The sequence below is a fragment of the Triticum urartu genome, chromosome 3A (assembly GCF_056163025.1).
Source record: "Triticum urartu cultivar PI428250 chromosome 3A, HENAU_Tu73, whole genome shotgun sequence".
In the NCBI taxonomy this organism is placed as follows: domain Eukaryota; kingdom Viridiplantae; phylum Streptophyta; class Magnoliopsida; order Poales; family Poaceae; genus Triticum; species Triticum urartu.
This window is the reverse complement of record NC_141875.1, coordinates 308,177,971-308,250,059: the sequence shown is the minus strand read 5'-3', so window position 1 is coordinate 308,250,059 and position 72,089 is coordinate 308,177,971. Positions and strand designations below refer to the sequence as shown.

The 72,089-nt window shown below is 44.7% G+C and overlaps 3 pseudogenes; all 3 read right to left on the bottom strand.

The window, feature by feature from the left end:
- Positions 1 to 9,404: 9,404 nt before the first annotated feature.
- Positions 9,405 to 11,178, bottom strand: LOC147979539 (uncharacterized; annotated as a pseudogene).
- A 4,576-nt stretch (positions 11,179 to 15,754) lies between these two features.
- LOC147979537 (replication protein A 70 kDa DNA-binding subunit B-like) lies at positions 15,755 to 40,860 on the bottom strand (annotated as a pseudogene).
- On the bottom strand, positions 38,918 to 40,093 carry LOC147979538 (uncharacterized; annotated as a pseudogene).
- Positions 40,861 to 72,089: the final 31,229 nt, after the last annotated feature.

Genomic DNA, 72,089 nt, shown 5'->3' with positions numbered 1-72,089 from the left:
ATTTTGCATTCCAGGTGCCGGATGTCCGGCCGGGGACCCGGATGTCCGGCCCGATGGCCCGGATGTCCGGCCTTTGGCCCGGATGTCCGGCCCGACGATTCCAGATCTTGTTTGGGGCGGAAATTTTCGAATTGGGGGCGGAAATTGATGATTTCAACGGCAAAATTTGATGGATTTCGTGGATGGAAAGTGGTGAAACTTGGGGGAAAGATAGATCTACTCAAGGCACAACGAATCCATGGATCAAAATCAACAAAATATCATCACACCAACAAATCACAAAAACATTTGGGGCTATTTTTGTGGGGAATTTTCGAAATTGGGGAAGAACACAACAAAATTAGGCTAGAAAACACAACGGGGAGGCTCCGAAATCGTGATCAACGTGGCTCATGATACCAAGATGATGTAGGGTAGAACCCAAGTGGCCCGATCTTTCATGAAAGGAGCGGATCCCGTGAAGAACGCGAAGAACACGAGGAGGGAAACGAGGGGAAAATCACGAGGGGGACACAAGAGAACACTCAAACCAACAAGTATGATCACACATGTGCTAGATCCATGAACACAAAGGGAGATACAAGATCCAAAGTCAACAACAGACGATACAAGAGGTAACCGGTTCTTCTCCATGAGGAGGTCTTGAATCCACAAGGGGATCTTCCTGTGAGGGGTCTTGAATCCAAGGTGGATCTTCTCCGTAGAGGGGCCGCGATCTCTCTCGTGGAGTAGATCCGATATGGATGAGTGAAGCTCTATCTCTCAAATGAGCTATCACAACGCTAACCCTAAAACGCAGGTGGAGGGGGAGTATATATAGTCTAAGGGGCGAAGGGGTACATGGGCCTCGGCCCAGATGCACTGCACGCAGGCAGGGAAGGCCGGATGTCCGGGCGACGGGCCGGATGTCCGGGCGTTCGCGGAGGGCCGGATGTCCGGGCTGGAGGGGCCGGATGTCCGGGCTGGCGGGGTTGGTCTTGTTGCTCTCGGGTTCGGCGGTGTCCGGATTTCCGGGACCTGGACCGGATGTCCGGCGGCTCGTGAAGGGCCGGATGTCCGGGCCATGGCCGGATGTCCGGCTGCTGTAGTAGCAGACTCTTCTTCCTTCTCCTTCCTTCGCTCCCGCGCACACTTGGCCTTGGTCCTTGGGCTCTCCTTGGACTCCTCGGGTGTACCTGAGTATGCACAAGGTCCGCGCTTGAAGTAGCATCATGTCTTACATGCGGAAAGGGAAGATTCGGAAAGGAGCGAGCTCACCTTAGGTCCAAAGGCGTATGCTTGAGTGTACATGGGGATGATCGTAGGATGCTTCGCATCAAGGGCCACCCTGAGCCTCTCCACGCGCGCCCGCGCCCATCGTTTTGCTCCTGCAGGCGCGCAACCGCCCCGTGGCCCCTGCGTTTCTCACCCCACCGCCATCCCAGTCCCGTTCTAGCCGGTCCCCGCCGAGGCCTCCTCGCCGGATCTCCTACCGCGTCGCGCCAAGTCCCTCGACGGCCTTCCCTGGAGCCCGCTGCCGCTCGAGACCGCCGCGCCTCTGCTTCCTCTTCATCGCCCCTGCCTTCTGCCTCATCCTCCTCCGAGCTGAGAACGAGCGCATGATGTCGCGCCCGCGTTGACTTCTCATCGCATGGATCCAGCCGGCCTCGTTCCGATCTCCAAGCCCAGCGCCTCCCCAGCCCACTTGCGCAGCCGGCCCAGCTCTGCCTCAGCCTCCTACACTGAACCGGGCCTCAGCCCATGGTGAGCGCCCCAGCAGCCTGCAGATTCGGCCCGTTATGTTTTTTTCAGTTCAGGAGGTTTTCCCTAATTATTTAGAGAGTGTAGTTTTGTAGAGAACCCCCTAGACTTCATGCATTTAATAACTCACAATCTATGCATCATATGTAAAAACCTTATATATGAAAAATGCTTAGATTTTCATCTAGATTTATAATATCCAACTTTCATCCATGTTTGAAATGTTTAAATTGTTGTTTGCTTTAATTTGCCCCTATGCCATGTTAAAATGATTTAACTCATAACTAAATAACCGTAGCTCCAAACCTAACAAACTTTATATGTAAATGGGGTAGAAAAATGCCTAGATTAACATGGTGTACTTGCTTTGCATGTTTAACAACTCTAAAATTGTGTTTAGGGCAGAACAGTACCAAATCTAATATATGCTCATGAGGTTTTTCCGGACTTGTTGTTTGTTGTTCCGGCCTCATTTAAATTTGCCTAGATAGGTAGTTTTCATATGCTTCACCCCTTGCCATGATAACCAACATTTAATTTTGTTCAGTACTTAAACGGGATTGAACTGAATAGTTGTTGTGGTGTTTCATCAATATGCAACTCGTTGCATATTGAGCTCCACTTAATTTGTAGTATCGTTTGTGCATATTGCCATGCCATGCTTCATTAAACCGGACATGCATCATACTTGGTTGTGCATCATGCCATGTTTATGTGATGGTTGTTTCACTATATTGTTTGCTTCTTTCCGGTGTTGCTTCTTCGGGTTAGTTCTGATAACGTCGCGTTTGTGAGGATCCGTTCGACTACGTCTGTTTGTCTTCTCCATGGACTCGTTCTTCTTCCTTGCGGGATTTCAGGAAAGATGACCATACCCTCGAAATCACTTCTATCTTTGCTTGCTAGTTGCTCACTCTATTGCTATGCTGCGATACCTACCACTTGCTATATCATGCCTCCCATGTTGCCATGTCAAGCCTCTAACCCACCTTTTCCTAGCAAATCGTTGTTTGGCTATGTTACCGCTTTGCTCAGCCCCTCTTATAGCATTGCTAGTTGTAGATAAAGTTGAAGTTTGTTCCATGTTGGAACATGGATATGTTGGGATATCACAATATATTTTATTTACTTTAATGCATCTATATACTTGGTAAAGGGTGGAAGGCTCGGCCTTATGCCTGATGTTTTGTTCCACTCTTGCCGCCCTAGTTTCCGTCATACATGTGTTATGTTCCTTGATATTGCGTTCCTTACGCGGTTGGGTGTTATGGGAACCCCTTGACAGTTCGCTTTGAATAAAACTCCTCTAGCAAGGCCCAACCTTGGTTTTACATTTGCCTCAGCTAGCCTTTTTCCCTTAGGTTTATGGAGCCCGAGGGTCATCTTTATTTTAACCCCCCCCCCCCCGCCCCCCGGGCCAGTGCTACTCTGAGTGTTGGTCCAACCTGTCAGCAGCCGGTGGCCACCAGGGACAACTCTGGGTTGGCCTACCGGAAGTTTGGACAATCTGGTGTGCCCTGAGAACAAGATATGTGCAGCTCCTGTCGGGATTTGTTGGCACATTCGGGCGGCTTTGCTGGTCTTGTTTTACCATTGTCGAAATGTCTTGTAACCGGGATTCCGAGTCTGGTCAGGTCTTCCTGGGAGAAGGAATATCCTTTGTTGACCGTGAGAGCTTGTGATGGGCTAAGTTGGGACACCCCTGAAGGGTTTTGAACTTTCGAAAGCCGTGCCCGCGGTTATGGGCAGATGGGAATTTGTTAATATCCGGTTGTAGAGAACTTGACAGTTAACTTAATTAAATGCATCAACCGCGTGTGTAGCCGTGATGGTCTCTTTTCGGCGGAGTCCGGGAAGAGAACACGGTCTCGTGTTATGCTTGAACGTAAGTAGATTCAGGATCACTTCTTGATCACTTCTAGTTCACGACCGTTGTTTTGCTTCTCTTCTCGCTCTTATTTGCGTAAGTTAGCCACCATATACACTAATGCTTGTTGTAGCTCCACCTCACTACCTTTCCCTACCCATAAGCTTAAATAGTCTTGATCTCGCAGGTGTGAGATTGTTGAGTCCCCATGACTCGCAGTTACTTCCAAAACAGTTGCAGGTGCCGATGATGCCAGTGCAGGTGACGCAACCCAGCTCAGATGGGAGCTCGATGAAGATCTTGTTCGTTGTGTCGTTTCGTTCCCAGTTGATCAGTAGTGGAGCCCAGTCGGGGCGATCGGGGATCTAGCAATAGGGGTGGTCTTTCTTTATTTTGGTTCCGTAGTCGGACCTTGATCGTATTCTAGATGATGTAATGCTATATTGATGTATTGTGTGAAGTGGCGATTGTAAGCCAACTCCTTATCCCTTTCTTATTCAGTACATGGGATGTGTAAAGATTACCCCTCTTGCGACATGCCTACAATGCGGTTATGCCTCTAAGTCGTGCCCCGACACGTGGGAGATATAGACGCATCGTGGGTGTTACAGATCCCTACCATTATCAATACTTCATATATATTCGCAATATTCAGATTGCTTTATCATATTCTTGCTCGTTCTTCGATTGCTTGCAGGAATAGACCTTCATGGTCAGGCTGACCGTGCTTCCGGCATCGTCAATAACCTCAGGAGATTGGTTTAGCGATTGCTAACGCGCAACGACGTGCACATTTGTAGTCAGATTGTCAAAGTCGACTCCACCAAATCGATAGTTATCATCTCACCAAAAGATCGGGACACCCTCGCCTCTATCAAATATTGGAGAAGAGTACCCCGTTATGCAATGGTAAAGGAAGTAATGCAGATAAGGTTCAAGATAGTGAGACATCCCTATTGGTCTCCAAGAAAGCTGATAAAAACTATATTAAAGACACTGAGACAACCCCGAAGTCATGTCTTGATCTAGTGTTGGAGTTACTAGCCACTACTACTGGCACCAGCTCTTCGAACTCGCTACTTGAATCAGTTCGGCTTCTTGAGTCTCAACTTCAAGTTGAAAGACATTGATCAGATGTTCTACGACAGGAAGCCAAAGGACTGAGGAAGTCCCTGCAGAATTCAGATAGATAATCTCTGGTGCAACAGTAAGTGCTAGAGGATTTAAGCGTCAAACAAGAAAAAGTTAATAAGCTTGCTAAGCATCTTACCAGCATTATGGGTACCCACGATATTGTTTCTTGAGCTCTTCCAAAGTGGTTTCAGTTCTGGACTTGTTTTGTTGCGGCGTTTATTTGCACTGGCCTCCAACTTTGACAACCAGTGTATGTGATATGCTGCTTTGTTCCCTATACTAGTTGACCCGTTGCGCCAAATGGCGCAGGGACCCGCTGAAGACATGTTGTCGATGAAAATAGTTTCATGCTGCAAGAACCTTGAACTAAACCATAGTCTGGGAAAAGGGAAATTTTGCATAATATGAATATGTTCAATCTGAAAAAATGGCCACTATAATGAGGTAGTAAAGTTGGCATGGCTGTATTTTTTAGCAAGTTTGAAATGATGGTTATCATGATGAAAAATTTGTGCCTGCATATATTTCTTGGGATGATGAGAGAGTAAAGCTGGCTTGGCTGTATTTTTTAGCAAGTTTGAAAACATGCAGTATGATGAGAAAGCAAAGTTGGCTTGGTTGTAATTTTTTTAGCAAGTTTGAAAACACGGTTATCATGATGAAAAACTTGGGCATGCATATATTTCTTGGAAAAAAGAGGGGAAAAGATAAGAAACCTAAGGAAAAAAGATATAATATAGCCGGTTTATCTTAAAGTAGTTGATTTATTTTAATAGCATAGAGTGAAAGCCGAAACAAAAAAAATATTCGTTGGTATGAAAAATGAAGATAGAAGTGTTTTGAAATGTTGTCTCTCTCGATAAAAATTGGGTGTACCAATTACTGAGGCATATATGAATATAGTTGGTTTATTTTAATATACTTGGTTTACTTTAATAGCATAGAGTCAAAGTTGAAACAAAAAAACAGCCGTTGTTATGAAAAATTAAAATAGAAGTGTATTGAAAAGGTTGTGTCTCTCAATAAAAAACGGTTGTACCAATTACTGAGGCATATGCATGTATTATGTGGACTGAAAGTTATGTGCCTGTTTCGCCTCAAAAAATAGGTGTGTGTCTGTTTTCTTTTAGAAGCATGTCTAATATTGTTTACAGAGGATTTAAGGTTTACTGGGCTGGCCTGCTTGTTGTTTAGCCCACGGGCAATTTTTCTGTCTGGCCCGCTCGCTGTAGAATATCAAGCGGCAGGCATCGGTCCCCTGCTATTCCTCTTCCTCAGCATCTCTGTCCGGTGGTCGAACCCTTTGTTGAGAGACGAACCCTAGCGTTTGCGTGCTGGTGAGATTTCTTTCCCTTTCTGACTGGCTGGGGCTTATTTGAAACATGGATATGGTCTGCATTCATTTGGATTTGGCAACTCCTTTCGTTTCCAGCCGACTCCTGCTCCATTGTTATCTTTTTTCGGCACGATGTTTTATGCCTGTTTCCACATAGTTTGTGCCGATTGAAAATCTTTGTTGTTTAAGGTTTGAAGGCATGAGGGGAGATCGCATCAACGATCCTGTGAACATTAGCTCTGATGAGAGCGCGGACAGCAGCTCTGATGAAGCTCTGGGCACGAGCTCTGATGAACCCGCGTACACCACCTCTGATGAAGTTGTGGACACGAGCTCTGATGAACGGGGTGCATCAGCTCTGATGATGGCGTGGACACAAGCTCTGATGAAGGTATTTTTAGTAATGGTAAACATCAGACATTTGACCTAATAAAATGTGGCCATGATCTGTATTTTAATCATTTGCGCTTATGGGACATTTGTTTGTTGAATTATTGAGGCATGTGCTACCGTATGAAGAAAAAGAAGCTTCAAAAGACATGCAAGGATGTGTGTGACTGCCCTAGGAAGTATTCAGTTGGTAAGGATTAATGCTAGATAATCTAGAGTGTTTCTTTCTATAGATAGGAAATTAATTATTTTACTTTTGTTGTTAGGATATGATCCTAATTCTGAAGCCGACTAGATGTATTCAAAGAAATTTATGATGTCAAAGTGTGCTCGAAAGCGTCTTAGTTGCTATGTCCGTTCTGTTAAGCCTGCTATTAGGCACTATGTGTGTGAGATAAACAAGACTTTTACCAAAGCTGGGCAGAGAATGGTGAGAAGCGAATTTATTTGCCTATATGTGTATTTTTCCTACTCTATCCATCATAGTGTATAACTATAAGTCTGTTGAATGCTTGTAGTACTTCTCTACTTTGTTCACTGAGAAGCACCTGATGAAGTTTCTCTCCAGTCTGGTTGATCGAATGCGGATTAAGCTTTCATCTGGGCGTTGTTTAACCTATGTTCGACTGATGAAAGGGGTTGACAAGAGGGCTGCTATAACACATAACAGGAGCCGCTTTGTGGAAAGAGCGAAGCTGAAAGAAGGGGAAATCTGTGTCTTTTCTCTCCGACATTGCAAGGGGGTGCCAGTGCTCACTGTGCACAAAATCTGAAGAGGTTGGTGTATGAAACAGAATTTTATTTCTGAAATAAATATTTAGTTTATTTCCTGGTCTAAGTAAGTATGGGTTTCTGTAGGTTTCTGTGATGCTGTTTGGAAGGAGGAAGATGGGAAGGTGTTCTGCAAGGACATGTAGATATGTTCTCTAGTATGATGGTATGCCTATGTTTAGTAATGTTCAGTCATTTCATAGACTGCGATCGGGTTTGTTGGGTCAAGGGAACCAGGATGCTTTTCTTTTGGAACTAATGTATCCTCTATGCTATCTATGTAATGCAATGATGATGAAGACTCTAAACTATTAGTGAGCTATATGCTTTTGCCTAACATTGTAATTCTGTCTGTCTAAAGTAATTAAGCATACACACATAGATATAGCATAGTCAGTACATGGGATTTCATAAGATAGGATTAAAGTTTTGGCTGCATGAAAATACTCCGCATGAAGGATAATAAGTTTTGGTAATGCCTTTGAGCTAGCTTTCAAAAGTATCATGGTCGACGCTGTTGCTTGGTTTTACAGCTCATTGCCATGGTCGAACAATGCTCTTTTTGCACTTCTTTTTCCAGACACCCTGCATACAGTGCTTTGTTGATCGGTCAAAGAGGAAGATAGTTGATTTAGTAGGTTTTTCCAGTGAGTGTTTTACCTAGTAGTTCCGTTGCCTGCGATTTCTGGGTCCAGCTTGCTGGCAGCAGGAAAGAGGTTAGAGATCACTTCAGCTGGCGGTGTGTTCATTGCGCTGCCATTAACTGTGGTTCTGCTTCAGGTGTTGGAACCAATTCATCATCGGGTTCCTAAAACTTGTTATGAGATATACATGGTCTATTTTTTGTATGTGTAAAACTGGTACACAAACTAAGACAAAAGTATGTCTAATATACCTCAAGAAGTGGTGTATTTGGACTGTCGTCATCGGATGAAAGCAGCAATGTTAATGGTTGCACCCTATCTTTTTCCATGGCTTCGACTTGTTTTTTAAGCTGCATAGTAGATTGCTCAAAACCCCATGACCAGGATGTTGCTTGTAGAAGTTCTCTTCTACATTTCTTTAGGGGTTGTAGGTTTGCATCATCAAATACTACTATGTTGTTTTCTTGTAGATAGCTTATTGCAGCTACATTAGCTGATTCAGCAGCTTCGAGGGATGTACTTTTGAAATCCCCATAAAAAAAATTGAGTTATGTGGCTGCCCAGCCTCTATGAGGTGGTAAATTTATTGAAAGAGAGGCAATTAGGCCATGCTCTCCCATGTCAAGTATGTCATGGTCAGTGATTTGCAGCTTAAGAGTGTTCGCGGCTTGCTGAAGAATGTAACGTTTGCTTATGTTGACATGGGTTGGCGACATCTGCAAGTTGTAAATCAGGCATGCATCACGCAAATGGACAAAGATGTCGTTGCATATATGCTTTAATCGACTATATAAACAAGAAGTAAATTACCCAATTGTCTTGAGGCACGTACCTGTGGAAGGCCTCTGACCATGAGTTCTTCGTCCAATGGAGAATTCGGATCCTCGCCCGCCATATCCTTGCACTGGATGCGTGGTTTACGGAGTTGGAAGATAGAGGCGGCTCGGGTGGTGGTAGATCAAACTGGAAATGGATGTGGCTGATAGAAACCCTAGAATCTGTGAGTTGGAGTCAGTGTGCTTGCTGTATATGGGCTGATGTGGGCTTGGCAAGGGTTTTCAGTGCGGCCTGATATGGACACCAGGCCCAAGGCTTTATTCATTTTTTTAGCGCGTGTATTTTAGAATATGAGCCCACTCTCACATCCGTGCGATCGCATTTTCACAGGCAGATAGAAACGAGTTATTTTGCACTGCATTAGCGAATTTAGCTTTGCTGTCTACAGAAACAGGAATTGTATACGCAATAGGAATCCTGAAGTATATTGATGGTCTTGGCTATGCCAGTTATAGAGACATAAACGGCACTAAAAATTAAATAAAAAGTCACACAGATATAAACGGTACAAGCAACAGAGTCTTGACAGGGCCATCATTAGTTCTTACACAGTCTTGGCAAGTCTTACACAGATAGAGAAATATAATTATACATTACGGTTAATCTACGCGGTTAAACAAAAGGATCGAAACAGACTAAAATTCTAAAAGGTCTGGTTTAGGATCCATTCTTGTAGAACAGAACTCTAGAAACCTCTCCTGATGCTTTTTAGTTGCTTTTCTGATTTGAGCACCTTGCGCTTGAGCCTTTCTTCTATCTTCTCAATGTTGTTAAGAGGTTCGTTCATAAGCTAATCCATGGGTCCTTTCCCAGATGATCTGTTGAGCGCTGTCACATTGCATATATGATTAGATAATACATGCATGTATCTTGTAAGAACGAACCAGCCCATAGCATTTTTCTTGTTCTTATACCTAGCCATCATTAATTTGTTCTTGATGGTTCTGGTCTTCGCCTTTGTTTTCTGCTTGTTATACTTCGCCACTGCTAGCTCATGCTTTAGAGACTGATTTTCCTCATCCAGTTTCTTCATGTTGCTCTAATTGTAGTCTCTTAGTTCAGTCTTAACCATGCATTTTATGTATCCAATTGCTTCCATGGGGGTTGTGTCCTCTGACATTGCATGATCGATACACTGTACCCCGGGAATAGCCATACGACTGCCATGATCTTCAACATATGATGTGGGCGTATGGAAAAAAACAGTGACACATACTCTACCGCCATCACATGCTTTGCTTCGATATTCAGCTGCTGGAAGTTCTAAAGTCTGTAAAAGAACATCTAGCATCATCATGTAAGGGATTTTGATTATCGGTGGTATGGCCTGTGATTTTAAACGGATGTCATTAGGCGCGAGGGCATGAATCATATGTCGGCAGATAAAAGCTTTTAGAAGGGAAAGTGTACTTTGAATAACCCAAGCAGAACTAACACCATATTAGTTTTTGCTATGGTAACAGCTGGAATGAAGATAACTAATTTATTCTGGACAACTTTATGCACAAGATGTGATGAAGGTAAGTTTGTATATGATCACTTGTATAAGCATAAGCTATGCATCGAGGTTCTAATAATCACAAGTATGAACTAATGACTATCACAAGTGTGAATTGAATCCTGAATGCAATGTATAAATAGGAGTATTGCGCCTGTATGAAACAAAAAGACACACATCCAACACTGAAACAATGCAGGAAGCTCTCTAGTACTATGCCTATATGAAACAAAAATACCTTGGTGTGTGCTTGTATGGAAGTATTTGGTGTATTCTTTTCAGATGACCACGCCAGCATTGGTTTTCGTGGTTCAAAATTTGCCTTGCTGAGTGGTGTCAGTACAGGCATATCTTTTTGCCTGCTTAAAACTTCATGACATTAAGAAATAGTTTTCATAATAAGCCCACGAAGCTTAAACTATGAATCTTGCTGAGAGGAAATAGGAATAGAAAAAGTATCCACAACAGATAACTAAAGTATCAGTTGTTTTCTACTATATAACCACCAACCTCACAGCAGGGCTGCGAATTCTCATACTGAGTGTAGGCCTCTTCCATGCCTGGCATATCCTCCTACATCAAAAATTGGAACAGCTTCAGTGCATACCAAGGAAAATCATTCTGGTCAAAGGAATGCTTTTTATTTTTCTGAAAGAAAGCCACCTCAAGCAGCTGGCCTTCAGATTGGTTATTGTTGGAGTATTCTTCATCCGGAGAAAACCTGGCATGTATCTCCTCTGCATCCAGTGGCATCTCCTGTGAAATCAGGTAGATAGATTAAGCGCCAACCACAGCTGCAAGCTTAATCAGAAAGAGGGCACATAGATCTGCGGCTACATCACTGAATCGTAAGGGTAGTTACCTGTGGTCCTGCTGAGGAGTTCTCCGGGCATCCAGACGCTGAAACACATGGACAAACAGCAGTTAGCAATATTGACTGTGATCGCGCCGGTGTGGTCATTGTTTGGGAGCGAGGCACTGAACGTGCGGGAGAGAACACTCTGCCGATCTAGGGTTTCATCTGACTGCCTTCTTAGCAATATATGATATGTCTATGGGCCTTTTGGCTGGGCTATTGTCTCTGGGCCCATACACCACAACTTTCAAGGGCCTCCATAGTAGTAGTTGGAAAGGAAAAATGCGAATAGAAAGGTACACAGAGGGCCACTGTAATTGTTGATCGCAGGTAATAGAAAAGAGAAGCAGGTAATATAGGTCTTAAACTGGCGTTACAGTTTGAAAATAAAAATACACTGGTGGCATAGTAAGGTTGCTTGCTAATAAGACATTTGTAATAGGTAGTTGAAGTTTTCGATCTTCTCCCCTATTTGATGTATAGCAGCTTGCTCAGAGAGCAGAATACATCAACTTTTGTAGGCTTCATCATAGCAATATTCCTGTGGGAAATGAAGAAATAAGTTAATTGTTATATCATAGGACCTTGTCAGTATGTGTACATAAGTTGACCCACACATATAGTATACCTTAGTTTTCCAGCATTGTTGGAGATCGAACCGTTATCTTTGCCTGTCGCGTGTACAGCGGCATGTAATGATGTCTTGTATGCATATAGTCTGATTCGCATCCACGTGGTGTTATGTAGATGGTAATATAATCTGGGATATCAATCACACTGTCAACCCAGCCGAAACAGTCATATCTATGTGTATTTATGAAGCCCTGTCCAGGCAAACCATTTTCTTCAACCAAGAAAAACGGGCTCAACATCTGACTTGCTATTTCGTGTCGGAGGATTCCAGCTGGAAGTTCACTTATACTCACAAGAATAAATCGGGTAAGTGAAATTTGTTGGCCACCATAAGAAGAACACCAAGGAATAGCCTTGAAGATGTGGCCGCCTAGCTCAATGTGTCCCCTTGCCAGAACAGTTGATCTGAATGCTGCAAATGTAGCATACTAAGCATCCTCTTGATAGTATACAAGGAAAGCATCAAAGCTAATTGGCTTCACCATGACGTATCTTCACGTTGGTACATACTGAATGATCACAGAAAATATTTCATTTGTGTCTATGGGTTCAACACCATCTTCTCGTTTGAGGATTATAGAATGTGATAGCTCCTGGAATCTATCGGGGTCGACCTCGGTGTCTTGAAGAAAACAATGTGGGGCAGCAGCATCGACGGTGATGTCCGAAACATTTGGCACAGGTGGTAATGGCTCAATGGGCCTCATTATCTTGCTGAAAGGGTTTTTAAGCACACTAATAAGCACAGTGAAGTCCAGGTGGATCCCTATTGTTGTGTTTGCTGGATCCCTAAGTCTGATCTTGATATTCATCCGCAATGGCACATTTTCGGGCACGTCTGTCCAACAGATGCACCGGAATGCGAGAAGATCATTGTAGGTGATTGTGTCAGGGTAAAGCTCAGAGACGACACAATATGGATGCAGCATAAAATCCACTGTCTTGAATGTCCAAAGATGCAGTGGGAGGTTTGTTATTTCAACTAAAACCTGGGATCCAGCATGGTTATCATTGAAATCATAGCCTGGTGTGCCACAAAATGCTGAGTTTTCATCTGCACAGAGGGTGGTAAAGTATATATTACCCAGGTTAAGCCTCTGTTCGGACTGAAGGCACTCGACTGATTGTCTGTTCTGCTGCTTGTTTGGGATGCTAATTAAGAACTCCTGGTCAGGAGTATCAATGGTAACAATTTCATCGCATTCAAGCTGAAAAGCTTTAGCCAATGCATTATCAAAGTGCCTTCGTGCAGTTCTACTATCAGGAGAGAAAATGATTTGGAAATGGTAGTGTGTCCGAATCTCTGGGCATTTTGTTTCACCATAAGAAAGAAAAGCTCTTGTAATATTTCTTCTGGAATAGACAGACGAGGACGAAATACCTAGCAAGATTATAAAATAGTTTAGGCTATCCGCCAGCTTAGGCGCTGAGAAAGGACGACTGGATCTAAGAATACAGGGGCAGTGGCTCAGCTTAGAGGAACAGGGAAAGAATGGAATCTACCTTGAACTGAAACGGCAGTATAGGATGCAGCTTCATCGGTTGAAGAAGACGCCATAAGCCCAGGGCACCAAGATGTAGCGAGGGAAGAAACCCTAGAAATGGATGCGCGGAGAGTGTGACGGCAGGATTGGTGGGGTGGAGTAAGAGAGCGTGCAGGTTATGGGGGACAACACATAGGCCAGTCCTCAGCCACACAACCTGTCTGGATATGAGGCACGGCCAAGAACGGGCCTACTGGGCCGAAGTAAAAACAGGAATGGGCCAGAGCCTTAAAGGCTATGAAAAAAGGAGGAGATGACCAGAGTCTAAAACACAGGGGAGACAAAATCATTTATGAAAAGAAGAAATCATCTGCAGTCTATGGGGCAGCATATCATGCATAAAAAGGCAAATGATAATCGAACAGCACACACATAACAGGCTAGAGTTCACTTGATTATATAGAGGAGTTTTTTGTTTTGCCATGCTTTGACACTACTACTTGAGCAGCCAAAGACTTTTTAGCACACAAACATATAAATAGAGGAGTTTTAAACATGCTTCGTAAGAAGCATACAACCACACCAAGGTCTATGCAAGAAGCATACACGGCAACGGAATCTGCTTGTAGCTGGTCAAAGAACATTGTGATGGAGCATTGTCGAGAGCGAAGCTAGATGCATAAACCACCATCTTTCTCCTTCGATCTTGCTGAGGAGAAGCTAATGTACATAGGATAGATAACCTACAGTATAACGCAAAGTTTTAGAAACCATTTCCAAGTATGAGAATGGCAAAACAAGTCCAAGAATAGTAGTATATAGGGAAATTGTGGTGTACCTATAGATATTTTAAGGTTGCATAGGCAGGGCAAAGGAATCACTGCTGCTTTATTTTCTTCCCTCCTCCAGCTCCTTTTCCAGCAACGGGGTTCCTTTATTTCAAGGTGTGTTAGTCAAAAATAAATAAGCGGAATGCTATACACAGGTTTGGAAACCAGCTATATTAGTGGAATGTAAGAAGCAGTGCTTACTTCTTGTTTTTCTGAAGTGGACTCTTATCATCTTTTGCATTAGCAGCACCAGAAGGATCTTCAGCCTTTTCATCATCGTTCTCCTGGAGCACCCAACATATACATAAGCTTGATAATAGAGAGACATAGCATATTGATATTGGATGGTTATTAGGCTATACAATAGTAAGATTTTGCCTTGACACCTGTGTATCAGCGCGTGACCATGCTGCTCATTTACTAAACGTATATGCGTGCATTTATATATTATGCGTTAGTTAGCACATGTGTGTTAACAGGTATCTCAGGCGGAGCAAAGAAATATTTACCGTGGCTATTTCATCACACTTCTTTGGAGGATCCTCTGCCAGAGGGAGCTTCTTGTCATTGCCGATAAATAAAGCACGTCTGGTCCTACTGGGTGGGCATGGTGATTCGCTAGAAAAGAAAATACGATCATAAGAGCAAGCAAGTATTAGAAAATACTGCAGTAGTCCTTTCTGAAGAGGCATACCCTGGAGATGCAGATGAAAGGAGACCAACACTGAGCTTTGAAGTTTGTGTTTGCGTCTGAGTGTAAAAAAAGAAATGAGAAGAACTGAATTAGTTTTCGGGCATCTTGATTGAATAAATCGACCGAGAGATGGTAGACTAAGAAAACAACACACCGCACCTGTAGGTGATGGAAAAGTTATAGCAGGGCTCCCTGAGGAGCTGCCAGGCTGGGCTTGCTTGATGCTTGGGGTACTGGGTGTAAACATCTTAGATGGTACTAGACCGTCAGTGAGGGAAGCAGAGGATGATGCTCCAGATGATCCAGGGACACAGTCAAAGGCAGATGAGCTTAACTCAGGCTTGTAGGTTTCCATAATTTTCACAACTTGAAATGATAACTGTGTGCTTGTGGTTGCAAAGCTTCTCTTTGCAATGGACATAAGAATTTTATACTTCTGCCCAATAGTCTGGGTAACCTCTGGTGGAGCAATCCTATCAACCATCAGTACACGAGCTATCTCTTGTATGGTTGGAAGTCCTGGGTTTCTAAACTTCAGTAAATTGAGGAGTGGTTTTCCAATAGCTGCTTTTCCAACTTTATCAAACATGGTGAACTCAGCCTCACCCACGTCATCACTCGCAAATACCGAAATACAGTACCTGCACATGGCACTAATAGAATGAGGATTGTAGTAAAGGACTAATAAAACATAGAAGAGGCATGTCTAAATAAATCAGCCAGGAAGCCTGAGGAAACAAACAACACGAAACAAAAGAAATAGGAGACAAAGGTCTAGGAAGGCACATACGTTTCCTGGGCTGCTATGGATGAGCAGTTAGGATTGGCGCATCGGTAGTTCGATGCGACTATTGTAGAGGTCTTGTTGTAGGAGGAGCAAGAGAAGAACCACCAGCGCTGATCAGGATTGAGCCTCTGGACAGTAACGGTACATATGAACCGTTTTTCTTGTCGAAGTAACATAACTTGCAGTTGAGCACATGACCAGGAAAAGTGGGAACAACATATAGAGGAAAAGACAGCGAGGATACCTCGTTTTCCTAAGGGTTCAGGCGGAGGAGCTCTGACACGGTCTTTTCAACAGGATCGGCGTACATACGGGTAGTAAATGCACCCTCGGTCAAAGCAGCATCATTATCAATGGGTTTGAAATTAGTCCCCAACCTATTTTAATACGCAACAGGGGAGATAGTTAGCAGCGTGACAAAGAAAACAACACTGTCTTCATATTCATGGTTAAAGCAAGAGAAGCCAATTAGAAGGCATATAGAAATCACCGATTGCGGAAGTCATTTATCACTGGGAGATCCTCGTCAATGTACCAACGGCAAGCAGAACTACCACTAAGTCCTTGAATGCATGCATAGTTATTGAACAATATAGAGGGGTAAGAGGCTGCATTGAACATAGGATGAAAAGGATGTACAATACAGAATGCATAAATGTATAAGATGCAATAGGTTGAACACCTTGATTTATTTTAGGTAGTGTTCCTACGAAAATTGCAATCACAGCTTCCTTTTCGTCTCTTGCCCACACTGCTTCTTCTTCAAATTCAATCGCTCGATCACCCCAGAGGACCAGCCTTAGCTCCTTGCCCCTATAGGTTTCATATGATGAACAAATTAGTAAACAAACGAACGAGCAGGTGGCCTAGAATGGTGCATGCATAATAATAAGCAAATGACACTTACTGTAAGTCAGTTAGGATTATTGTCCTTGTGTTTGATGGCTCTGGCTGATGCATTGATTGGATAGTGACCACATCAGAAACATCAGTTATTATTCCAATGACATATTCAAAACCATAGAATTTGCAAGAGCATCAGACTCCAGATATTTGACAAGTGGTTTTTAATGTACTTAGGCATGCAGTGACACAACTTACCAAGGAAACGAGGCGGTGGCCCACATGGCCTGGGGATGTCCTGAAATGGGATCAAATTGTAGGTGCAGAACGGGTAATCTGCTTCCAAGCCCGAGCGTAAAACAGCATTGCTAAACCTGGTGAACTGAATCATGAAGCGACTCTCAACAGGTCTATAAGTTGTCTTTGCTTCAACGCAGTTGAAGCTGCTCATCATGTAGAGCTTTCCTTCCTGCAGCTCATTCTTCAGTTCTTCTGCTCGCTGAGGAGGTATTTGCACATACATATGGTTGCCCTACCAACAAAAACAGCAATCAGAAAGGTATCCTAGGCCAAATATGGACAGTTGGCGTTGAGCTAGCTATGTAAAGACAAACCTGGCTATCAAGAACAACTAAGTCCATGTGCTAGATAGGCCCATTGTTAGTCCCCCCATGATAAAACCACAGGCGCGAGACAAGGACAGAGACAACCCACTTCCTGTTGTGCTTGTGTATCTCAGAGAGCATCTGATGCACCATCTGGAAACATAAAGACACTTATGCTTAGGAAGGTAAAAATACACAAAGAAGCAACATATTAGGTTTTGCAATATGATAGCATACCTAATCGAAGTCAAGTGAACAGACATACTACCAAAATACCTTTAACACGTACATAGATGCACAGAAAAGAACAGTATTTGCTATCTTAGGTAATGAGCAGCAACAGATAAAACAACATTTGCAGCCTCAAATCTTATTGAAAAGGGAGCAGACAATCGAAATATTTCACCAAATTAGGAAGCATACAATAATAGAGACTAAGAGGCAGCAAGTAGTAGTGAGACCAAAAGCAGCTCGCAAAATAAAGCACGACGTAGGTACTATTCCAAAGACTCAAAGATCTCAGAGAAAACTATGTTTCTAGCCTGAGATCCAAGTGTGCCATCTTTTTCAAGTTTTTCTTGGAAGTCACATGTGAAACCGCCACGTAAAGCTGGCCATGAGTGAAAACAGGGCTTTTCAGGTATAATCCAACAACTGAGAGAGTCTGTCCCTGGCTCTTATTGATAGTCATGGCATAACAAACCCTGACTGGAAACTGGCGACGATGTAAAGTAAATGGCCATTTAGGATCCTTGGCAGTGAGGCAAATCCTTGGAATGTACACAATATCCCCAATATTAGAACCAGTCATGATAATAGCCTCAATGACTTTCTCACCAAGTTTAGAGACAACAAGACGAGTACCATTACAAAGACCAGTTGCCTGACTCAAATTTCGAAGGAACATAATCGACATGCCTTTTTTCAATAGCAACTTGTGCTATGGGAAGTTGTTAATTTTAATTGTATTGAGGTACTCGATGGGATAAAACACATCCATATTACGCACTGAGTCAGCAGCATTTCCTATAGAATCATAGCTTAAGTACTCTCTCTTAGCAGAAGGCATTAAGGCTAGCACATGGTCATTAACTTCTTGAGGTAGATCATTTGTTGTTGTTAAGATAGATGATGTGGTGCATCCCACGATCATCCCCATGTACACTTCGACAACTCCCCAAGCCCCAATAGGACATACGATAAGACCTCGACCATATGCCATGGGACACAAGGTGAACTCACTCCTCTTCGAACCGTATCTTCCCACATACGAGACATGGTTACTACCTCATGCATGGACCTTGTGTATACTCAGGCTCATACGGGATGACCATGGAGATTCAAAGGATCAAGGCCAAGCATGGAAGAGAAGACAGAAGAAACGAGAAGAAGATGGAGCAGCTGCTGGCGTCAGCCCGGACGTCCGGACCTCCCACCGGATCATCCGGACTCAGCCGGATCATCCGGATGCCCTCCTGGATCATCCGGGTAATCCCGCAGCCACAACACCCGAAGCTTGCAGAATCCTCCCAGCGAAGCCGGATCATACGGACCCCCATCCGGATCATCCGGCCTTTGCCTGCGCGCATGACTTGGGCCGAGGCCCGTGTACCCCTTCGCCCCTCACTTACCCCTTCGTGGCTTAGCACTATATATAGACCCCCCTCCTCCTCCATTTGAGGGTTAGCATTGGTTTAGCTCATTTGAGAGATAGAGCTACGCTCATCCATATCGGATCTCCTCCGTGCGAGAGACTGCGGCCTCTTCGGAGAAGATCCCTTTGGATTCAAGCCCCCTTTTCTAAGGGAAGATCCCCCGTGGATTCAAGACCTCCTCACGGAAAAGACCAGCTACCCTTGTATCGTCCTTAGTTGTCCGTGGATCGTGTATCTTCTCATATGTATTCGAAGATCTAGCACATGTGTGACTTATTCTTATTGGTTGAGTGATTCTCTCGTGTTTCCTCTTGTGTTTTCCCTCGTGTTCTTCGCGTTCTTGGACGGGATCCGCTCCTTTCGTGAAAGATCGGGCCGTTAGGGTTCTACCCTACATCATATTGGTATCATGAGCCTCGTTGATCATGATTTCGGAGCCTCCCCCACCGTTTTCTAGCCTTCTTTTGCTTGATTTCGTCCTAAATTCGAAAATCCCCACCAAAAATAGCCTCAATTTTTTGTGTGATTTGTTGGTTTGATGATGTTTTGTTGATTTTAATCCATGGATTTGCTTGGTTTCGAGTGGATCTAGCATCTCCCCAAGTATCCCCACCTTCCATCCACGAAATCTCCTCAATTTTCCCCCGAAAATCCCCCATTTCCGCCCAAAAATTCGTCCCCGAGAGAAAATCCCGAGCAGTTTGACCTGCCCGGATCATCCGGAAGTGCTCCCGGATCATCCGGATCCACCCGGATCAGCTGGACCATCTCCCGGATGTCCGGACGCCCCACACGGCAGAAATCCGGTTGACGAACCCGGATCATCCGGACCTACTCCCGGATGTCCGGCTAACCCTGACACTGACTCGGCTGAAATTTTGTTTCGGCCATAACTTTCACATCCGGAGTCCGATTTTCGCGTTCTTTAGCTCGATTTTAAGCTCTTGACATCCCCCTTCCCACAAAAATACCACCAACATAATTTGACTCCATCAAATTTTCTTAAATTTGGCAAGTTTGCCTAGGCCCTCCACCATATCATCCGCATTACCACCACCAACTTCCGCAACCTAACACATTTTGATCCCCATTGTATATGTGGTTGTTTGAATTGTGACTTGAGTCTCCTAAGGTGTTTCGGCTACTTAGGGACGGTTGCTTCTTCATCGACCACCACCACCACTTCTGCATAACCTTTCCCACCATACACTTCCGCCACCTCAACTTAACCCAATTTTGTTTGTGTTGTAAGTTGTGTCTCCTAAGGTGTTTCGGCTACTTAGGGACTGTGCTTTCAACTCCGACACCGTGTATAGTCCACCACCATAACCTCCGCTTCCGCATTACCTAGTGCAACACCACCGCTTTCCGCTACCACCATTTGACTTTTGTCCTTGAGATTTTGAGTTGTGGTTTTTCCGTTTCCTAAGGTGTTTCGGCTAATTAGGAACGGGTCAACATCGACATCACCACCACTCATCATCACCGCGGACGGTAACCTCCATATCATCTTGGTATCGTGGTACCCCTCCATTGTATATTCCCTTGCCATTGCATTGATAACCCCTAGCCCATTTTGCATTACTTGCCTGTCGAGACTAGCCATTTGAGTATTGCCAGCAACGTTACTTGTGCACATTTGTGATCTACACCATACATTGCATACATACCATATCATATTGGTATCATATCACCTCGTGTGCCTCAAGTTTGTTCCCGCATATACATAATTACTATCTTGGTTTGTGCATTTCGCAAAGTGGACATACAAAAAAAGAATAAGCTTTTAAGCAAAAGAGAAAGAGCAAATAACTTGTAAGCAATAGCCATAGCATCATACCACATTGCATATAAGATCATCTTGGATCACCTTGTGAGAAACACCGGGAACCATACATACATAGCATACTTGGGATAGAAAGTTATCCATTTTGCATCTTATAGGTTGTGCACAAGTGTCGTATCCGCCTATAGAGCAATCATGCTAGCGTCTCTCTTGAGTTGTGCAACACGTAGCGTCTCTCTTGGTACCAATTGTGCTATTTCCTTGTCCAAATTGGAGTGATCATTGATCCACTTTCAACTTCGGTCAAGGTACATTTGGTATTCGTTCTTCTCTTTCTACCACTCACATTTTTCTCTTGGAGTGATGGATAGGCAAGGCATTTCATCTCTGGTCTTCCACAACAATGACAGCGTGAACAACTACATCACCAAAGCGTCAATCTTCGATCTTCAACGACAAACGCAAGGCGCACAATCAAGATTGCGAGAGCGCATCGAGAACCTCTCCATCGACATTCGTCTCTCCAAAGCAAGGAAAAGGGACTACATCGACAACAAGCTTTCCGCACAAAAGGAGGGGCAAGATGCAAGGATGGAGGAGATTCGGGCCTTGATCAAGTCTACTTCCCCTTCGTCATCTTCAAGGCGGTGGCAAGCACATTGATCCTCTTCGGAGCGCCCAAGCGACACAAGCCCAAGTCGTCCACGTCCACATCTCCATGGTGACCACCATCACGTTCGTGATCCATCTTGTCATGAAGGGCAAGTCACCTCCAAGCAACATGTGCATGATGACGACGAACGACATCTACAATGAGCTCAAGTGCGACAACGCCAACATCATCATGACGATGCTCACCAAGCGCAAATGCACAAGTCCCAACAAGCCCTACTTCACGCCAAGTCCAAACTTCATGAGCACAAGAGAAGACCACGAGACGAGCACCACCAAGATGGAGCTACGGCTACACCAACCACTTCGGCATCTTCGCCAAGTGCTATCAAGGCATCTTCGCCTTTGGACATACGGCATCTTCGCCTACTTCCCATGAGTTCGCCTACACCGACATCTTCAACAGCAAGGCAACCAGCTACGAGCGAGCGAGACACTTCCATCTTCGGAAGCCCCTCAAGGAAGATGGCCGAGCATGGGAATTTCCCTTCGGTCATGGAGACGAGCTACGAGGTGCCACATCATTTAGGCCTCCAACAACAAGACGGCGACAAGAAGGTCGAGCAAGGGCCATCCCCTTCGACCACGACTGTAGCGACTAGACCTCAAATAGTCTGATCTCTGTGCTCCGGTGTCATCCCTGGATCAGTAATGCTGACACCACACAGTACTTCGAATGATTTATAACAGAGTGGCAATCACACACTTATTACAACTATGCCTCAAAGAGAACTTATTACAATAAATATGGCTTAAGGCCATCTAATGTCGATAACAGCGGAAGACTTGGAAGGTAAATGGGTCCATCAACTCCAATGGCATCACTGAGTATAGAACCATGACCTAAAAGCACCTTACTCGTCGTCTGAAAAGTCTGCAACATGAAAGTTGCAGCCCGAAAACGGGTCAGCACATGGAATATGCTGGCAAAGTAACACATAGAGAGTAATGGAATGAAACAGCTATACTATATGCATATATGGCTGGTGGAAAGCTCTATGGTTACAGTTTTGCGTAAAGCCAATTTTTCCCTACTGCAAAGGAATAATTTTATTTAACTATCATGGTAGTTGTTAAACATCGAGAATGGTTGACAGCATTCCGATCCCAATTAAGTGAACAATTAAAACCCAACAATATTAATTAGGGTAGCATGATGAGATTCACATGATATTCAAGTACTAGATACTCAAGATGTCCATAACCGGGGACACGGCTAATCATGATTAGTTTGTTACACTCTGCAGAGGTTTGCGCACTTTTCCCCACAAGACTCGATCGCCTCCGTTTGGTTTCTCGCACTACATGGTGTTTGAGAAGACGGATGACCGAGACACAGTCTTTCAGAAGCGCTAGCACCTTACGTCCGGGTAGACCGGTACACCTACTTTCCCCTACATCTGCTAGTCTACCACTGTAAGAGTTCGCACGACTTAGTCAACTATGCCAGAGCCCATAATGGCTTGTGGCTGCACACGGAAGTTACTAGCATGAATGATCTTATGATCCCTTTGAGCCTGGGTGGCGGTCCAAAATAAAACAGGCAAGTCCTGATAGACATCAGGTGCCTCAATCCACCCAGATGTGTGTTTAAGTTGCCACCTTAGATAAACCATTAAATTATCAATCTCACATCTGTCATGGATATCACTCACCCAATCCACGTCTACTAGCATAGCATGGCATATTAAGCAAACGTAGAAGTAACTCCCAAAGGTTTCATAATAACAGGTAATAGGTACTACCTCATCTACTTCCCAACCCACAATTTAATTAGATCCTAATCATGCAATGTGTGAGGATTGATCTAATGCAACAAAACATGGGTTGTAGAAAAGGTATGATCAAAGTGTTACTTGCCTTGCTGATGATCTGCGAGTCCTAGGGTTTCGAAGAAACAGGCGGCGCAATCCGGGTAATCTATCGCAAACAAACAACAAGCACACAATAAGTACTCAACTAATGCACAGGTAAAACTCGAACGAGAGAACAAACCAGAAAGTTCAACTTAAGAACTCCGGTTGTAAAGAAAGAACGAACCGAACAGAGCGACGAAAAACTAACGGCGGAAGAAAACAACTCGGTTCTAGCAAGTTAAAACTAGGTCAAATTTTACTGTAGCAAAAACTTGTTCAAGTTGATTAGACGGAACGGCGGTTTCGAGACGAAACTCCAGGCGCTTGAATCACCTGATTCCGATAAACGAGCGAGAAGATAAACTAGAACGAAGATCGGATCTGAGATCGCGATCGCGGAATAAATCCGATGAGAAAGAAAACGAAGAACGGTTAAACGAACGGACGTCGTTAACCTAGAAGGATCCGGTGATCACGTTCGTTAGGGCGAACGGTCCGGCGAACGGTCTCTAGGCAACTAAACCGGAAAAAGAAAACGAAACCGATCTAGGGTTTCGGAAAAAGAGATCGAAACGAAAAACCGATCTAGAAAACCGGAACGGTTTAGCGAAGAACCGGAAAGAAAACGAATCGGTAGAGAAGAAAAGAATCGGAACGGTTTATAAGAAAAACCGAACCGAGGGGAGAAAAAGAGACGCGGGGCAACCTCGGCGAGGTTCCGGCGAACGGCAGCGATGGGCGGCGGCGTTGGGCGGCGGCGGTGTAGGGCGGCGGCGGCGTGGGTGAGGGGCGCGGGGTGGGGCGCGGCTTGGGGCTTGGGGTTTGATTTGATGTTTAGAGGGGGGGTGTTGGTATTTATATTGGTGAGGGGAGGGGGTTTCTTGGGGGAGGGAACAAGAAATAGAGTAGGAATAGGAATAACGAAACAAGGAAAGGGGCCGGCCTAGAGTCCAACTAGGACTCGGCCTAGAGGCGAGGCGGCGGCCTGGCGCCTGGCGCGCAGGGGCGCAGGGGCGCAGCGGCGGCCGGCTGGCTGGGCCTTTGGCCCGGCTGGGCCTTGCTCTAGTTTTTTTTAAAATCGGTTTTCGCGCGCAGAAAACAAAAAGAAAAACTAACTAAACGGGCTCCAAAATTTCTAAAGTAAATTTTCCCCGACTCCTAAAAATGAGTCGAACAAAATGAACTTTACTCCGGACCTAAAATGCAATTTTTGAAAACGCGCATTTTTCCCTATCCACACAAAACTGCAAATAAACTCCGGAAAACAAAATTTGATCTATTTATTAAATCTTCAGTTTTCCTAAATTTTGGGAAAGTCATATTATTCCCTCTCATAATTTGATATCAGAAAAATAATTGAAGATAAAATAAATAAACCAAATGATCCTCTTTTCAAAATTTGAGAAAACTCAAATATGAAAAAGACGAAATCTCCAACTCTCTCCGAGGGTCCTTGAGTTGCGTGAAATTTCTAGGATCAACCAAAATGCAAGAAAATATGCTATGCATGATGATCTATGTATAACATTCCAAATTGAAAATTTGGGATGTTACAAACCTACCCCCCTTAAGATGAATCTCGCCCTCGAGATTCGGGTTGGCTAGAAAATAGGTGAGGGTGGTCCTTGAGCAAATCTTCTTCTCTCTCCCAGGTGGCTTCATCCTCTGAGTGGTGGTTCCACTGAACTTTGCAAAACTTGATAACCTTGCTGCGAGTGACTCTGCTGGCATAATCGAGAATCTTGACTGGTTTCTCCTCATACGTTAAGTCATCCTTCAACTGAATCGCTTCAAGCGGTACTGTATCTCTTAGCGGTATCTCCGCCATCTCGGCGTGACATTTCTTCAGCTGAGAAACATGGAATACGTCATGAACTCCTGACAGTCCCTTTGGTAATTCCAACTTATAAGCGACTTCTCCCATACGTTGCAAGATCTTATATGGTCCAACGAAACGCGGTGCTAATTTTCCCTTAACTCCAAAGCGCTTAACTCCTCGAAGTGGGGATACTCGAAGATACACTCTGTCTCCAGTTTCATAAACTGTCTCCTTGTGTTTAGAATCTGCGTAGCTCTTCTGCCTGGACTGGGCTACCTTGAGTCTATCGCGAATCAACTTAACTTTCCGTTCAGATTCCTTAATCAAATCTGGTCCAAAGAACTGACGGTCTCCAACCTCGTCCCATGACAACGGTGTCCTGCACCTCCTTCCGTATAAAGCTTCGAAAGGTGCCATCTTCAAACTGGTTTGGTAACTGTTGTTATAAGAAAACTCCGCATATGGCAAATTATCGTCCCAACTAGATCCATAATCTAGCGCACAAGCTCTCAGCATATCTTCCAAAATCTGATTGACTCTCTCGGTCTGTCCATCTGTCTGCGGATGAAAAGCTGTGCTGAACTCTAGTCTGGTTCCCAAAGTTTCATGCAACTGGTTCCAAAACTTTGAGGCAAATTGAGTTCCTCTATCTGATACAATACTCCTCGGAACTCCGTGCAAACAAATGATCCTAGTCATGTATATGTTTGCCAACTTAGCACTGGTGTAAGTGGTCTTAACTGGAATGAAATGTGCTACCTTCGTCAAACAATCAACTACTACCCATATCGAGTCATAACCGGCCTTTGTCCTGGGTAGTCCTGTGATAAAATCCATGCCTATCTTATCCCACTTCCATTCGGGTATCGGCAATGGTTGCAACAATCCTGCTGGCTTCTGATGTTCTGCCTTTACTCTTTGACATACGTCACAAACTGCTACATATGCTGCAATGTCCTTCTTCATTCCGGTCCACCAGAATGTTTCCTTCAAATCCAAATACATCTTGGTATTTCCTGGGTGAATCGAATACGGTGAATCATGTGCTTCTTGCAGAATCAACTTTCTGATCTCTGGGTCATTGGGCACATAAACGCGGTCCTCAAACCATAGGGTATCGTGCTCATCCTCACGAAATCCTTTAGCTTTTCCTTTGCTCAGTTTCTCCTTTATAGAAGCAATCTCCTTGTCTGATTTCTGAGCCTCTCTGATTTTATCCATCAATGTTGACTGAATCTCCAATGCTGCCACATAGCCTCTCGGAACTATTTCCAAACATAGCTCACGAAGGTTTTCTGCTAACTCCTTTGGTACTTCTCCCGTCATTAGAGTATTGACATGGCTCTTACGGCTCAATGCGTCAGCTACTACATTAGCTTTTCCGGGATGGTAATGCAATCTCATATCATAATCCTTGATGGGCTCCAACCATCTCCTTTGTCTGAGATTCAACTCCTTTTGCGTGAAAATGTACTTCAGACTCTTATGATCCGTGTACACCTCACAATGATTTCCAATGAGAAAATGTCTCCATGTCTTCAATGCATGCACTATGGCTGCTAACTCCAAATCATGCGTGGCATAATTCAACTCATGAAGCTTCAGTTGTCGTGAAGCATACGAAACAACTCTTCCTTCCTGCATAAGCACTGCTCCAAGTCCTCGACGTGAAGCATCGCAATACACCTCATAATCCTTGGTTTGATCTGGCAATATCAATACCGGTGAGGTAACCAAACGTTTCTTCAACTCCTGGAAACTAGCCTCGCACTCCTCAGTCCATTTGAACTTAGTATCCTTCTTCAACAATTCAGTCATAGGCTTCGCAATCTTGGAAAAGTTCTCAATAAATCTCCGGTAGTATCCTGCGAGTCCAAGAAAACTCCGGATCTCTCCAACTGTCGTTGGTGCTTCCCATTCGGTTACGGTCTCAACCTTTGTGGGGTCAACTGCTATCCCTTCTCCGGATATAACATGTCCAAGAAATCCAACTTCCTTTAACCAAAACTCACATTTGCTGAATTTGGCATATAACTGATGTTGCCTTAGTTTCTCCAAAACCAAACGCAAATGTTCCTTATGCTCCTCTTCATTCTTTGAATAAACCAGAATGTCATCAATGAACACTACGACGAACTTATCCAAAAACTCCATAAATACCTTGTTCATCAGGTTCATAAAATAGGCAGGTGCGTTAGTCAATCCAAATGACATAACGGTATACTCATACAATCCGTATCTCGTGGTGAAAGCTGTCTTGGGTATGTCCTGCTCTCGAATCTTCAACTGATGATACCCTGATCGCAAATCGATCTTGGAAAACACTTTAGCTCCTTGCAATCGATCAAACAGATCGTTGATCATTGGTAGTGGGTACTTGTTCTTGATGGTTACTTCATTTAATCCACGGTAATCAACAACCATCCTTAATGATCCATCCTTCTTCTCCACTAGAAGTACGGGTGATCCCCAAGGTGAAGAACTTGGGCGAGTGTAACCTTTATCCAATAACTCCTTAATCTGATTCTTAATTTCCACCAAATCCTTTGCTGGCATACGGTACGGTCGCTTCGATATTGGGCCTGTACCTGGCAATAACTCAATCAAAAACTCAATGTCTCTATCCAGTGGCATTCCTGGCAACTCTTCCGGAAATACATCAGGAAAATCTTTTACCACTGGTACTTCCTCCTGCACAACTCCTGATAAGGAATTTACTTGTGTCCTATTTGGCACATGCCGGGATACATACTTGATCCTTCTTCCTTCGGGTGTGGTAAGCAAAATTGTCTTACTGGCGCAATCGATGTTTCCTCCATACATCGACAGCCAATCCATACCGAGAATTACATCCAGACCTTGGGATTCCAGAATAATCAAATCCGTTGGGAAAACATGCCTTCCTATACTTAATGGTACTTGAAAACATCCTTGTCTGGCCATGTACTCTGCTCCTGGCGAGCTTACTAACATAGGGGTTTTAAGAATCCTAGTGGGCAGGCTATACTTTTCCACGAATCCCCTTGATATGTATGAATGTGATGCACCAGTATCGAAAAGAACGAGTGCAGTAAATGACTTAACCAAAAACTTACCGATTACTGCATCAGGCTGATCTTCAACCTCCTCCACACTAACGTGGTTCACCTGTCCTCTGTTGAAAGGGTTCGGCTTCTTCCCAGAGCTTCCATTGCCATTTCCATTCTGGCCTTCAGGACATTCATTAGCGTAATGTCCGGTCTTCGAACACTTGAAACAAGTGACTTGACTCAGATCTCTCTTGGTTGGGGTTGATGGGATGGTACGGTTCTGGCCGTTGTTTCCTCCATTCCCATTACCATTCTTGTGGCCATTATGGTTGTGCGAGCTACCTCCTCCATGGGTATGCTGAAACTGAAATCCAGGTTTAGGGGTAAAACGGGGCTTCTGCTGGGCTCCTGAATTATACTTTCCTTGTCCATACTTCCTCTTACGGTTCTCAATCTGTTGTTGCTTCCCTTCGATCATGATGGCACGATCTACCAACTCCTGGTAGTTGTTGAAATTTGCTACCATCAACTGCATACTTAGCTCATCATTCAGTCCTTCCAGAAACTTCTCCTGCTTAGTAGCATCCGTAGCAACGTCATCTGGGGCATAACGTGCTAACTTGCTGAAATCATCAACGTACTGGCCAACTGTCCTTCCTCCTTGGCGTAAGTTGCGAAACTCACGCTTCTTCATGGCCATAGCTCCTGCTGAAACATGGGCGGTGCGGAAAGCTTGCTGAAACTGATCCCATGTGACAGTGTCAACTGGGTAAGTGGCTGTGAAATTCTCCCACCATGCTGTCGCGGGTCCGTCAAGCTGATGTGCGGCAAACTTCACTTTCTCACCATCGGTGCATCCTGCAGTGGTCAACTCCCTTCCTATCTTGCGGAGCCAATCGTCTGCTACTATTGGCTCGGTGCTACTGGAAAACACCGGCGGGTTCAGCCTAAGGAAACGGGCTAAGTGGTCAACAGGTGGTGGTGGTGGTGGTGGTGGTGGGTTGTTGTTGTTGTTCTGCTGGTTCTGGACTAACATCTGCATCAATTGATTCTGCTGCTGGATCAACTGAGTGAGCTCCGGTGGAAATCCATTGTCACGTCTCGGAGGCATCTGAGGGTTTTAGAAAAGACGAGAATTAAGAATAGAGTGAGGTCTAAAGAGAATACACTACCCCAATGCACATGAGCAAATGCACACAAAATCACTTCAATCAATCAAACAAGGGCTTACAATCGATCTAAACTATCGCAAAAGTGCGTGAACTATAATGATTACATGGGGGAAAATACTACTACTAATTGGTGGTCATCTAGAAATTTGAACCGGTGGAAGACTCCATGATATCCGCTCCAGCTTCGTCTTCAAAGTCGGGTTCACTTGGATCCGAATCGGTGTCGTCGATGATGATGTAGTTATCCGGACATGCGACGTACTCATCTTCCTTCCTGGATGCTAATTCCCTCTTGAGTTCTTCAATCTCCTGCTTAAGATCGCCATTGTGTCTTGCTAGAGCTACGATCTCCTCCATGTAGTCCTTGTGTGTAGCCTTCAGTTCTCCTTCTAACTCGATGATCCTTGACTTCGCATTCTTCAACTCTATCATATCATTGCACATCTGGTTCTCGTGGCGTCGTATGTGTTGATTTAACTCCTGGATGAAAGCTGCAATGGATCTATCCTTCTTGGTGCTGACTAACTCCCATTGTTCATCTCGGTGTCCGCAAATCTGGTAGATAGTGTCCTTGGGGTCCTCTTGATAAACTTCTCCAATGCGTCCTATGGTGATATGAGCTGCCATGCTCCTACCCAGACTCCAGGTTGGTGCATTTAAAACACTATCTATGGGCTTTGTGATTGGCGCGAATGTCCTTCCCGGAACGTGAGCTTGAATCTTCCAGCGCTCCTCTTCAGGCAGAGTGGCGTTGAAGGTCCCGGTGAAACTTGGTAGTCCAATGTTCAGGTACTTACTGACTTCCTTCAAGTGAAATCCAAAAGGTGTGCCTTCATCCGGTTGAGCGTACTTAATCTTCACGTCCTTCATCCTAAAAGAGTAGAAAAGATGAGGAGTTAGAAAATGAGAAGAGAATAGTGATCTATGGCTTTAACTTAGTGGTCGTGTCCTACAGTCAGCGTGTGCTCTGATACCATCTCTGTAGCGACCAGACCTCAAACAGTCTGATCTCTGTGCTCCGGTGTCATCCCTGGATCAGTAATGCTGACACCACACAATACTTCGAAGGATTTATAACAGAGTGGCAATCACACACTTATTACAACTATGCCTCAAAGGGAACTTATTACAATAAATATGGCTTAAGGCCATCTAATGTCGATAACAGCGGAAGACTTGGAAGGTAAATGGGTCCATCAACTCCAACGGCATCACTGAGTATAGAACCACGACCGAAAAGCACCTTACTCATCGTCTGAAAAGTCTGCAACATGAAAGTTGCAGCCCGAAAATGGGTCAGCACATGGAATATGCTGGCAAAGTAACACATAGAGAGTAATGGAATGAAACAGCTATACTATATGCATATATGGCTGGTGGAAAGCTCTATGGTTACAGTTTTGCGTAAAGCCAATTTTTCCCTACTGCAAAGGAATAATTTTATTTAACTATCATGGTAGTTGTTAAACATCGAGAATGGTTGACAGCATTCCGATCCCAATTAAGTGAACAATTAAAACCCAACAATATTAATTAGGGTAGCATGATGAGATTCACATGATATTCAAGTACTAGATACTCAAGATGTCCATAACCGGGGACACGGCTAATCATGATTAGTTTGTTACACTCTGCAGAGGTTTGCGCACTTTTCCCCACAAGACTCGATCGCCTCCGTTTGGTTTCTCGCACTACATGGTGTTTGAGAAGACGGATGACCGAGACACAGTCTTTCAGAAGCGCTAGCACCTTACGTCCGGGTAGACCGGTACACCTACTTTCCCCTACATCTGCTAGTCTACCACTGTAAGAGTTCGCACGACTTAGTCAACTATGCCAGAGCCCATAATGGCTTGTGGCTGCACACGGAAGTTACTAGCATGAATGATCTTATGATCCCTTTGAGCCTGGGTGGCGGTCCAAAATAAAACAGGCAAGTCCTGATAGACATCAGGTGCCTCAATCCACCCAGATGTGTGTTTAAGTTGCCACCTTAGATAAACCATTAAATTATCAATCTCACATCTGTCATGGATATCACTCACCCAATCCACGTCTACTAGCATAGCATGGCATATTAAGCAAACGTAGAAGTAACTCCCAAAGGTTTCATAATAACAGGTAATAGGTACTACCTCATCTACTTCCCAACCCACAATTTAATTAGATCCTAATCATGCAATGTGTGAGGATTGATCTAATGCAACAAAACATGGGTTGTAGAAAAGGTATGATCAAAGTGTTACTTGCCTTGCTGATGATCTGCGAGTCCTAGGGTTTCGAAGAAACAGGCGGCGCAATCCGGGTAATCTATCGCAAACAAACAACAAGCACACAATAAGTACTCAACTAATGCACAGGTAAAACTCGAACGAGAGAACAAACCAGAAAGTTCAACTTAAGAACTCCGGTTGTAAAGAAAGAACGAACCGAACAGAGCGACGAAAAACTAACGGCGGAAGAAAACAACTCGGTTCTAGCAAGTTAAAACTAGGTCAAATTTTACTGTAGCAAAAACTTGTTCAAGTTGATTAGACGGAACGGCGGTTTCGAGACGAAACTCCAGGCGCTTGAATCACCTGATTCCGATAAACGAGCGAGAAGATAAACTAGAACGAAGATCGGATCTGAGATCGCGATCGCGGAATAAATCCGATGAGAAAGAAAACGAAGAACGGTTAAACGAACGGACGTCGTTAACCTAGAAGGATCCGGTGATCACGTTCGTTAGGGCGAACGGTCCGGCGAACGGTCTCTAGGCAACTAAACCGGAAAAAGAAAACGAAACCGATCTAGGGTTTCGGAAAAAGAGATCGAAACGAAAAACCGATCTAGAAAACCGGAACGGTTTAGCGAAGAACCGGAAAGAAAACGAATCGGTAGAGAAGAAAAGAATCGGAACGGTTTATAAGAAAAACCGAACCGAGGGGAGAAAAAGAGACGCGGGGCAACCTCGGCGAGGTTCCGGCGAACGGCAGCGATGGGCGGCGGCGTTGGGCGGCGGCGGTGTAGGGCGGCGGCGGCGTGGGTGAGGGGCGTGGGGTGGGGCGCGGCTTGGGGCTTGGGGTTTGATTTGATGTTTAGAGGGGGGGTGTTGGTATTTATATTGGTGAGGGGAGGGGGTTCTTCTTGGGGGAGGGAACAAGAAATAGAGTAGGAATAGGAATAACGAAACAAGGAAAGGGGCCGGCCTAGAGTCCAACTAGGACTCGGCCTAGAGGCGAGGCGGCGGCCTGGCGCCTGGCGCGCAGGGGCGCAGGGGCGCAGCGGCGGCCGGCTGGCTGGGCCTTTGGCCCGGCTGGGCCTTGCTCTAGTTTTTTTTAAAATCGGTTTTCGCGCGCAGAAAACAAAAAGAAAAACTAACTAAACGGGCTCCAAAATTTCTAAAGTAAATTTTCCCCGACTCCTAAAAATGAGTCAAACAAAATGAACTTTACTCCGGACCTAAAATGCAATTTTTGAAAACGCGCATTTTTCCCTATCCAAACAAAACTGCAAATAAACTCCGGAAAACAAAATTTGATCTATTTATTAAATCTTCAGTTTTCCTAAATTTTGGGAAAGTCATATTATTCCCTCTCATAATTTGATATCGGAAAAATAATTGAAGATAAAATAAATAAACCAAATGATCCTCTTTTCAAAATTTGAGAAAACTCAAATATGAAAAAGACGAAATCTCCAACTCTCTCCGAGGGTCCTTGAGTTGCGTGAAATTTCTAGGATCAACCAAAATGCAAGAAAATATGCTATGCATGATGATCTATGTATAACATTCCAAATTGAAAATTTGAGATGTTACAACGACAACGAGCACGAACCTCTTCAACAACATGAAGACGGCGCCCATATTGGACTCATACTCCGAGTCAAGCTACGAGACCGCTCATGAGACCTTATCTTTGGTCTTCGAGGAGAGTGATGATGTGCCATCTTCGGCCTTCATCCATGACTACGACCACGACATGATTGAGCATGGAGACATTTGCACCAACATCTCTCCGACAACGACATGTGATGAGATGCCCCAATTGCCATGTGAGGTGAGCCACCACCACATGAGTGACATGAGTGACTCCACCACACATGACATTGAGAGCATTTCCTATGAGAGGATGATTTTACCACCACTAGCCCCACACTTGAGAGCATGCCACACATCCTATGTGAGGTTGAGAGCCATTTGAGTGACTCCACCAACCATATGAGTGAGAGCATCCGAGAGGGAGTGAGTGAGCCACAACACTTAGTGAGTGAGGTAGTTGACACGGCATGTGAGGCCACTTTGATTTCTAACGACTTAACCTCTACTCCTAGTGTGTTTTCTTCTTTGGTGCTAGGTCTCCTACATGACGACACGCATATCCTCGACGAGTCCATACCTCCAATGGAGACAACGATGGCCATGGTGGAAGAAGATGCACCACCCACATGGTTCCATCACGATGAAGATGACCACGACTTGGTCTTCGACACCTCACCTACAACACATGAGCGATGCTCCATAGGTAACATAGGTGATGGTGCTTCTCTTGTCCCACTAGTGGACTATCTCACCAATGATTGCTTGCATGATGTTGATCCACCTATTCCCATGCTTCATGCTAGTGCGACTTCTTCATGTCATGACTCACCTATTTATGATAAATATGATGATGAGCATGTTGAGTTGCCTAGTTGTGATGCTATGCTCCATAGGATATCATGTGAAAATTCTATTGGTCACATCATGTTTGACAATCCATTAACCTTGTCATATGCTATGAGTGAGATATCCCATATTGCATCATTTCAATCTCAACATAGTGACTATGCATGCCCCATTCACATAAATCCCATTTGCACTTACGGCATACATGACGAGATGATGGTCATTGGCTTTTGTTTTTCATGTGATGATATTGCCATGCTTCCTTTACATGATTTGCGCAATTCATCTACTATACCATGCCATGATCACATTGTTCAAAATATGCTCTTTGTCTTTGTTTTGTGTAGGTACTCACGTATACTCGTCAACCTCTCAATCCCAAGAGTTGACGAAACGAGCTCTTGAGAGCATAGATGACTTGGGATCCCATGAACTACCCTTCGCACCGCTCTCTTCGCGCAACGACTACGCGCATCTCTCTCACTTGGATCTCACATGGCTATGGGCTATATACCGCTTCTCGCTTCTTGCTCATTTTACCGTGTTCACTTTGCATGCTATGCTTGCTTCTATGCCTTTGCCATGCAACTGTGACCCTTGCTTGCATCTACCCATGATTCACCATTATGCTAGTTCTATGTGTACTTGCATGCTTGGTGGATATCCTTGTTGCTATTGCCATGTTTATCATGCGCCTCATGCTATTGATGCTATTTTGCTCATATCTTGCCTTCATGCTTGTGATGTGTCTTGTGCATTATTCATGACTACCATTTGCACACATGACATACTTAACATGATTCCTTCTAGTACGTTGCATCTTCGCACTACTAGCTTGCTTGCCTTGATTCATATGATTGCTTGCTTTGTCGCATCACCCATGTTCCATTATTACTTGCTTTCTTCGGTTGATGACCTATATGTTCATGCCTCTCACATGATACATCTTGTGAGGCATGCTTGCTTGCTTGCGCCTATTCTATTTGGTTGTTCTCACATCATATGCCTCCGTACTATGAAATGCTCCCTTGTCCTTTCTTATGATGAGCATGATGCATCCACTTGTTGGGTATTTTACCACACAAATGATAGGTTTTGCATCTCCGATAACCTCATTTGTTTTTCCAAGTGTTTGTCATGTTCTTTCATTTGGGAAGATTCACAAGGCGGTGCCGTTATGCGACAACTTGGTCATGCGAAGGCATACAAGATGTGCAACACCAACATTTGCGAGAATACCCTAAAGGTGAACTCCTTACCTTTGAGACATCCTCAAATACGCATATTGGATGGATCACTCTTTCATCGTTGTCTCCTTCTTGTTGTCAACATGATACATCTCGCGAACGGAGGAGCGACATTGGAGATTGGCTCCATGTACATTCAAGTTGAGGAGTGCTCGGACTTAGTGGATTCACCACCGGACCACCACTTCTACCACAACATTGAGCTATGGTACAACACCACCCATAACAAATTTGCATCTTATGCATGGATTAACTCACCTTATGATTGCCTTGTTGCATCTTGTATTTCTATGTCATTCATGATATATGAGCTTGTGCATTTCCTTAGCAAATTTGTTGTGATCTTTCTTGATGGCATATTCATACATAATGATCACATTGCCTACCATCAATTGCATGATAACATAATCATATTGAGCATGCATTTCCATATTCATGCTATTGATAAACCGTCTCACTATGACATCATTTTGCACCGTGGTTGCATTGATCACATCCACAATACATTTGTTTGCACAATGAATGCTTTTGCTCCCATGAATGCTTTACATGTCATTTTACATCATTTGGATAAGCATCTCATGCATTTTCATGAACAATTCCTTTGGACGAACTCATGTTTATTTGATGGACACCTTGTGTGCGTTAACCATTGTATTTCCGAGTGTCATTTGTGTTTTCTCTTCTTGCATGTATACCACTCTGGCGACACCTTGGAGTACTTGGATTGCGCGATGTCTTCAACTCTATCCAACTACAAGTCCGTCCACAACAACCGTTTCCATGGTGATGGGGATCACGATCCGAGGTCGGATCTTTCCCAAGGGGGCGGAGATGATGCGGTGCATCCCACGATCATCCCCATGTACACTTCGACAACTCCCCAAGCCCCAATAGGACATACGATAATACCTCGACCATATGCCATGGGACACAAGGTGAACTCACTCCTCTTCGAACCGTATCTTCCCACATACGAGACATGGTTACTACCTCATGCATGGACCTTGTGTATACTCAGGCTCATACGGGATGACCATGGAGATTCAAAGGACCAAGGCCAAGCATGGAAGAGAAGATGGAAGAAATGAGAAGAAGATGGAGCCGCTGCTGGCGTCAGCCCGGACATCCGGACCTCCCTCCGGATCATCCGGACTCAGCCGGATCATCCGGATGCCCTCCCGGATCATCCGGGTAATCCCGCAGCCACGACACCCGAAGCTTGCAGAATCCTCCCAGTGAAGCCGGATCATCCGGACGAGGACCCGGATCATCCAGACGATGCCCGGATCATCCGGACCCCCATCCGGATCATCCGGCCTTTGCCTGCGCGCATGACTTGGGCCGAGGCCCGTGTACCCCTTCGCCCCTCACTTACCCCTTCGTGGCTTAGCACTATATATAGACCCCCTACTCCTCCATTTGAGGGTTAGCGTTGGTTCAGCTCATTTGAGAGATAGATCTACGCTCATCCATATCGGATCTCCTCCGTGCGAGAGACCGCGGCCTCTTCGGAGAAGATCCCTTTGGATTCAAGCCCCCTTTTCTAAGGGAAGATCCCCCCGTGGGTTCAAGACCTCCTCACAGAGAAGACCGGCTACCCTTGAATCGTCCTTAGTTGTCCGTGGATCGTGTATCTTCTCATATGTATTCGAGGATCTAGCACATGTGTGACTTATTCTTGTTGGTTGAGTGATTCTCTCGTGTTTCCTCTTGTGTTTTCCCTCGTTTTCCCCTCGTGTTCTTCGTGTTCTTGGACGGGATCCACTCCTTTCGTGAAAGATCGGGCCGTTAGGGTTCTACCCTACATCAATAGCCCTTTGGCACAAGTACTTTCGATTAGAACAATTTTTAGCAAAGTTTGTATATACAGCATTAACAATAGCGCCTATTCTATTTTCCTCAGAATGGATCAACATATCATCAGGAATTGTTACCCAACTTGGCTCACACTCCCCTTGTCTAGTAACACAAGGCACTGTACCATCACCAATACTCAAGATCCAACCAGCAAAAGAAGCTATCTCAGCTTGTAAAACAGGATCTGTTGTTTGCACAGCCAAACGCATGTTCACATTAAGATGTAGAACTTCTATAAAACGCCATAGTGGTGAATTTGTTGTAGTAGCATTTATAACCTGTGAGCGAGTCCCACCCTCAATGACTGGTAAAATCTGTCTCAAATCGCCACCCAGAACCATAACCTTACCACCAAAAGGCATGTCAGCTATAGAAGGATCGTCGGCAGACAGAATATCACGTAAGCTACGATCCAAAGCCTCAAAACATCTACGATGCATCATTAAAGCCTCATCTCATATTATTAGGGAGGCTGATTCGATCATCTCTGCTAATTTGCTAGATCTTTTTATATCACATGTTCCATTGTCAACTAGACTGATTGGTATTTTAAACCTAGAATGAGCAATCCTACCTACAGGTAAAACAAGTGCTGCAACCCCAGAAGATGCAACTGTGAGAACAATCATTTCTTTACCTCTAAGATAAGCAATTATGGAACTCCAGAGAAAAGTTTTCCCAGTTCCACCATATCCAGAAACAAACAAGAAGCCAGGTTTTCTAGACACAACTCAGTCGATAATATTCTTATAAGCTAGGAGTTGATCTGGATTTAATTGGCTCTACATGGTTTCTGCATTTAGTAGTTCACTTTTAGGATCAGCAGATAGTTCATCAGTTATCATGTCATTGTCGTCAGAGTTGTCATCTTATGTAGTCTTTAATGGCAGCCTGTGGTCTAGAATATTAGAACCATTTTTACTAAATAGAACTGTCAACTTATCAAGCAAGATGTCTCTCAGCTCATCAGGAGGTATACCATGATTATCATCACGAAAAGGGCGCTTGATATTGTACTTAATATCCTCAGCTAAGTGTGACCAATATTTTTCGAAGAAAGCATTTTCATCGTTAACACCACAATGAACAAGGATTGTAACAAAAAGCCTGCGCAGCTGATCTCCCATACCCCAGGTCAAAGCCTCATCAAACGCACTATACCATTCAATATCATCTCCAAGTAAGCCCCTAGCAGCACATGCCTCCTTAAAGGTTTCATACACAATCCCATTATAAGTTCTAACATCCGTATAAGACATGGCACCTTTGACAACCATCAAGAGCATTCTAAGATAGAGAAGTTCTCCAGTTGTAGGGTGAATAGAATAAATTCTACCAATCCTATAACTTGAGGTCTTAGGGATCCATTGTTTTTTGCTTGCTAGCCAAGTTCATTTGGTTGGGAAGTCACAATAAGTAAGAGACCTAGCATTTGCATGGCATCTATTAGCTACAAACCACTCGGTTAACATTGTTCTCTGTAGCCACTCATCGTCAGCAACTGACTTCAGGTTTGCTTTAACATTGAAACGCACCATGTGTTTATTTAATAAATGAACAGACAATCTTTCAACAGAAGGCATCTTACTGTGTATATCAAAGCCATATATCCTCCAGCAACCATCTTTATCACATATGTAACGGCATTGTCTATATTCCATGATCTCATCAATCTCAATACCATGCTTGTTTTTGATGCTTTCAAACAAAGTTTTTGAAAAATCAGGACCCTTTGTAACATACTTATAAAGATACTTGATGACATGGGTTTTATTGCACCACTCAACGTTAATATGCGCTTGGTATTTTTTTAGCATGAGCAGATTATAAGGAACAACATGCCTATTATCAAGTCTGACCTTTTTTTTAATTATAAAACGGCCGTTGTCTGGGCGACTATACACAGGGAATCCACTATCATCTAGAGAGGTCTCGAGCTGAAATGACTTAGGAATTTTTTTGAACACAATCCATCTTTCATGCAAGGACATTTAACACCATCTTCCCCGCAAGGGCCATGCATCATGTGTTCAGAAACAAGAATGTATCCAAGAGGATCCGCAACAGGATCAAGGATGGAAGCCGATATAAAAGAGTCAATTAAAGCAGGACTAACCTCCCGTTTTTTCCTATCAAGCCAGATCAGGATATGGGCATGAGGAAGCCCTCTTTTCTGGAACTCCACAGTGTGCAATACTGTGAATAAAGGGATAAAAAACAATCACAAGCTGAGGTGGAAAAGAACAAAAAAAGAGATGAGAGGAATCAGAAAGCACGTTTTACCCACTACGACAGGACCAAAGGCCTCCCCACTCTTAATATCATGAATATAGTCATTGAGCTTCATGTGATAAAACCTGACCGAAAGATCCGCCCTGTCTGAAGGCATCTAGCCAGGCTCAGAACACAGGGCTTCTGTTATCTCAGGCCACTTGGGATTACAGGTAAAGGTGGTGAAAAGGTCTGGTGGGCCAAAGACACGTGAAATAGCTATTGCGTCCTGGAAGTTCTCAATCATATAACGCCGGCCACCGGTAAAAGAGGGTGGAAGTATGTTTTTTTTGCCAACAAAACTTGCATCTGTCTGCCCTTTTCCAACAGCATCAGTGACTCCTTGCAAGTTCGCTGCTCTAAGATCATTATTAGCCTTCATGATGAAATGCAGCCTCCACTCGTCTATGCAAGCGCGTGCATCTACAATGGCCTGTGAGGAAAGCAAACCACAACAAAGGTATGGATTATGCTGCTCTGGTCTATAGTGGAGACAATAGGAATAATAGTCCTGCATAGTGGGCCTAGTTCTTTTGCTAGTATCTAAAGGGTCTGAACCAATATATTTAAGCCCGAACTGAAACCCACATTCTGCATAGGGGAAGAGAAGAGGATACTGCAAAGGCATATATGAAGTTTGCAAAGAAGATATTTGCTGTAGATTGTCATCTCTACCGTGTATTATTATGTCACGGCAAGAAGACTCCACCATGAACTCACCAAACATTAAAGATGCTAGCTCATCCGTTGTAGGAAGGCTAAACTGTGGGCCATCAGATTCTCCAGGGGAAACTAAATGAATGGCTATCTCGGCATGCTTATTGGCTGCTAGTATTTCTCTAGCTGATCTAAACGTTTTGACATAAGAATTGTGTGTATCAAGCATATGCATCAAGCCTTCAACAATAGATTCATCTAAACCACCATCACTCTTTTCACTCTTTTCTAAAGCCTGAATCCTGTTTTGCACCTCATTCTGGGTATCATATATATAGAGTTCGGCATACTTAGGGGTATTTCCTTCCTTAGGCATAAGAGATCCCATTCGACGACAAACCTGCCTGTTTATTTTGTATATATTTGGACCATTACCATCATTTACAGAATGGTCAACAGTAGTTCCCATGGAAGTAAATGCAAAGAGGCAGTTGTACTAATGAATTTTTTTTATAAACTCTCTACTACGTGAGGGACCATTGTATCTCAGCAACTCAGAGAGAAACAAGGGTGGCTTTTTAAAAGGTGTAATATACACCTTACCACCCTTGCAACATTTGTTGTAAACCACCCGCCTTAGCGTAATAGCGGATTCCGATCTCACCCTCTCCTCGAACCAGAAGACTACACCACAGTTGGTACATTTGTAGTCTGGGCCACCGTAGAAAGATCTCTTTCGGTACCCAGCTGCAAATTTATCTTGACTCAGTAACAATGGTAAATCAGCAATGCATCATACAATAGTTTCTAGGCATATCGGCACTCAGCATACCTTTCAGCATCTTAGACTCCTCAGCCGTGAATCCAACCCAGTCAGCACTTAAGGGTGATCCAATGGTAGGCCCCTTCCCCCTAAGTCTATCAACAACCACCCTGCATCTCTTTCTATTACGGGACGTAATTTCTGGACTAAGAATGGGGAAGAAACCATCATCTAAAAAAACAAAGGGCCTGTCACACGTACGAAGAGGAATCGAGAGAGTGCAGGAGGCACACCTATAAAGGAAAAGGACTTATTTTAAAAGGGCACCCCGTACATTCTCTTTTAGGTAGGCCTGAGGATATGTAGGGCAACGGTGAGTCACAGAAAGACAGCCTTCGTCGAACAACACGTCGCGAAGGTGGTTGACTGGTGCTTGAACTGGCCTTACGATGAACAGAACGGCGCTGAGGCATGACTCACAGGAACGACATGAAGAACAGAACAACCACAACACACTACAATAGGAACGTAACACAATGAAAGGCAATCTAATCGGGCGCATTAAACAGCAAAAGGCATACACCTAGACCCAGGAACAGAATTCAAAAGACAAGGCTCTATAAAGGGCATGGAACTATTTTTTTAAAATGAAAGGGAGAGGCATCCCAAAAGTAAACTGTAAGCCTTTTTAAAAATACACACGCAGAAGGAAAAGGCAATCAAACAAATCTGAGCGGGGAAAAAACAAGAGAGAGAGAGAGAGCAAGTACACGAAACATCTTCCCAACAGCCCATGGGAAACTATAAGCCCAAACGAACAAGATTCTCTAAAGTTCGTGGCCCAAGAAATACCTTCCCAAAAGCCCATGAAGAACCAGAAGCCCAAAAGGAACAGGGTCCTCTAAAGCCCGTGCTAGTTTTTCTCTATAAGAGAAGGGGGCGGTCCAAAGGCCAAAGACCTAGCCGAGGAAGAATCAATAAACAAGTAACATATTTATTATTTGGGCACGTGGGAAGAGCATTGAATCCGAAGAAGAAGACTATTCTTTTCAGTCTTGCAAAACACACAAAGAAAACACTGTAAGAGCCATATAGAAAGCCCAAGGACTCTATTGCATCAGAGGAATGAACCAACTCAGTACAAAGCAGGCACGCAGGCCCAAATAGGAAGCCCAGAAAAGATAGCTAAAGAGATTGAAGAGAGGAAAGCATCTGAGAGCACAGTAGACCCCAGTCAAACTGGAACAGAACAGGGCCAACATCTGGATTTATCTCCGTCTCCGCAAACGTACGGCGCAAGCGCAATAGCTCTCTCTCCAAGTGACCAACACGCTGAATGGCAGAGACTGCAACCGTTATGGAAAAACGAAGGGAGCTCCTATAGGCCATCATACAGTCATAATTATAGTCTCGAACCACAAACCCATACAGACACTGCAAAAAACTTACAGCCTGGAGGGCAGCCTGTTCATTGTCGAAGAGAGTAAGAAGCTTGAGGTAGCTGGTCTGGTCAGAGGAGTACTGTATCGAACATGGTTAGCAAACCCAGTGGTCGTCCGCAAGGCTAACGGAAAATGTAGGCTTTGCATAGATTTCACACATCTCAACAAGGCTTGCCCGAAGGACCCATTTCCCTTGCCGCGCATCAACCAGACTATGGAGTCCACTTCAGGTTGTGATTTGCTCTATTTTCTAGATGCATACTCTGGATATCATCAGATCTTCATGTCCAAGGAAGACGAAGAGAAGACCTCATTCATCACCCCATGTGGTACGTACTGCTTCGTATGCATCCCTTTAGGGTTAAAGAGTGTCGTGTCCACTTTTGCAAGAGCAGTCCAGATTGGTTTTGAACCACAGTTGCACAAAAACATTGAGGCTTATATGGATGATATTGTGGTCAAGACCAAGGACAAATCAACCCTCATCCAGGATTTGGAGGAGACATTTGCTAATCTGCACAAGATCAACTTGAAGCTAAACCCAGAGAAGTGTGTGTTTCGTGTTCCCTCCGGCAAGCTACTTGGGTTCTTTGTGTCCCATCGTGGGATCGAGGCCAGCCCCATTAAGATCAAGGCTATTGAGCAGATCCAGGCACCCAGGACAGTTAAAGATGTGTGGCGTCTGACAGCATGTGTTGCCGCACTTAGCAAATTCATCTCCAAGTCTGCCGAGTGTGCCTTGCTGTTCTTCAAAATTTTGAAGAAGTCAGGGCCCATGAAGTGGACCCCGCAAGCAGACACGGCATTACAAAATATGAAGACCTACTTGTCCTCTGTGCCCACTTTGGTTGCTCCCAAACCACAAGAGTCGTTGCTGCTATACTTAGCAGCAACTAATCAAGTGGTTAGTGCGGCCCTGGTGGAACAACGGGAAGTAGAGGAAATAGAGAGTGAGCAAAGCCCGGCAGGACCGGATGAGGATCACGACAAAGAGGAGCACGGCAGCAGGGGCAACCCCAAGGACGCAGCAAGGAAGAAAGTGGCGCAATGCCCAGTATACTTCATCAGCTCCCTGTTACATGGGGCTAGATCGAGGTACTCTGGTGTGCAAAAGTTAATTTTTGGCCTCATCATGGCCTCAAGGAAAATGCGCCACTACTTACAAGCCCATGAGATCACGGTTGTCACCCGCTTTCCGTTGCAAAGGATACTCCGAAATCCTGAGGCTACTGGCGGAATAGTGGAGTGGGCTTTGGAGTTATCCAGCTTTGGCCTGAAATTTGAGAGCACGTCAACAATTTAGAGCAGGGCATTGGCAGAGTTTATTGCAGAATGGACGCCAACCCCTGATGAAGAAGTGCTGGAAATAGTTACCCCCGGCAAGGAAGCGCCCCAAGAATGGATGATGCATTTTCCCCAGGAGGAGGCAACCAACAATACAACAGAGCATGAAGGGCTCCTTGCCGGGCTCAGGATTGCCACGGAATTGGGAATCAAGAAACTGATCATTCGAGGAGATTCACAACTTGTGGTGAGACAAGTCAACAAAGATTACCAAAGTCCATTGATAGAGGCATACGTTGAGGAAGTGAGAAGATTGGAGGAGTGCTTTGACGGATTGCAAACAGAGTACACCGTGCGGAAAACAACGTAGCTAATCATCTGTCAAAGTCTGCTGCGCAAAAACTTCCTGTGGAACCAGGAACTTTTGTTCTCCATATTACTCAGACCTCTGTATCCCCAACAACAATGGCCCAAAAGAGGAGGAAGTTGGACTCCAGTAAGCCTCTCCTGGTAGAGCCTCCCGGGGCTCCTGGTAGGAACCCTGCCGGAAACTACTCCCAATCGATTGCCGGGTTGCGCCCTCCTGCCAGGCCACTGGTCCCCGCTGTCGAGGAACGCGCTCCCGTAGATGAGGAGGTGCCGCTAGTCCTTGTTGTCGAGCCCCGGGCTACAACTTGGGCGAGGCACATAGTCATTTCCTCCAAACTGGAGAACTTCCCGATGAGTAAGAGGAAGCTGAAAGATTAGCCCGGAGGGCCAGTATGTATTAGTTTGTCAATGACACTCCATACAGAAGAAGGCCCTATGGTGTGAAATTTAAGTGCATTTGCCGGGAAGAAGGAAAGGAACTGCTGGCAAAAATACACAAAGGCGTGTGCAACTCCCACATTGGATCAAGGGCATTAGTTGGGAAAGCATTCCGACTAGGATTCTATTGGCCCACAGCCCTCCAAGATGCGGTCGAGCTAGTCACCAAGTGTGAATCCTGCCAGTTCCATTCCAAGAACATCCATCTGCTAACACAAGCTCTTCAAACAATCCCTTTGTCATGGCCATTTTTTGGTTTGGGGCTCGATACCCTCGGCCCTTTCCCCCGAGCTGTCGGGGGCTTTGAATTCTTGTTCGTTGCCATCGACAAGTTTACAAAGTGGCCAGAAGTAGATGCCGTGAGAAAGGTGACTGCTCAGTCAGCTATCAAGTTCTTGAAAGGATTGGTGTGCCGCCTCGGGGTCCCTGCCCGGATCATCACTGACAACGGCACCCAGTTCACGAGTCGCACCTCCACGCAATACGTTCATGCCCTCGGAAGCAAGATCTCATTTCCTTCTATTGCACATCCCAGAAGCAATGGACAAGCTGAGAGGGCGGACACTAAAGTGTTGCGAGGACTCAGGATAAGAACATTTGATATGCTGCAGAAGTGTGGCAGGCGATGGATCGATGAGCTGCCGGTAGTTCTCTGGTCCCTCAGAACGACACCAAATCGAGCTACCAGGCAGACTCCCTTCTCCCTAGTTTATGGGGAAGAAGCAGTTATACCCACGGAACTCATTTACGGGTTGCCTCGAGTGCTTGCCTATGATGAAGTAGTGCAGGATCAGCACCGGCATGACGACGCTGTGCTTCTCGAGGAGAACGTCTCCGGGCTGCTACGCGTGCTGCATGCTACCAACAAGCCCTATGTTGCTATCACAGCCACAGGGTTCATGCCCAGTGTTTTGAGGAAGGCGACCTTGTCCTTATGTGCATTCAGTCCGCCAAGGGTGCAAACAAGTTGATGCCGAAGTGGGAAGGCCCTTACCGGGTAGTACAAGTCACCAGACCTGGCACGGTCCGTCTGGAGACCAGAGATGGCATTCAATTGGAAAACTCATGGAATATTGAGCATCTCAGCAAGTTCTACCCATAAGGCGCGACTGTTGGCCCCTGCCCGGTAGCCACCCTTTTGTACAGGCCTTGCCTCCGTTGCATGTAACCCCTTATACAAAGCCAGGCGCGGACCCTGAGCAACAGAGAAATAAATGAAGCGCTGGGGGGCCCCGACAAGTTGCATGCATGCATAAGCATTTCATGAGCATCGCATGTTCATGTAGATAAGATCGCATCTGACATCATTTCCATCTGCATAAAACGGCAGGTTCCTGCCAAAAACTTGGCCTCCAAGGGGAGATGGAAAGATGAGCCAACACTGCGATCTCCGGCAAGCCAACATATAAGTTCTATCTCTTGTCCCTATGTGTTTCGTAAATAAAGACTTGTGCATAAGAAAACCTCGCCACTTTTTGAAACTTAGGTGCTCCCATCCCTCGACTTGAACTTTGCTTCGGTCAGGATGGTCGCAGTGGCCTTTGATGAAAAAAGTTTGGCGGGGGGCTGGCCCCTCTTCACAGTTTCTGCCCAATAGGCCTAACTCCCCGGCAACAAAATAGAGGGTACCGGCAGGATAGCCTGCCGGGGGAAACTCGTTTATTTAAAAATATAGAGGCATTTCACCTCTGCATGGACATATACATGCACGAGTCCCCGACATGGTTCATCTTTTTCATTAATATGCTGATCAAACAAGTACAGACCTTACAGGACACAAACATGGATTCAAGAGATTACATTATTTGAACTAAAATTTGGCAAGTGCCTACAAAATTAAGATTAAAAAAAGATAAGTGCCCTGTAATCTCCTCTTTTTGTTTCCCCTCCGTCAGGTATTGCAGTGGGAAGAGGAGAGGACTAAAGAAGCACCCAAGTAGGAGCCCATCCCGGTCCCGTCACGGCCTGCCGGGCGCAGCCTGACAAGATTGGGAGTGGTGAGGCTGCGAAGGAGGGGCGCGGGGAGCAGCTGGTGGTGCCTTGGTCACCACCTCCAGGACCAGCAAGAAGCCCTGGCTTGAGCACCGGTGCAGTCATCTACCAAAGCTCAACTGGAAGACTGCTGGAGGGGGGGGCGAAGGCACCAAGGAACATCCCTCCCTGGCTATCACCCAAAGAGACTGCTGGAAGGGAAGAGCGGAAAGACGAGGCAGCAGGTCGCCAGTAGGAGGCGAAGGCGTCAGCGCCATCGTACTCCGACCTGATGCCCTTCCACCCGCTTTCTTCGTCTTCCCTCATTTTCTCTCCATCACCACCGCTCCAGGGGAACGCCAGACCTCCAGCCCGACGCCTTCCTCGGAGAAAAGGCCAAGGATGGCCAGGGGGCTTGGGGCGCGCCGCTCCCCACCTTGGCGGGCAGGAAGGCGCCCCTCCCCTCAGCATCAGCCCCGGTCTCGCTGAAGGCTGCGTTCGGTTGGCATGGATTTGAGGGGGTTTGGCAGGGATTGAATCGCATACAAGTCAAATCTCCCCCCCCCCCAAATCCCCTCCAATTCCCTTGAGACAGGGTGTAACTGAACAAAGCTGAAAGGAGCATTGCGAGGATTACCAACAACCCATAGCCCTGCATCACAGACGGGTGCTGAAGGCTCCAAGAACCTGACTGCCAGGCCAACGAGCGACAATGGCTCACGGCAAGATGCCATGCTCCCCGACAGACGACCGACCAGGGCAGAGGAGACAATCATTTCACCACAATGGGAAAGCTTGATATCTTCCACACCATGGACGGCTCGTCTGCCACGCCTCCTCTGGGCCTGGACCAGACTCACTCCCCGAGCATCAGCACGAGCATTCGACATCGCCAACCTCAAGCTACAGCCTGGGGCCTGGCCCCAGGCTCTTCCCATCAGCATAACCAGCAGAAAGCAACGGATGGAGGAGAAGGGATGCGAGGATGAATGCCTCCACTCCTCCCCCACCCATCCTTTTATAGGCGGGTTGGGGAAGAGAGCCGATCCCTCAACGGGTAACCGCCGCCCTCCTCCACCAATTCAAGAAGACTAGGGCCCTGCCTTGATGCTCTCCCGCACCACACGCCTTTGTTACCTACCTCGCACGATGCATGTAGCATACGTGGCTAAGGATAAGGGCGTAGTGGGAAGAGTGAATTGGCAATTACTCGCTGATGACCCACAAGTGTAGGGGATCTATCGTAACCTTTTCGATAAGTAAGAGTGACAAACCCAACGAGGAGCAGAAGGAAATGATAAGCGGTTTTCAGCAAGGTATTTTCTGCAAGCACTGAAATTATCGGTAACAGATAGTTTTGTGATAAGGTAATTGGTAACGGGTAACAAATAGTAAAAGTAAACAAGGTGCAGCAAGATGGCCCAATCCTTTTTGTACTAAAGGACAAGCCTGGACAAACTCTTATATAAAGTAAAGCTGTGATGCCCCGAGACCGATGTGTCAGGTGTCTTCCAGTTATTCACCGTCGTTGCCATGTAATTTGCTTGCGTGTTGCATCTTGTCATGTCATCATGTGCATTGCATCATCATGTTTTCAAACTTGCATCCGTCCGGGTTCCCCAGTTCCTTCTGTTGTCCGTTCTGAGCCCAGCCACACTTGCACGCGCCCGCGGCACGTCCGAAATATTATTTTATAAGTGGTCGGAAAATGTTCTCGGATTGGGTTTAAAGTTGGCGTGTGGTCTTATTATAGTGTAGATAGACCGCTTGTCAAGTTTCATCGCATTCGGAGTTCGTTTGAAAGCCCAACCGTTAAACTATAGCGGCATTATAGTTGGGCACACGTCGGACGTTTTCAGTCTCCGGAAACAGTCGCCGGGCCTCTCTCTCTTCTCTTCTCTCAGCTCGAGCCCTTCTGCACAGCCCACAAGTTCCAACCGACCCCTCACGTGCGCGTCCGAAACTTCCCCGGGCCCGACCCGGGCAGTCATCACCGTTGTGTCCGGATCATCCCCAAACGTCTACAAAACGTCTCTGTTTCCTTATTAGGACTTCCTAACCTATATTTTCTTAGCCGTCTGATTTAGATCGAAGGGCTTCCATTAGTCTGCATATAGACCCACTCTCTATATATAACCAGACCAAACCCTATTTTCTAGGGATCCTCCCTGTCCAATCCCCGCCGCCAGCTTCTCCCACCTCGGGATCCATCTCCACCCAATCCAACCACCGCCTCCATTTCCGTGCCCGACCTAACTCCTCCCCGCCTGCTCGATCCAATCCATCGATCCTGCCAATTTTCCCCATCCAACCTCCTGCCCGAGCCCCTCCCGTTTGCTCTCACCTCCTAGCACCTTCACTGCCGATGCTCCCAGCCACCTAGACCGCGCCCCATCTTCCCCGTTGGCCAGGACCGGCCTTGACCCTCTCTCTCTTCGTTCTCCTCCTCCCAGCGTTCCTCTCTCTCAGTTTGAAGCTCTCTCTTGAAACAGGGAACGTGCGCCGCTGCCTCCAGCTCCGTCGGTCGTGCCACCTCGCTGGAGAACGCCGCCACGCGTTCGGATCCACTCGTCTCCACCGCCTCCCCAAGTTCCATCGCTGCCGCTCCAGCATCGTCCCGCCTCCATGTGCTTCCTCGCGCTGGACCTCGCTCCCCTGCCGTCCGTCGTGCCATGGCCCGATTCTGCTGCGAGCTCTGCTGCTGTCGAACCCGGATGAGCACGTCGCCCCATGCCCGTAGGACCTCACCACCGGTCAGATCGGCCCTCCTCACTGGAGTCCCTCAAGCCGCTGCCAGACCCGCTGCTGTGGCCTCCTACATCGCCGGCGTCTCTGCATCGAAGCAGATGCAGAGGAGGACGAGCGCCCTGAACCGCCTTGTATCGCTGTGCATTGACCGCGCCCCGGCCCAGCTGCTCCCCTCCAGTGCCGCGCAGGCCCAGCTCCCTTCAGCCGTGCAAGCCCAGCTCCCTTCGCCCGCGAGGCCAGCTCCACGCGCCCCTGCAGGCCCAACGTGAGCACCCAGATCCAGTGCCCCTCCTGTACACAGTTGGGCCTGCCAGATTCGGCCCGTTCATGTTTTTTTCCTCAGATCTACGAATTTAGCTTTATCCAGAAAACTGTTGTTTTACCGAAAGGTCCCTAAACTTCATGCATATAATAACTTAATAACCATGCATCGGTTAAAACAATTTATATATGAAAGTTGCTTAGAATTTTGTATAGTTTCATAATATGCAACTTTCATGCATGTTTGAAATGTTTAAAATGCTGTTTGGTTAAATTTTCTCCTATGCCATGTTAAAATGATTTATTTCATAACTAAATAACCGTAGCTCCAAACCTAATAATCTTTATATGTAAATGGGATGGAAAATGCCTAGTTTAACATGGTGGCATCATCTTGCATGTTTAATAACTATAAAATATGGTTTAGGGCAGAACAGTACCAAACCTAAAATATGTATATGGGGATTTACCGGAATTGTTGTTCGTTGTTTCCGGCCTCATTTAAACTTGACTAGATAGGTAGTTTTACTTTGCTTCACCCTCTTGCCATGTTTAACAACATTGAATATTGTTGAGTACATAAACAAGAGCGAACTAAATAATTATTGTGGTGTCCGTCAATATGCAACTCGTTGCATATTGAGCTCCACTTAATTTGTAGTTTTGTTTGTGCACTTTGCCTTGTCTTGCCATGCCTCATTAAACCGGACATGCATCATACTTGGTTGTGCATTAGGCCATGATTATGTGATGGTTGTTTACTATGTTGTTTGCTTCTTTCCGGGTTGCCTATCTCGTGAGCTTCGGTTTCATTCCGGAGTTGTGAGGATCCGTTCGACTATGTCCGTTTGTCTTCTTCATGGACTCGTTCTTCTTCCTTGCGGGATCTCAGGCAAGATGACCATACCCTCGAAATCACTTCTATCTTTGCTTGCTAGTTGCTCCCTCTTTTGCTATACCTATGCTGCGATACCTACCACTTGCTTATCATGCCTCCCATATTGTTAAGCTAAGCCTCTAACCCACCTTGCCCTAGCAAACCGTTGTTTGGCTATGTTACCGCTTTGCTCAGCCCCTCTTATAGCGTTGTTAGTTGCAGGTGAAGATTGGAGTTTGTTCCGTGTTGGAACATGGATATTTGTTGGGATATCACAATATCTCTTATTTAATTAATGCATCTATATACTTGGTAAAGGGTGGAAGGCTCGGCCTTATGCCTGGTGTTTTGTTCCACTCTTGCCGCCCTAGTTTCCGTCATATCGGTATTATGTTCCCAGATTTTGCGTTCCTTACACGGTTGGGTTATAATGGGAACCCCTTGATAGTTCGCTTTGAATAAAAGTCCTCCAGCAAGGCCCAACCTTGGTTTTACCATTCGCCACCTAGCCTTTTTCCCTTGGGAGTCGCGCATCCCGAGGGTCATCTTTATTTTAACCCCCCCCCCCCGGGCCAGTGCTTGTCTAAGTGTTGGTCCAAACTAGAGCCCCTTGCAGCGCCACCTCGGGGAAACCCGAGGGCTGGTTTTAGTTGTACGGATTGCTTATCCGATGTGCCCTGAGAACGAGATATGTGCAGCTCCTATCGGGATGTCGGCGCATCGGGTGGTCTTGCTGGACTTGTTTTACCATTGTCGAGGATGTCTTGTAATCGGGATGCCGAGTCTGATCGGATTGTCTTGGGAGAAGGAATATCCTTCGTTGACCGTGAGAGCTTGTGATGGGCTAAGTTGGGACACCCCTGCGGGATTTGAACTTTCGAAAGCCGTGCCCGCGGTTATGGGCAGATGGGAATTTGTTAATGCCCGGTTGTAGAGAACCTAAACTTAACTTAATTAAAATGCATCAACCGCGTGTGTACCCATGATGGTCTTTTTCCGGTGGTGTCCGGGAAGTGAACACGGTGTTGGAGTTATGTTTGACGTAGGTTGTTCTAGGATCACTTCTTGATCATAGTTCATCGATCGTGCATTTGCCTTCTCTTCTCGCTCTCATTTGCGTATGTTAGCCACCATACATGCTAGTCGCTTGCTGCAGCTCCACCTCATACCTTTTTACCCTAACCATAAGCTTAAATAGTCTTGATCGCGAGGGTGTGAGATTACTGAGTCCCCGTGACTCACAGATACTTCCAAAACCAGCTTGCAGGTGCCGTTGAACCGTGCAGGTGACGCAACCGAGCTCAAGGAGGAGCTCGATGAAGATCTCGTTCATTGTGTTGTTCCGTTTCCAGTTGATCAGTAGTGGAGCCCAGTTGGGATGATCCGGGATCTGTGTAGCATTTGGGGTAGTCTTCTTTATTTTGGTTCCGTAGTCGGACCTTGTGTGTAACTGGTTGATGTAATGCTTTATTCATGTATTGTGTGAAATGGCGATTGTAAGCTGTAAGTGCATCTAGTGCCACCCCTAGTTGGTTTTGGAGTATTGACGACAAACCTAGTTGAGGGACTAATGTGTTTGTGAGAATTGCAGGATAACACAGGTAGAAGTCTCTCATTGATTCGGTTTTCCTACCAGAGATGACCCCTAAAAATGTACGAAGACATTGAAGTCAATGGTGGTATATGAAGATATTCACATTGAAGACTATGACAAGAGAAGACACCACGTGAAGCCTATGGAACTCGAAGACTTAGATCTTTCGTAGTTCTCTTTCATTTGTGTTGAGTCATAGGAACCACCGTACTGTTAAGTGGGGTCCAAGAGAACCAGTCAGAACGACTGAAGTGATGCCTAATTAAAAACCTATGTCTTCAAGTGAAGACTATGAGAGCAAATCTTGTCCAGAGTCGGACAAGTCAGCTTTGCTTGTAGCCCAAGTAAAGTTGCCGTGTGGGTTTGAAATCTGACCGTTGGAACACGTGTCAGTTCCTTAGTGACCCAGGGTCATTTCGGACAAATCAGGTCGGGTTGCCTAGTGGCTATAAATAGTCCACCCCCTACAACCATAAATGGTTGGCTGCTCAGATTCAGTGCACGGCTTTTGTCGTTTGAGAGCAACCCACCTCGAAGCCTTTGAGAGAGAGAGAGAATACCTAGCGAGGATAAAGCCCTAACCACCCAGAGCCAGAGAGAATTGGGCATCACTTAAGTCTTCTTGTCTGAGTGATCTGAAGACTTATTACACTTGAGGACTGTGCATCCTCCAGCCGGTTAGGCGTCGCATTCTGAGCATCCAAGAGACATTGTGGATTGCCGGTGAACGAAGTCTGTGAAGGTTTGGGAGTCTACCTTGAAGACTTACCAGAGTGATGGGGCGAGGTCTGTGTGACCTTAGCTCAAGGAGAATACGGTGAGGACTGGGTGTCCTGAGCTGCGTGTTCAGGACTGGGTGTCCGGGACTGTGTGTCCTAAGGTTTAAATACCTAGCCGCTCCAACCAGACGTACAGTTGTCACAGCAACTGGAACTGGTCCAACAAATCATTGTCTTCAACGAGTCACTGGTTTCATCTTCACTTCCTTTTTACTTACTGTTACTCATTGTGAAGTCATTGCATGTTTGCTCTATCTTTTGTCTTCACAACGTGAATGTATGATCTGTTTGGCTTCACAATATCTTCCTACCTGATCCTCATTACACTGCAGCTGTTTGTCACTGTGCTCTCACTCTATTGAATACTTGACCATGCCTTGCCTAGTGTAATCTACCTTCCGCTGCATAGTAATAGGCATATCTCTACTGTTTGTCTTCATAACTTCCACGTTTTGAAGACTTTCATAAAAATCGCCTATTCACCCCCCTCTAGTCGATAACGCACTTTCAATTGGTATCAGAGCAAGGTGCTCCCTTGTTCTGTGTGATTCGGTTTAACCACCTAGAGTTTTAGCTATGTTGACTGCAGGGATAATTAAAGTCTCTGCTGCGTGCCCCGTCTTTGATGGAACTGAATATCCCTACTGGAAGAATAAGATGCGCATGCATCTTGAAGCCATTGATGTCGACCTATGGTATGTCGTCGAGAACGGCGTTCCCAAGGCTGGAGAAGGTGTCACTGCTGCTGATGTCAAGAAATTCACTCAACTGGACTCTACTGCCAAGAATATCATCTGTGGTCATCTGACCAAAGGACAGTATGGCCGTGTGAGTTCTTTGAAGACATCCAAGCTGGTTTGGAACTGGCTCTCCAGGGTCAATGAAGGCATCTCAACCCAGAGAGATCAGAGAATCAGTGTCCTTCGTAACCTCTTCAACTGCTTCAAGCGAAATGACAATGAGAATGTCCAGCACACATTTGACCGACTCACTGACATCACAAATGAGCTTCAAGCCCTCGGCGCCACTGAGATCACCAAACATGAAGTCGTCAAGACGCTGCTGAGATCACTTGATAGTTCATTTGACATCCTAGCCCTGATGATACAAGAACGTCCTGATTTCAAGACACTCGATCCGTCTGACATACTTGAGAGGCTCAACACACATGAGTTTCAGCTTTCTGAGAAAAGAGATATCTACGGTCCAAACTATGGGCGAACTCGTGCCTTGAGGCAAAAGTTGTTTCCTCATCTGAAGAAGAATCTGACAGCAGTTCTGATGATCCTGAAGACATTGGAAGGGAACTTGCAATGCTTGTGAAGAAGTTCCAAAAATTCACCAAGAAGAAAGGCTTCAGAAAGTCCTCACGATCAAGCTCAAGGAATGATGAAGCTTCTGCTCATGACTACAAGAAGAAAACATGCCACAAGTGCAAGAAAACTGGACACTTCATCTCTGAGTGTCCACAGTGGGACAATGAGAACAGAAAGAAGAAGAAGAGCAAGGAATATGACTCTGACGACAAGAAGAAGAAGAAATACTCAGTCTTCTTCCAAGTCTTCCTCAAAGTCTTCATCACACAAGAAGAGCTCATCTGGAAAGGCACGTGCGTTTGTTGGCAAGGAAATGGATTTAGAGGAGGAGTCCGCTTCTGAGGAGGCAGAGGTGGAGTCTGAGGAGGAGTCTAACTCTGGCATTGCAAGTCTGGCTACGGCATACGTTGCAAAGTCCATCTTCAAAACTGAAGACAATGACTTCATCACCGACACCGATGCAAATGACAAGTACTACTCCGCTCCTACCTACTGCTTCATGGCACGCGGTGCCAAGGTAAACACACGCACTACTCACTATCAAACATCTAGTGACGATGACTCTAATTGTGGTTCAAAACCCAGCTACAAAACACTTGCTAAAATTGCAACTGAACAACAGAAAGCTATGGAACATATTCAAAAACTGTTAGACAGAAGCGATGATCTGTTGGGTGCTGAAATGACTCGATCTGAATCCTTAATTGAAGACATAAAAAATCTTCACGTTAAGTATCAAGAACTTGAAAGTCGTCATGAAACTCTCTCAACAACTCATGAGAAGATTTCCTATGATTATCTTCAAAGGAAGCAAGATCTTGAGAAATTGAGAGCGGCTCATGAAGATCTTCAAAGGGAAAACGAGTCACTTTGCACCGAACAGATCAGTTCCGCTCAGGAAGGATTTGAACCACCATGTCTTAAATGCATTGAGCGTGATAATGCTGCTTCTGTTGCTGAATGTTCTACTGCTGCTACTGTTGCAATATCTTCAACTATTGATGTGGTAACTAACCCCTCTGATGAGGATACCACTGCTATTGCTGATGAGAATGCTAGATTGAAGACATTGCTTGAAACAGGGATGTACAAAAGTCTTAAAGGGCATCAGACACTATGTGATGTCCTTAAAAAGCAGATACTGAACCGAAACCCTAGGAAAGAGGGTGTTGGGTTCGTAAGGAAAATAAATGCAGATGGCTCTTACTGGAAACCTGAGCAGTACCCCAAAACCAAGTGGGTTGCTGCAAAGGAACCTTCAGCAGATCCATCCAATTTATCTGGCTTCACTTGTGCTAACCCCATTACCATTGATGAATCCTTTGATGCAAACTATGTACTGTTTAAGAATCAGAATGGTGAAGTGTTTGCCAGGTACATTGGTACTAACTGCCGGAATGGACCGCCTATGAAGAAGATCTGGGTTCCGAAAAGGTGTCTGGAAAATCTTCCTGTGAATGTCTTCATGACACCTCACATGAAGAAGACAAACCTCAGACCAAAGGCTTCATACGGTCCAAAGGCTTCATACAGACAGAGGACTCACCTGAGTCGCACTAACGCAAATGTTTTGCAGGGAAACCACACTCAGGCATATGAATATGAGAGCGGTTCATCAAACCGCCATGTTCATATGACCAAGAATTATTCTGCCTATTCTTATGAGTACTATTGTCCACCTGCTAGACTATTTGCTAGGGCTCCAAAGCCAAAATTCTCAGATGCTGCACTTAGACTTATTGCTTCTAAGCCACCCTTGAAGATGTGGGTGGCTAAGAAAGCTTAACTCTCTTTTGCAGGGAAAGGTCTCCAGCAGAAAACCAAAATCTTCTGACGCTATTGCTGGGGACCTTAAACATCTTGTAGGGCGCAAGATAAAATGCCCGAATGGCATCATTATGTACTTCGTTCCTGAATCGCATGCTACTCTCCCTATTAGTCCTAATCTGGATCTAAGTTTTCATAACCCACTAGTTCGTCAAATGTTTTTGCTTCACAATTCTCTTCGTGAGGCCTATCCCCCTAACTGCACTGTAGGGTACGACACCAGCGTCTTCAGAATGGATTATTGACAGTGGGTGTACAAATCACATGACCGGCAAAAGAAGCCTTCTTATGGACTCAACCTTACGTCCATCCGACAAGAGCCACATCACATTCGCTGACACTGGTAAAAGTAAGGTATTGGGTCTAGGTAGAGTTGCAATCTCAAGGGATCAACACATGGATAAAGTCATGCTTGTTGAATCCCTTGGCTTCAACTTAATGTCTGTCTCAATGCTTTGCGATTTGAACATGATCGTAATATTTGGAAAATATCATTGCCTGGTACTAATGGAATCTGACAAGTCTCTAGTGTTTGAAGGGTATCGGAAAGATGATTTGTATGTGGTAGATTTCTCAGCAGGGCCACAGCTTGCAGTATGTCTTCTGGCAAAAGCTTCAGAATGCTGGCTTTGGCATCGGAGGCTTGGGCATGCTAGCATGAGGAACCTCCACACCCTTGCAAAGAAGAAACATGTCATAGGCATCAAGGGCGTCAGCTGGATCCAATGGATTCGACGATATTGGGCAGAACAATGGTTCAAATACCGCTTCACAACCCAAGAGTATGCTGAGAAAAGTGCCATCAAAAGACCGTGGGGAGACATCCTATACAAGAATCTTCTACCCAGGTCCAGAGATGAAGCCATTACCCAAGGCTTCTATACATGCATGGTCCGTGGGCCACAGCCTGCAAATGCACATCCGTCGTCACTACTCTGGTGTCGTGATGACAATCTATTCAAGCGCAACTTTCAGTTTGCCCAAAACTCAGCGAAGCAGAACAAGAAGAAATGTGGGTTAGACTTCAACCCTGGTCCCTCCGCACCAAGGGCAGATGGCACACGCGAGGCAGAACCCAATGTCATTGGTCCTTATGCCAACCTTGAAGGCCTCATCACCCGCATCTTAGTTCAAGGGACTGCAGTGAATGAGCCTCCATCTGACTCTGAATCAGAAGAAGCTCCTGCAGTGCTGAAGCCAAAGAAGATGAGTAAGCCTAAAGCTTCAAAGCCTGCCCCTTCACCCAAAATTTCAAGGGTGAAGCCACTGGCAACTGCACCTCCTGAATACAGTGTGCCGTCTGAAGACTTATCACGCATCTCAAAGCCCCAGAAGGCCAAGGTGCCTCTGCCACACAGCGGCCAAGAGCTCACAGCTGCTGCCATTCTGCGCAATGATGACATTGACCTGTCAAGTGATGAAGACCTAGCAGATGATGCTCTTGAGCAACTCATCAAGAGCAAAGAAGAAGCAGAAATCTTCAATGATCTGCCGCTCTTTGACATCACCATCATCCACAACTTCATTGACGAGTGGTTTGACACGCCAAACATCAGCTTTGATGATCTGCAGCTACCCATTGGCCTCAGTGTCGCCTTCCAAGGAGCCATTGCTTCAGAACTAGCCATCGCCCAGCGCATTGTTGAACTAAAGCAGAAGATTGACTATGAAAAAGCTCAGTTCAAGAAGCATATGGCCAAGCTCAGCGTGCAAGAAGTGAAGAACTTCAAGATCATGATGCATGAGCTCAAGGAAAACTTTCTGAAGAAACGCGCCGAAGCTCAGGGTTCGCGTGAGCGCATGAAGACTCTGGCTGACAGATGTGTGCAAGCCTATAAGGAGGCTGAAAAATGCAAGGCCCTTGGGCGTCCTCGCATCGACCCCAGGATGGCCGCAGAGAAGAAGAAGAAGCCTGTTACAGCTGAACCCGATGCACCAAGGCAGGAAGCAGTTCCGATTGTCTTCCCCACAAGAATGACTGGCTCGAAGCCAAAAAGTAGGTCAATAGCTTCAGAGCTCAAAAAGACGAGGACTGCTGAGGCTGAAGCGAGGAAAAGGAAATATCCTGAAGCCTCTCCTACTGCCCCCTCTAAGAAGAAGAGGAAGACCAAGAAAGATCGGCTGCTCCCACAGAGCCCTTGACGGTTGAACCCCTTTCTATGGTCTATCCTGAAGCTAAACGCCAACTGACTGTCCATGAGCCTGCTTCCACAGAGGCTCATGAAGCTGAAGACATTCCAGCAGCTGATCCCATCACTGCTGAAGACATTGGTCAACATGACAATGTAGAAGATGATGCAGTCCTTCCTCAGCAAGACAACAGCGAACTCATCAGCATTGGTCGTCCATTGACGCCAATTGCCCAGGATGCCTCATGGGCGGATCGCCGACAAGAGGAAGAAGACAATGAGGCCCAGCCCACTCAATCTCCACAGGCGTCGCCCGCGTTGCGCAGGCTTCGTAAAGGTCCACGGCCTCAAGTCTCTGTTGAAGACATTCCGGCTGCATCAGCCGAAGATGATGAAATACCCCAAGTCCCCCCATCTCACCAAGAAGCAGTTCTTACGAAGAACGTGCTTGTGTCCGACCCTCCAGCTCGTCAAGTGGAGGATGAAAATCGTGAGGCTGCCACAACTAACAGTGAAGCTAATGTGGAGCCCTCCCCACCAAAAGCATCAGAAGAAAGCGAAGCCACTGATCCTGACACTTCTGTTCCTGAGTCTGCTGCCGGTCCCTAGTTCGACTATCATGTTGAGCACAGGCCTCAGGTACAGAAGCCAATCCCAAGACTGCCAAGGTTCCCAGGTCCTGCATCCACACCTGGCTCCTTCAACATCAATGGCTTCAGGGCAGACAATACATTCTTCAATAGCTCCAAGAACCCCTACTCAAGGGAAAGGATTTCATCAGATCGGTTCTGGAGCTATCCTCAGCGAAGCTACTACTCATGCATACTATACAACCAAGGTCGCATCTTCCCACACAAGCGCCTTGACGTTGAAGCTATAGCTGGACTGCCCTGCCTAGAAGAAGCTTTGGATTGCTTCAAGCAAGTTGGACTGCTGCCATTCATAACTGACCAAGAGCATTGGAATGAAGAGCTGCTGCTCCAATTCTATGCCACACTCCACATCCAAGGGTACAACAGGGATCCGAAGACTTGGGTCCTGGAGTGGATGACCGGAAATGTTCATCACGAAGCCAATGCATTTGACATCATTGAGCTCACTGGCTTGCCCACTCCTTGCGATCTCTTCGAGCAAGGCTGTCGGCTGCATACTGAAGCTATTGAGAGCATCTTTCAGAGGCCTGAACCTGATATGAGTCAGATGCTCAGCATGATGAAGCCATTGCCCCAAGATGCTGCTTATCCCATAGAGTTCTTCGTCGAAGACCTTGAGTATCTGCCAAGAACCATCTATCACATCATCAGGCGGACTCTCTGGCCCATTAAAGGCCACTCTCCAAATGCCAAGATCGAGGGTGCAATGAAGACTTTGATATTCTGTATCCTTCATGGCAAATGCTTCAATGCACAGGACTTCTTCATACGCCAACTTGCTGCATCAGGCTCTGATCTGTTTGGTTTGAAGTTCTACGCCCCTTGGGTAATGCGGCTGATCAAACTTCACTCTGTTATCTCGTATCAGCCCTCAGCTCGCAACCATCGTATCTTCTTGCCCGATGTGGATACCTCTGCTGAAGCCATCTATCCTCAGCCTGCCAAGCAACCTCTAAGTCTTCAGAATGCAGAACACCAGAGCTTCACTCAAAACATTGAAGGAGTTGAAGCAGTCTCTCGGGTGTATCCGTTGGCTGGCACTACACGTGCACCATGCCATGCTTCCACTGAAGCCACTGACAGCACAACTGCTCCAAGACCCAAGAAGCGCACTCGTGTTCTCAATGATCGAGAGCTTCTTGTGGCACTTCATCAAAAACAGGATAGGCATCATGACTGGCTGAAGCGTCAGATGAAAAGCCTCTTGGTGGATGTTAATCGCATTCGAAATCTTGCCACCAAGAATGCTTTCGTTACCCATGAAACCTGTCGCCGTACATGGAAAGGGCTAACGATGATGTGTTCTGAAGCTGATCTTCAAGAGGATGGCTTCCCTGAGCGATTCAAGTTTGACTCCACACCTCCTCGAAGGGCTGTGCTGCGAGGAACATCATCCCTTGAAGACTCTGAGTTTTCTTCCTCTGCTGCCATAGTGACTGCCAGAGTTATCGAGGATGAAGATGATGCCACTTCACCGCCACCTCCTTCAGCACACATCGATACTGCTCCAAGTTCGTCTGCACCGCCACACACCACCGAAGACCCTGCTACTTCACCTACTCCTCATGGGACCGAGTAGATGCTCTATGTCTTCAAACCTTTTTGGTCCTCACTGACAAAAGGGGGAGAAGCATATGAGGTTGATAGTCTTCAAGCGGGTCATTATGGGCGGATGCTTTATATTTTGCCATATTTTGCTTCGTGCTTACAACTCTCGTTTTGCTACATTTGGTTCTTTGAGTTGTAACACTTAAACTCGATGGTCGTCTGCTACTTATTTGCCAACTTGTTTTGCGATGATAAATTCCGCATGTGCGACGATAAATTCCGCACTTAGATCATTCTGCAGACGTCCATTTTTCATTATGCATGTCATTATCTTCATATACTTTCACATGCATAGTGGAATGTCATCATAAGGTGAAGTGGATCTCCACGAGTACAACCTGCCATGTGCATTTGCATTCCAAAAGCAAATTACTTATATGCACATCTTCAGGGGGAGCACTTGCAACTTATGAAGACAATTCCTTATCCTTTAAAATTTCACAGATTATACTCCCCGTTGAAAACTTCAACTAGTTTGTCATCAATCACCAAAAAGGGGGAGATTGTAAGTGCATCTAGTGCCACCCCTAGTTGGTTTTGGAGTATTGACGACAAACCTAGTTGAGGGACTAATGTGTTTGTGAGAATTTCAGGATAACACAGGTAGAAGTCTCTCATTGATTCGGTTTTCCTACCAGAGATGGCCCCTAAAAATGTACGAAGACATTGAAGTCAATGGTGGTATATGAAGATATTCACATTGAAGACTATGACAAGAGAAGACACCACGTGAAGCCTATGGAACTCGAAGACTTAGATCTTTCGTAGTTCTCTTTCATTTGTGTTGAGTCATAGGAACCACCGTACTGTTAAGTGGGGTCCAAGAGAACCAGTCAGAACGACTGAAGTGATGCCTAATTAAAAACCTATGTCTTCAAGTGAAGACTATGAGAGCAAATCTTGTCCAGAGTCGGACAAGTCAGCTTTGCTTGTAGCCCAAGTAAAGTTGTCGTGTGGGTTTGAAATCTGACCATTGGAACACGTGTCAGTTCCTTAGTGACCCAGGGTCATTTCGGACAAATCAGGTCGGGTTGCCTAGTGGCTATAAATAGTCCACCCCCTACAACCATAAACGGTTGGCTGCTCAGATTCAGTGCACGGCTTTTGTCGTTTGAGAGCAACCCACCTCGAAGCCTTTGAGAGAGAGAGAATACCTAGCGAGGATAAAGCCCTAACCACCCAGAGCCAGAGAGAATTGGGCATCACTTAAGTCTTCTTGTCTGAGTGATCTGAAGACTTATTACACTTGAGGACTGTGCATCCTCCAGCCAGTTAGGCGTCGCGTTCTGAGCATCCAAGAGACATTGTGTATTGCCGGTGAACGAAGTCTGTGAAGGTTTGGGAGTCTACCTTGAAGACTTACCAGAGTGATTGGGCAAGGTCTGTGTGACCTTAGCTCAAGGAGAATACGGTGAGGACTGGGTGTCCTGAGCTGCGTGTTCAGGACTGGGTGTCCGGGACTGTGTGTCCTAAGGTTTAAATACCTAGCCGCTCCAACCAGACGTACAGTTGTCACAGCAACTGGAACTGGTCCAACAAATCATTGTCTTCAACGAGTCACTGGTTTCATCTTCACTTCCTTTTTACTTACTGTTACTCATTGTGAGGTCATTGCATGTTTGCTCTATCTTTTGTCTTCACAACGTGAATGTATGATCTGTTTGGCTTCACAATATCTTCCTACCTGATCCTCATTACACTGCAGCTGTTTGTCACTGTGCTCTCACTCTATTGAATACTTGACCATGGCTTGCCTAGTGTAATCTACCTTCCGCTGCATAGTAATAGGCATATCTCTACTATTTGTCTTCATAACTTCCACGTTTTGAAGACTTTCATAAAAATCGCCTATTCACCCCCCCCTCTAGTCGATATAACGCACTTTCATAAGCCAACTATGTATCTTTTTCCCTTATGTATTACATGGGTTGTGTGAAGATTACCTCACTTGCGACATTGCTTTCAATGCGGTTATGCCTCTAATTCGTGCTTCGACACGTGGGAGATATAGCCGCATCGAGGGCGTTACAAAAGCGCTCCCGAGGACACATGGGAATTATCGTCAAGCTAGTTTTCATCACGTTCATATGATTCGCGTTCGGTACTTTGATAATTTGATATGTGGGTGGACCGGTGCTTGGGTACTGCCCTTACTTGGAGAAGCATCCCACTTATGATTAACCTCTATTGCAAGCATGCGCAACTACAACAGAAGTATTAAGGTAAACCTAACCATAGCATGAAACATATGGATCCAAATCAGCCCCTTACGAAGCAACGCATAAACTAGGATTTAAGCTTCTATCACTCTAGCAACCCATCATCTACTTATTACTTCCCAATGCCTCCCTCTAGGCCCAAATAATGGTGAAGTGTCATGTAGTCGACGTTCACATGACACCACTAGAGGGATGACAACATACATCTCATCAAAATATCAAACGAATACCAAATTCACATGACTACTCATAGCAAGACTTCTCCCATGTCCTCAGGAACAAATGTAACTACTCACAAAGCATATTCATGTTCATAATCAGAGGGGTATTAATATGCATAATGGATCTGAACATATGATCTTCCACCAAGTAAACCAACTAGCATCAACTACAAGGAGTAATCAACACTACTAGCAACCCATAGGTACCAATCTGAGGTTTGGATACAAAGATTGGATACAAGAGATGAACTAGGGTTTGAGATGAGATGGTGCTGGTGAAGATGTTGATGGAGATTGACCCCCTCTCGATGAGAGGATCGTTGGTGATGACGATGGTGATGATTTCCCCCTCCCGGAGGGAAGTTTCCCTCGCAAAACAGCTCTGCCGGAGCCCTAGATTGGTTCCACCAAGGTTCTGCCTCGTGGCTGCGGAGTTTTGTCCTGTGATCTTGCTTACGATTTTTTTTTCTCGACGAATGACTCTATATAGCCAAAGATGGGCATCGGAGGGCCACCAGGGGGCCCACGAGGCACGGAGGCGTGCCCAGGGGGGTAGGGCGCGCCCCCACCCTCGTGGACGGTGGGTGGCCCCCTCTGGTACTTTCTTCGCCCAATATATTTTATATATTATGAAAATAATTCCCGTGGAGTTTCAGGACTTTTGGAGATGTGCAGAATAGGTCTCTAATATTTGCTCCTTTTCCAGCCCAGAATTCCAGCTGCCGGCATTCCCCCTCTTCATGTAAACCTTGTAAAATAAGAGAGAAAAGGCATAAGTATTGTGACATAATGTGTAATAACAACCCCTAATGCAATAAATATCGATATAAAAGCATGATGCAAATGGACGTATCAACTCCCCCAAGCTTAGACCTCGCTTGTCCTCAAGCGAAAGCCGAAATCGAAAAATATGTCCACATGTTTAGAGATAGAGGTGTCGATAAAAATAAAATACGGACATGAGGGCATCATGATCATTCTTAGAACAGCAACATATACATATATATTGTCATATGATCTCTTATGCTAAAGTAACAATTCAATCGCAATTTCAAGTATGAATCATAAACTTCATTGAGAACCAACAAACTCTAATCTCAGTCATTGAGGCAATTGCAATTTACCATAACATCAGAAAGACTCAATAAGAGCTTTTCAGCAAGTCCACATACTCAACCATCATTTAGTCTTTCACAATTGCTAACACTCATGCGATATTTATGGTTATGAAGTTTTAATCGGACACAGAGAAAGATAGGGGCTTATAGTTTTGCCTCCCAACCTTTTACCTCAAGGGTAATGTCAACAATAATAGTTCATGAAAACTCACATCCAATTAGCTATATATATCAGGATCTTTCCAACACATTGTGCTTGCGAAAGGATAAAATGTAAAAAGGAAAGGTGAAGATCACCGTGACTCTTTGCATGAAGTAAAAGACAATAATAAAAGATAGGCCCTTCGCAGAGGAAGCAGAGGTTGTCATGTGCTTTTATGGTTGGATGCACGAAAGCTTAATGCAATAGAACGTCACTTTATATTGCCACTTGTGATATGGACCTTTATTATGCAGTCCGTCGCTTTTATTTCTTCCACATCACAAGATCGTATAAAACTTATTTTCTTTGCACTAATAAATCATACATATTTAGAGAGCAATTTTTATTGCTTGCAACGATGACAACTTACTTGAAGGATCTTACTCAATCCATAGGTAGATATGGTGGACTCTCATGGCAAAATTGGGTTTAGGGATATTTGGAAGCACAGGTGGTATCTCTACTTGTTGCAAAGAATTTGGCTGGCATAAGAGGGAAAGGCAAGCTCAACATGTTGGATGATCCATGACAATATAATTTATCTTAGATGTAAGAAAACATAACCCATTACGTTGTCTTCCTTGTCCAACGTCAACTCTTTAGCATATCATACTTTAATGAGTGCTCACAATCATAAAAGATGTCCAAGATAGTATATTTATATGTGAAAACCTCTCTTTCTTTATTACTTCCTATTAATTGCAACGATGGCCAAAACTATGTTTGTCAACTCTCAACAACTTTTATTCATCATATTCTTTATATGTGAAGTCATTACTCTCCATAAGATCCATATGATCTCTTTATTTCTTTTTCTTTTATTCTATTCCCTCAAGATCATAGCAAAATAATCAAGCCCTTGACTCAACACTAATCTTTATTATATAAAGCTCACGGACTCGATTACATAGAAGGATCATAAAGCAAAACTAAAAACTAGATCATACTAAAACTTTATTCTACTAGATCAAGATATTACCAAAACGATCGAACTAAGAAAAACGGTAAAGATAAAAGTGATGGTGATACGATACCGGGGCACTCCCCCAAGCTTGGCAGTTGCCAAGGGCAGTGCCCATACCCATATGTTTATGTCTCTTCCTTTGGGGTTGGTGATGATGGAGTTGTTGATGGCGTGTGCTTCTTCCTTAATTTGCGCTTGAGGATAGAATTTTGCTCCCTTAGGTCCTCGATCTCCCGCTCAAGGCTTAATACCTTTTTGCATAGTTCTTGTTTGTTCTCCTGCAAGAGACGAAAAGGGATAAACTCAATCTTAGGTTTCTTTGCTCTGTTGGGGAGGCTTGACTTTTTGAACTCCACATGCATGTCCCCAGGTTGAGGTAATGGGACTTCATCCTCATCTGAGCTCGTCTCTTCCTTTCCCTTAGGCTCATAGTCTTCTTCTTCCTCTGTGGTCCAACCACGATGCTCCAAGTCCCTGTAGACCTTATGATCTGTAAGGTAATCAGCCACGTAGCTTTCTCCCTCCGAATCTTGGGATGACATATTGCTCTAATCTGCAACAGAAACAACTCAAAACAAAAACAGGAGATATTCGCATGATACGGTGGTCAAAACCTTTGGGAGATTATATAATGAATTTTTACCGACTGAAAGAAGTATCGTGCAAGAAAACGGAGTCCGAAGAGCACACGAGGTGCCCACGAGGCAGGGGCGCGCCCTCCACCCTCGTGGAAGCCTCGTGTCCTTTTCGGACTACTTCTTATTTTCCTATTTTCTTAAATATTCCAAAACGGAGAAAAATTGCCATTATAACCGTTTTGGAGTCAGTTTACTTACCGTACCACGTACCTATGCCTTTTCGGAGTCTGAAACGTTCTGGAAAGTGTCCCTTATGTATTCCTCCGGGGTTACGGTTTCAATAACATTAGTTTCAACATTTATGGGATTACCTGAGATATAATGTTTGATTCTTTGATCGTTTACCACCCTCGGATTTGTGCCTTCGAAGTTGTTGCTTTTTATGGCACCGGAACGATAGACCTCCTCGATGATGTAAGGACCTTCCCATTTAGAGAGGAGTTTTCCTGCAAAAAATCTTAAACGAGAGTTGTATAACAATACGTAATCACCTACATTAAACTCATGCTTTTGTATCCTTTTATCATGCCATCTTTTAACTTTTTCTTTAAATAGTTTGGCATTCTCATAGGCCTGGGTTCTCCATTCATCAAGTGCTAATGTCAAAAAGCCTCTTCTCATTGGCAAGTTTGAAATCATAATTGAGCTCTTTAATGGCCCAATATGCCTTATGTTCTAATTCAAGAGGTAAGTGACATGCTTTACCATAAACCATTTTATATGGAGACATACCCATAGGATTTTTATATGCGGTTCTATAAGCCAATAATGCATCATCAAGTTTCTTGGACCAGTTCTTTCTGGATCTATTGACAATCTTTTGCAAAATTAATTTAAGCTCTCTATTGCTAAGTTCTACTTGACCACTAGACTGTGGATGATATGGAGATGCAATTCTATGATTAACATCATACTTAGCAAGCATTTTATGGAAAGCACCATGAATAAAATGTGAACCACCATCAGTCATTAAGTATCTAGGGACTCCAAACCTCAGAAAAGTAACTTCTTTAAGCATCTTATAGAGGTGTTATGATCAGCACTACTAGTTGGAATAGCTTCTACCCACTTAGTAACGTAATCAACCGCAACTAAAATATGTGTATACCCATTAGAGGAAGGAAACGGTCCCATATAATCAAAGCCCCAAACATCAAATGGTTCAATAACAAGTGAATAATTCATACGCATTTCTTGATGTCTACTAATATTACCAATTCTTTGACATTCATCACAAGACAAGACAAACTTACGGGAATCCTTGAAGAGAGTAGGCCAATAAAAACTAGATTGCAATACCTTATGTGTAGTTCTGTCTCCAGCATGGTGTCCTCCATAAGCCTCGGAGTGGCACTTGCGTAGGATCTGTTCCTGTTCATGCTCAGGTACACAACATCTAATAACACCATCTACTCCTTCTTTATAAAGGTGTGGATCATCCCAGAAGTAATGTCTTAAATCATAGAAGAACTTTTTCTTTTGCTGGTATGTGAAACTAGGTGGTATAAACTTAGCAATAATATAATTAGCAAAATCAACATACCATGGAGCGATTGGAGAAGCATTTATCACAGCTAATTGTTCATCAGGAAAGCTATCATCAATAGGTAGTGGGTCATCAAGGACATTCTCTAACCTAGAAAAGTTGTCTGCAAAGGGGTTCTCAGCTCCCTTTCTATCAATAATATGCAAATCAAATTCTTGAAGCAAGAGAACACATCTAATAAGTCTAGGTTTAGCATATTTCTTTTCCATAAGATATTTAATAGCATCATGATCAGTGTGAACAGTTACTTTAGAATCAACGATATAAGGTATGAACTTATCACAAGCAAATACAACTGCTAAAAATTCTTTTTCAGTAGTAGCATAATTTCTTTGAGCATTGTCTAGAGTTTTGCTAGCATATTGAATAACATTTAATTTCTTATCAACTCTTTGTCCTAGAACAGCCCCTACAACATAATCACTAGCATCACAGATAATTTCAAATGGTAAATTCCAATCAGGAGGCTGAACAATAGGTGCAGAAATCAAAGCTTTCTTAAGTATTTCAAATGCATCTACACAATCATCATCAAAGACAAAAGGGACATCTTTTTGTAAGAGATTAGTCAGAGGCTGAGAAATTTTAGAAAAGTCCTTAATGAACCTCCTATAAAAACCGGCATGACCAAGGAAACTTCTTATACCTTTAATGTCCTTGGGACACGGCATCTTTTCAATAGCATCAACTTTAGCTTTATCAACTTCAATACCTCTTTCAGAAATTTTATGCCCCAAGACAATACCTTCATTAACCATAAAGTGGCACTTCTCCCAATTCAAGACAAGATTAGTTTCTTCACATCTCTGCAAAACTCGATCAAGGTTGCTTAAGCAATCATCAAAAGAAGTTCCGTAAATGGAGAAATCATCCATGAAAACCTCAAAAATCTTTTCACAAAAGTCAGAGAATATAGCAGTCATACATCTTTGAAAGGTAGCAGGTGCATTACATAAACCAAAAGGCATACGTCTATAAGAAAAGGTACCGAAAGGGCAAGTAAAAGTTGTCTTTTCTTGACCCTCTTTTGACACAGGTATTTGAGAGAAACCAGAATAACCATCTAGGAAGCAAAAATGTGTATGTTTTGATAATCTTTATAGCATTTGATCAATAAAAGGTAAAGGATAATGATCCTTTTTAGTAGCTTTATTTAATTTGCGGAAATCAATTACCATTCTATAACATGTAACAATTCTTTGTGGGATCAATTCGTCTTTATCATTCGGAAAAATAGTAATACCTTCCTTCTTAGGGACACAATGGACAGGACTTACCCACTGATTATCAGCAACAGGATAAATTATACCTGCCTCCAGAAGCTTTAGTATTTCATTTCTTACCACTTCTTTCATCTTAGGATTTAACCGCCGTTGGTGATCAACAATCGGTTTAGCGTCTTTCTCCAATTTTATTTTGTGCTGGCATAGAGTGGGACTAATGCCCTTAAGATCATCAAGAGTATATCCAATAGAAGCACGGTGCTTCTTCGGAGTTTTCAATAATTTCTTTTCTTCATGCTCTGAAAGGTTAGCACTACTAATAACAAGATATATCTCTTTCTCATCAAGATAATCATATTTGAGAGTATCAGGTAAAGGTCTAAGCTCAAACACAGGATCACCCTTGGGTGGAGGAGGATCCCCTACAATTTCAACAGGCAAGTTGTGTTTCAAAATAGGTCCTTGTTTAAAGAATACTTCATCTATTTCCCTTCTTTCATTCATAAACATATCATTTTCATGGTCTAGCAAACATTGTTGTAAAGGGTCACTAGGAGGCATGGCAATAGAGGCAAGACCAATAATTTCATCTTTACTATGCAATTCTTTATCATGGGGTTGTCTATGAAATTTAGCAAAATTAAACTCATGAGACATATCCCCTAAACCCATAGAAACAATATCCTTATTGTAGTCTATCTTAGCATTAACAGTATTCAAGAAGGGTCTACCAAATATAATGGGACAAAAGTCATCTTGTGGGGAACCAAGAATAAGAAAATGAGTAGGATATTTAACTTTCCCACACAAGACTTCAACATCTCTAATAATCCCAACTGGTGAAATAGTATCTCTATTGGCAAGCTTAATAGTAACATCAATCTCTTCTATCTCAGCAGGTGCAATATCATGCATAATTTCTTTGTATAAGGAATGAGGTATTTGCACTTGCACTAGCACCCATATCACATAAGCCATGATAGCAATGATCTCCTATTTTAACAGAAATAACAGGCATGCCTACAAGAGGTCTATGTTTATTTTTAGTATCAGGTCTAGCAATTCTAGCAGATTCATTGCAGAAGTAAATAACATGCCCATCAATATTATCGGCCAAGAGATCTTTAACCATAGCAACACTAGGTTCAACTTTAATCTGCTCAGGGGGTTTAGGTGTCTTAATATTACTTTTGTTGACCATAGTTGAAGCTTTAGCATGATCCTTTATTCTAACAGGGAAAGGTGGTTTCTCAATATAAGCAGTAGGAACAACAGAATCATTATAAGTGATAGTCTTTTCTTCAACTTTAATAGGTGCAACTACTTTTACTTCAATGGGAGGATTATATTTAAACCACTTCTCCTTAGGGAGATCAACATGAGTAGCGAAGGATTCACAGAAAGAAGCTTCTTTCTCAGAGTCAAGTCCATATTTAGTGTTAGATTCACGGAAAGCATCGGTATCCATAAAAGATATAACACAATCAAACTTAGGTGTTATACCTGACTCCTTACCTTCGTCGAGGTCCCAATCTTTAGAGTTGTGTTTAATTCATTCCAATAAATCACATTTGAATTCAATAGTCTTCATCATAAAAGATCCAGTACAAGAAGTATCGAGCATGGAGCGATTACTGAGAGAAAGCCAAGCGTAAAAATTTTGAATAATCATTTCTTTTGAGAGCTCATGATTGGGGCATGAATACAACATTGACTTAAGCCTCCCCCAAGCTTGAGCGATGCTTTCTCCTTCGCGAGGCCAAAAATTATATATATATATATAATTACGATGCATAGGATAAAACTTCTGATGAAATTCCAATTTCAATTGTTGGTAGTTCCATGATCCAATATCATCACATAGCCTAAACCATGTCAATGCATCTCCCTACAAAGATAAAGGGAAGGCCTTCTTCTTGATAACATCCTCGGGCATACCTGCAAGCTTAAATAATCCACAAACTTCATCCACATAGATTAGGTGCAAATCGAGATGTAATGTTTCGTCACCTGTGAAAGGATTAGCTAGCAGTTTCTCTATCATACCCGAAGGAATTTCAAAGTAAACATTTTCAGTAGGTTGAGGAGAAACTCTTTGCTCTACTGGTCGGGGTGAAGATTCCCCGAACAAGCCCCTCAAAGGATTATGTTCCATAGTAACAAGTGACAGTAAATTTCAGCACACTATATAAATTTTTCCTTACCAAATTCCACCTACCAAAGGCGCTTCACTCCCCGCAACGGCGCCAGAAAAGAGTCTTGATGACCCACAAGTGTAGGGGATCTATCGTAGCCTTTTCGATAAGTAAGAGTGTCGAACCCAACGAGGAGCAGAAGGAAATGATAAGCGGTTTTCAGCAAGGTATTTTCTGCAAGCACTGAAATTATCAGTAACAAATAGTTTTGTGATAAGGTAATTGGTAACGGGTAACAAATAGTAAAAGTAAACAAGGTGCATCAAGATGGCCCAATCCTTTTTGTAGCAAAGGACAAGCCTGGACAAACTCTTATATAAAGTAAAGCGCTCCCGAGGACACATGGGAATTGTCATCAAGCTATTTTTCATCACGTTCATATGATTCGCGTTCGGTACTTTGATAATTTGATATGTGGGTGGACCGGTGCTTGGGTACTGCCCTTACTTGGACAAGCATCCCACTTATGATTAACCCCTATTGCAAGCATCTGCAACTACAACAAAAGTATTAAGGTAAACCTAACCATAGCATGAAACATATGGATCCAAATCAGCCCCTTACGAAGCAACGCATAAACTAGGGTTTAAGCTTATGTCACTCTAGCAACCCATCATCTACTTATTACTTCCCAATGTCTCCCTCTAGGCCCAAATAATGGTGAAGTGTCATGTAGTCGACGTTCACATGACACCACTAGAGGGATGACAACATACATCTCATCAAAATATCGAACGAATACCAAATTCACATGACTACTTATAGCAAGACTTCTCCCATGTCCTCAGGAACAAACGTAACTACTCACAAAGCATATTCATGTTCATAATCAGAGGGGTATTAATATGCATAATGGATCTGAACATATGATCTTCCACCAAGTAAACCAACTAGCATCAACTACAAGGAGTAATCAACACTACTAGCAACCCACAGGTACCAATCTGAGGTTTGGATACAAAGATTGGATACAAGAGATGAACTAGGTACATGAGATGGTGCTGGTAAAGATGTTGATGGAGATTGACCCCCTCCCGATGAGAGGATCGTTGGTGATGATGATGGTGATGAATTCCCCCTCCCGGAGGGAAGTTTCCCTGGCAGAACAGCTCCGCCGGAGCCCTAGATTGGTTCCACCATGGTTCTGCCTCGTGGCGGCGGAGTTTCGTCCCGTGATCTTGCTTATGATTTTTTCCTCGACGAAAGACTCTACATAGCCAAATATGGGCATCAGAGGGCCACCAGGGGGCCCACGAGGCACGAGGGCGCGCCCCCCACCCTCGTGGACGGTGGGTGGCCCCCCTCTGGTACTTTTTTCGCCCAATATTTTTTATATATTATGAAAATAATTCCTGTGGAGTTTCAAGACTTTTGGAGATGTGCAGAATAGGTCTCTAATATTTGCTCCTTTTCCAGCTCAGAATTCCAGCTGTCGGCATTCCCCATCTTCATGTAAACCTTGTAAAATAAGAGAGAAAAGGCATAAGTATTGTGACATAATGTGTAATAACAGCCCATAATGCAATAAATATAGATATAAAAGCATGATGCAAAATGGACGTATCACTCGCCCGTGCGTTAAAGTCATTCATGGGCCATTACAAGAGTGACCCCACCACAATTGGCTTTACGCGGCGCGCGAGAAAACCGGAAACTGGCCCGGACTCGAGTTAATGAAGAAGCAAAGAAGATCTCAAGGGGGCACCACTTCTACGCCCCTGCGTGTGTACTGGTTAGGGCCTACCCCGACGACACCCGGCAGTGCGTTCGGGCCAGGCCCGGGGCTCCTGTCGGTGCAACAAACCATGGGTCCGTTCCCCAAATTGTGCACAGGCACAAGAACAAGATCACAACATCAAGATCAGATTGAAGCACAAGGGATCAGTTCTTCGAAGGACCAAGACTAGCCAGAGAAGCAAGATATCGCTAAGGGAAAAACCTCCCTTGTCGGGCAGGCGAGCCTGGCAAGGTTGCGGTTACCCACAGAAGCAAGCCTTCGGGTTGTCCCCGCAGGCCTGCCGGGGCTTACGGAGGCAAAACCACTCCACCGCACCACCTCATCACGATGCACGTTGTCGAT